General features: G+C 54.3%; 2 protein-coding genes, 1 non-coding gene and 1 pseudogene across 5 annotated transcripts; 1 reads left to right on the top strand and 3 right to left on the bottom strand.

Moving 5' to 3' along the window:
• Positions 1-8311: 8311 nt before the first annotated feature.
• Positions 8312-9623, bottom strand: LOC125909134 (ras-related protein Rap-2c-like). Its single transcript, XM_049612085.1, has one exon. It carries the CDS (start codon positions 9526-9528, stop codon positions 8926-8928), a length of 603 nt encoding a protein of 200 aa, XP_049468042.1. The 5' UTR covers positions 9529-9623; the 3' UTR covers positions 8312-8925.
• A 23357-nt stretch (positions 9624-32980) lies between these two features.
• Positions 32981-50536, bottom strand: LOC125909133 (uncharacterized). Of its 3 annotated transcripts, none has more exons than XM_049612082.1 (13): positions 49689-50535; positions 47881-48192; positions 44947-45508; positions 44347-44470; positions 42308-42400; positions 41307-41407; positions 39473-39565; positions 38990-39122; positions 37355-37468; positions 36941-37096; positions 36383-36507; positions 35721-35812; positions 32981-33648 (listed from the first exon to the last, which is right to left on the bottom strand). In XM_049612082.1, exons 2-12 carry the CDS (start codon positions 48107-48109, stop codon positions 35740-35742), a joined length of 1803 nt encoding a protein of 600 aa, XP_049468039.1. In that variant the 5' UTR covers positions 48110-48192; positions 49689-50535; the 3' UTR covers positions 32981-33648; positions 35721-35739. The 3 variants fall into 3 exon arrangements, with proteins under 3 accessions (XP_049468039.1, XP_049468040.1, XP_049468041.1); XM_049612083.1 differs by having other exon boundaries at positions 44347-44467; XM_049612084.1 differs by lacking the exon at positions 42308-42400 and having other exon boundaries at positions 49689-50536.
• LOC125910482 (U6 spliceosomal RNA) lies at positions 49002-49108 on the bottom strand. The gene has a single exon (XR_007453992.1). It is a non-coding gene; the product is annotated as a U6 spliceosomal RNA (small nuclear RNA).
• A 13890-nt stretch (positions 50537-64426) lies between the features above and the next one.
• LOC125909128 (thioredoxin-like) lies at positions 64427-64752 on the top strand (annotated as a pseudogene).
• Positions 64753-69685: the final 4933 nt, after the last annotated feature.

Below are 69685 nucleotides of genomic sequence, written 5' to 3'. Positions count from 1 at the left end.
CCTGATCATTTTCTAGTATACACATGTGTCAAGCCATCACATTGTATAATTTACACTTACACCAGGTTCCATGTCAGTTATATCCCAATAAAACTGGGGGGAAATATCGATTATGCCCTCAACAAAATACCAGCAAACAGAATTCAACAACACTTTAAAGGGTTTGTAAACTGTGACCAAGTGGGATTTATTCCTGGATGCAAGAAAAGTTCCTCATAAAAAGGCCATCAGTGTAATTCATCATGTTACCAGAATGAAGGGGAAAAAACCCTGCATGATCATCTCACTTGATGCAAAAAGAATTACTGGACAAAATTCAATGTCCACCCATGATAAAAACACTCAACCAACCAGAAATACAGGAAGCTAAATACAATAGAAGTGATATGGGAACAGCCCACAGGGAACATCGTACTCAGTGATGAGAGACTGAAAGCTTTTCCTCTAAGATCAGGAAGAAGGCAACGATGCATGCTTTCACCACTTCTATTCATAACTGGAAGTTCTTGCCAGAGCAATTGGGCAAGAAAAAAAAGGCATACTAATTGGAAAGGAAGAAATAAAATTATCTTTGTTCTCAGATGACAGACATATACATGGATATATTAAGTGCAGAAAACCTCAAAGATTTCATTAAAAAAAACTGTTAGAGATAATATGTTCAGAAAGCTATAGGATACAAAAATAAACACACAAAAATTGATTGCATTTCTATACACTAACAATGGCCAACTATCCAAAAGGAAACTAAGAACACAATTTGCAATAGCATCAGAAAGAATAAAATACTAGGAATAAACCTAGCAAGGAGGTGGATGACTTGTACAATGAAGACTACAAAACATTGCTGAAAGAAGACACAGAGATAATGGAAGAAGGTCCCATGGTCACGAACTGGAAGATTGAAGGCTATACAGGTGTCTGCACCACCCAAAGCAATCTACAAAGTCAAGGCAATTTCTATCAAAATCTCAATGGCATTTTCTGTGGAAAGAGAAAAACCCATCCTAAAATATGTATGGAATCTCAAGGGATCCCAAATAGACAAACCAATGTTGAAAAAGGACAACAGATCTGGAAGACACACTTCCTGATTTGAAAACCATTACAAGGCTTTGGTAGCCAAAATAGTGTGGTAGTGGCATAAAGACAAACATAGACCATGGAATAGAATGGACCCAAACCTGTGTTTTCATAGGTCAAAACCTTTACAACTTTGGATTTGGCAATGATTTGGATGCGATGCCAAAGGCAAGGGCAACGAAAGAAAAACTGGACAACTGGACTTCATGAAAGTGTTAATATTTTGTATGCATATGAAAAGACATTATCAAAAAATGTTTTGTATAGCATTATTTGTATATCAAATGTATATATATATATATATATATATATATATATATATCAGGGCCCCTGGGGGGCTCGGTTGGTTGAACATCTGACTCTTGATTTCGGCTTGGGTGGTGATCTCCATGGAATCATGGAATCGAGCCCCATGTTGGGCTTTACACTGGGTGTAGAGCCTGCTTGGGATTCTCTCTCTCTTCCTCTACCGCTCTCACTCTTTCTTTAAAAAAAAAAAAAGTATAAATATCAAAAGACAACCTACAGAATGGAAAATAATATTTGCAAATCATATAAGACATTAATGATTAGACATTAATGTCCAGAATATATAGAGAACTCCTAAAACTTAACAACAAAATAACCCACCTGATTTCAAAATGGGCAAAGAGTTTGAATAGACATTTCTCCAAAGAAGAGATACAAATGGCCAATGAGCACGTGAAAAGATGCTCAACATCACTCATCATTAGGGAAATACAAGTCAAAACCACAATGAGATATGATCCTACTAGAATGGTTATTATGAAAAAAGAAACAGAAAATCACAAGTGGTGTGGGGCTGTGGAAAATTGGAACACTTGTGTACTGTTGTGTTGGTGGAAATGTGCCACTGTGGAAAACTGTATGGTAATTCTCAAAAAATTAAAGCTAGAATTAGCATATGATCCAGCAACTCCACCTCCGGGTGTATATCCAAAGAGTCTCAAAGAGATATTTGCACACCCATGTCCAGAACAGTATTATTCATGGTAGCCAGAAAGTCAAAGCAGTCCAAGTGTCCATTGAAAGGTGAATGAATAAGCTCACAGTGGTATATACACACAGGAGAATATATTCAGCCTTGAAAAGAAGGAAAATTCTGTCACATGCCACAACATGGATGAACCTTGAGGACATTATGCTGAGTAAAATAAGCCAGTCACAAAAAAGATGAACATCGTCTGATTCCACTTCTGTGAGGTCCCTAGAGGAGTCAGATTCAGAGCACCAGAAAGCAGAATGGTAGGTGCCAGGCTGGGGGAGGTGATTGTTTAATGCATATAGAGTATCAGTTTTACAAATGAAAAACTTCCGGGGGTGGGTTGTACAATAATGTAAATATACCTAACACTGCCGAACTATACACTTAAAAATGGCTAAGATGGTAAATTTTGTGTTATGTGTATTTTATCACAATTCAAAACTCAACTATGGCCTCAGGACCAGTTACAATGACCGTAACAGCCGTGGATATTTTCTTCCTTGCCAGTTATGTGGCATGAGTTAGCTAGACTGAAAGCAGACCAAGGAAAATAAAGATGTGACTCACCCACTCTGCCGCTGCCATGATGGACTGTGGATGTACTGCCCAGATTCCCCTTCAACAGGGTTGTTGCCTCAGTTGCCAGGAGGGCTGTTAGTTGACAAGGCTTCAGCTGTGGGCCCCTTTAGGGACCGTCTCAGCTATAGAGAGCAGTCCCTTTCTTGGGGACTTCCCATGGACAATGACTGATCTGAGGGGAGGGTGTAAAGACTTGGCTGTCTTTACTCAACTCAGAGCAGGTGAAGGGCAGATCTAGGCCCAGAGATCCCTGGGAGGCTGGCTAAGGCCCTCGCCAGGGCTGCGCTGATGCTCAACCTCTCCTGCCTTCCTGCCATGTTCCCCTGCCTTCCATAGGTCTTGTTCCCAAAGACATGTCTTAGTGAGCATCTTGCACACTAAACTCCTCAAGTCTGCTTCTGAGACTCCATCAAGCTCTTCCTCCATGACTGATGGAGTGAGCCAGAGGTAGAGGTAGAGAAAGGGCAGAAAAAACCAATATTACGAAAAAGCAGAGAAGGTAATCTGAGATGCTACAGTTATTAACAATCCTGTCTAAGAGGTCGTTATGAACGATTTTTTAAAGTGTTTTTTAAAGTTCATTTCTTTCTGGAGAGAATGTGTGCAAGCAGGGGAAGGGCAGAGAGGGAGGGAGGGAGAGAGAGAATCCCAAGCAGACTCCATGCTGTCAGCACAGAGCCTGATGCGGGGCTCCATCCCACGAACAGTGAGATCATGACCTGAGCTGAAATCAAGAGTCGGATGCTCAACTGACTGAGCCACCCAGGCATCTTTGTTATTAATATTTTCTGTAGATTCATTTGAAAAGACAGGATATAGGTCCCTAAAGAAATACAAACTGGGAAACTAAATTAAGAAGAAAGTTTAAAACCTATAACCATTAAAGACACTGTATATTTTTTTCAAAATAATGCATTTTCAAGCAATATCTACCAAATGTCAAAAGAACAGATAATTCCAATCTTACACAGAACCTCCCAGAGAATATAAAAAGAAGGACTACTCCCCAACTAGATGTGTGTGTGTGTGTGTGTGCGTGCGTGTGTGTGTGTGTGTGTGTGTATGTATGTGTTAGCCTATTGCTACCAAAGCAAACAAGGGCAGTATAAAAAAAAATGTATAGGCAAGTCACATTCATGAACAAAGATGCAAAAATACGGAATAAAATCTTAGCAAAGTCAATTCATCAAATGTATAAATATTTATATCAAATAACAGCCAATTGGAGTTTATCTCAGGAATGCAAGGTTGGTTTAATATTATAAAATGGAGTAATATAATCTTCTATGTTTGATCATCTTAAATTTCACAGTCATGCCATCGAAATCAAGTCTAGGTGAGGACGAGGCTCCTCTAGGGCCATTCCTCAAACACAGTTTCTCTTGGTCTGTAGATCCAGGTTGGCTAGCTCACCCCTGCCACACACACCACAGCATACAGTGGTAGACTTGATGTGGGGTAACTTCTCCCGACCCTCCCGCCCAGACAGGGACCAGTGAGGAACACGAAGGAGTCACTGGTCATAGCAACTGTGAAACTCAGCCAAGAAATTCTTTGATTAGGTCTTTTTTTTTTTTTTAAGTTTATTCATTTATCTTGAAAAAGAGAGCATACCGAGTGTGGGAGGGGCAGAGAAAGAGAATCCCAAGAAGTCTCCATGCCGTCAGCGCAGAGCCCGACGCAGGGCTCGATCCCGAGAACCACAGGATCATGACCTGAGCTGAAAACCAAGAGTCCAATGCTTAACCGACTGCCCCCCCCCAGGTGCCCCAGATTAGGTCTTACGTCCTAGAAATAATCCTCCACTGCTTTGAGCTCTGTCCTCTGACCTCTTTATTCTGCCCTCTGAACATCCCCCACCCCCGCCACCGCTTTTTTAAAGAAAGCACGTGTTTGCAACCAGTTTTCTCAGCCTGCTTCCTTCCAGTAAAATTGTGCGGCCTGGGGGTGTGGGTGTCCAAAGTCTCTTTTCATTTTGAATGGCTCTGTCCTTTTTTAGTCCAAACAGGTCGTGTTTGGACTGATAAACTTTTTCTCAAAAGCTTTGTGGGTCTCCTGTGATTTGGGGTTAACTCTGTAACAGAAAAGATCCGCGCACAAATCTGTTTGGGGACTGGGCTCGCTCCGTTGGCGAGAAGACGCACCCACAAAGCTCTTTGAGATGAACCTGCTCTACGCTGGGCTCCTCCTGAGATGGCTGAGGGGCACTGCTGAGGTTTCCCAGAGGCCCTGTCTTTGGGAGAGAGGATTTGTGGGTACAGCTCCATCTTTCTAACAGGCCCGTCATGTGACTGAACAGTACTCTGAGTTGTCACCTTTGATCTTTCTGAGGTCTTGACAAAGGGCTTCACGTACTCACAGCCTTGGCTTCATTTTTATTTAAAATATTTTTTTTATTTTTTTAATGTTTATTTTTGAGAGACAGAGACAGAGTGTGAGTGGGGGAGGGGCAGAGAGAGAGGGAGACACAGAATCTGAAGCGGCCTCCGGGCTCCGAGCTGTCGGCACAGAGCCCGACGTGGGGCTCGAACCCACGAACCGTGAGATCGTGACCTGAACCGAAGTTGGACGCCTAACCCACTGAGCCACCCAGGCACCCCGGGCTTCATTTGAGACCAATTCTCCTGGATTTGATGTTCCCCGGGAAGTCATTTCTTAATTTTAGCATCTTTTGTCCTTTGGAGAAACTGTGAATTTTGACAACTATCAGGTACCGGTTCCTCTTAGTTTCCCGAGTGCCTTCAGCCTGTCTCTCTGCTCAAATGAAACCATAAGGCACGGGAAGAGGCCAGGCGGCTTCTTCTGCACTCGGCCTGGAAATCTACCCATTGGCTCCCGGATTGCAGCAGGTACACTGCTCCCCACACAACTGCAGATGACAAGGTGACCACGCTCCTGCCGTTATGTCACAAGACCCCTGTTCCTCACTTCCTGTGCGGTCTCACTGGCAGCGTCCTCAAAGCCCAGCTTTCCACTAAAGGCCTGTCCAGGATGCCTCAGTGCTTACCTAACACTCCTCAGAATCCCACCTGGCTCTGCCCACGGCCTGGTTCAGATATTTGTACATCGGCACCCTAGTCCAGGCACCAAACGGCTGCAGTAGTTGTCCGTAGCTGCATGACAAATTACCTTAAAACTTACTGGCATAAAACAATACACACTCACCATCTCACAGTGTCTGTGGGTCAGGAGCCTCTGCGGCTCAGCTGGGGCTCCGCTCAGACTCCCTCACGGGCTGTGGGGAGGGCTTGGCGGGGGCTGCTCTCATCTCAGGGCTCATCTGGGAAAGGGTCCCCCCTCCCAAGCTCACTTAGGAGCTGTGGGCAGGTCTCAGGTCCTCAATAGCTGCCAGTTGGGACAGTAGTTCCTTGCCACATGGCTGTCTCCACGAGGCTAGTCCCAACACGGCAGCTTGCCTTTCCAGAACAAGGGCTCTGAAGGAGGCCGAGCAGGGCAGAGGTCAGTGGTTTGGAATTTAATCTCAGAAGTGACATTCCCATCACTGTTGTCCTGTTGTATTCCCCAGAAGAGAGTCACTAGGTCCTGCCCCACCTCAAGGGGAGGCAGTCACACAGGGCATGCGTACCAGGAGGTGGGGTCATTGGAGGCATCTCAGAGGCTGCCCACCCCAGAGACAGAGTAAAACCTCCAAGAACCAAGAAGAAATGGACAGATTACACAATTTTAAAAGCTGATGAAAAGAACAGGCATTTCACTGGAGAAGAAATCGAATGTCATTTGAAACCCTCCCAGAGAATTCTCAGCATCACCAGCGATCTGAACGATACAGACGAACCCACAACACACGGGCCAGAAGGGAGGCTGCAGGTGCTCTGAGCTGCAGGGCATTTACGGGCATCGGATGCCGGAGGGCATGGGAATGTCACAGCCACTTGGGAAACCAGTTTCACATGCCCCAGTTATGCTGAGCACGCACGCACATGGCCCCCAGCCCAGGGCCCATCTGTGAATGACCTGAGATGGTAACACCATTTGCAGGCTGGTGAGTTAGGCTGCCCGTTTCAGGTACCCCCCCCCCCCGCCCCGCCCCCACCAGGCAGTGCCTCCATGGACCACGGCACCCGGACCTGACAAGCAGTCATATCTGCTGCTTCAAGTTCACTCTAGTTAGGCTGCACTTGACTCCAGAGGGACTCCAGGCAACTGTGTGTGACATATGGAAGTTAGACACGTGAAATGTAGGAAGAGAAAGAAAATCGGGTGTGTAGGTCTTGAATTTTACATGTATTTGCGTGCACGCTTGCGTGCGCAGAGAACGGCTTCAAACATATTCCTGAGGTCCTAGGAGCCAATCGTGTGGGCCTGAGTATTTGTTATGTTCACCGGTCAGCAAGGAACACCCTGGGCTCTGAGCCAAAATGTAGATCTGAGTGGAAGGGTCTGAGGAGGTCCTAGGAATCTAAACGAAGAAATGGCTATTTGTGAATTTTTTCCTGGATTGAACGTATCTTCCAGAGGCACAGGGATCCAGGGACACAAGACCTCCCAGGAGGCCTCAGTGCAAGCAGGTGGTGAGTCAGAAAGACAGGGCTGGTGGGAAGCAGGGGGAGGCAGGCCCAGAGGGTCACTCAGCTTGCAGTCCTCGGGGGCCCTGCTTTCATGGCTGGGGACAGGACACTGTTCACACCCTGCGTGCTTTCTCTGCACAGCCCAACATCCACTCCAGTAACAGTCTTGGGTTTTTGCCTCTTTTCGGGCAGAGGAAGCTTTGGACGAAGACACCTGAGACTAGGAAGGTATTCCCCCACCCTTCACCACTCTGCAGGACCCCCTCCCTTCCTCCCTGTGTTTGAAATGTCCTGGAGGGGGATGTGGGTAACTCAGCCAGGAGGAATGACCCCAGAACACAGAGGGTCAGAGGAGAGAGTGAATAGGCTGGACTTCAAGGCTTCACAAGTAAGTGCCCAACACCTCCCTCCCCCGCCCTCCGCCAGGGCCCTGGGACAGAGGAAGAGATAAAAGACAGGTGTCACCCAGCCTAGCCCGTTCCCCTGGTGAACTGGCTGTCAGGCACTGACAGGCTCTAACATACTTATACTTTTTCTGTTAAAATAAAATCCATCCTTCTGTTCACCCAACACATATAATATAAATAAAGCTCCCAGAGCCTGTATAACCATCACTGTATAGATAACTTCCCTGTAACAAAATGAACTTTTTCAGATCCCTGGCATAGTTTTGAGCATTCTTGTTTATTTAATTTTGTTTTTCTTGTTACTTTCTTTTAGAAGGACGTTTAAGTGGTAAGGCTAGGTTCCTAAATTTGAAAAATGTGTTATCATGAAAATAAAGCACACGCAACTCATACCACAGGCAAATTCTTCAAATTACAAAACCATAATGTTTTTAAACGGGTGCAAGAAAACTTTTCTTGCCTCGTTATGTGAAAACTATACAAGAAGACTCAAACACGGTTTGCTTCTCCTGGAGTCCCCATGTCACTGTAAACCATGCAGAGACAAAAATACACCTACGCTGGCAACAAGAAACACATACCAGATGCGGCCATTTTCCCTCTGGTTCCTAACGTGCTTCCTGGGAAACAGCTTAGGAGCAGAGACCGTGCGTGCAAACTGTAGAAACTGTAGCTTTAAGTATTAGAGAGACAGATATTTAAAACTATCACCTTTCAAAATCACTTTATTTTCACTCAGTGTACAGATTCAAAATCGACTAGATGTCAATTACAGAGCTGAAGGCAGGCTGAGCTGTGTGTGAGCAGTTACGTGTTCCCCTCCCAGGGTATACAATATCCCTTTCAAACCAACGCTGTGTATGTCATAACTATATTTAGAAATACACAGAGAGGAAAATATTACTGCTGTAATGCAAGGCTGCGGATGAGAGGGTAACACATGAAAACCTCACAGAATCCAAGGCTTAAAGTCTTTAGTTCATGTTCCTCAATCAATTTCAAAGGTCTGGTGCATTCGAAGGCATTAATGATCAAAAGGGGGAAAAAAAGAGAATCCTGTAACAAATCCCATGTGAAGAAAAGGCTGGGACTCTCCATCCAGGAAAACAATACGGATTTTGGGTTTCCTAGAGCCCTGTAAGAGGTAAACAAAGTGGCCAAGTTTTCAGGCCAACAGTCCAAAGCGCTGGTTTGAGTTCCCACACAGAAGCCATCATCACTTGTCTTGGGCCGGAAAACTTTCTTTAAAAAGGCAGGGAAGGAGGACTGAGCTTCAGAAATCAGAAACGCGCCGAACACACTAAAAAGTCACCTTTGCGCGTCAGCCAATGAATCTTTCCGAGGGCCACGTGTCCTGGGCATTGGTGGGGAGCGCCGGGGCCCGCTCCTCGGGCGGGGCCAGGGCCTCCACCTCGCGCACCACCTGCGTGAACACCTGGTCCACCATCAGTTTGCTCTTGGCCGTGACCTCCAGGAACGGGCACCGCCACTCGCGGGCCAGCGCGCGGCCCCGCGCCGTCAGCACCTGGCGCTCGGCGTCCAGGTCGGCCTTGGTGCCCACGAGCACGAGCGGCACGGCCTTGGGCCCCCGCAGCCGGCCCATGCGCTCCCGCAGCGGCCGCACCGCCTCGAACGAGGCCTCGCTGCACACGCTGTAGAGCACCACGAAGCCGTCGCTGTTCTTGATGTACAGGTCCTTGAGGGTGACCAGGTGCTCGGCGCCCACGGTGTCCACGATCTCCAGCAGGGCGGGCGCCGCGTTCACCTCGATCACCTTGCTGAAGAGCTCCTCCACCGACGGCTCGCACTGCTCCGGGAAGCTGCCGCAGGCGAACTGCGTGGCCAGCGCCGTCTTGCCCACGGCCACGCTCCCGAGCAGCACCACCCGGTAGCCCTTGGCGGGTCGCGGCCCCGGGCCTGCCATGGCCGAGACGCGGCTGGCGGGGCGCACGGCCGGAGGACGGCGAGGAATGGCGCGCGGAGGCGGGGGCGGGGAGAGGGGGCAGGGAAGGAGGGGAGAGGAGGGGAGGAGGGGAGGAGGGGAGGAGGGGAGGAGGGGAGGGGCGGGGCGGGGGCCGGGGCGGGACGCGGAGGCGAGGAAGGGGCCCGGAGGGCGGGCGCGCGGAGGCCGGCTGCCGCCGGGCGGAGAAGAACTCCCCCAGCCCAGACGGGGGTCCCGGGAGGCCGGGCCCCGCGCGCCTCTCGCCCCGCTCCCTACCCCACTGTCTGGCCCGCCTCCGGCCCGGGGCGATCCGGCGCCGCCCTACCCACCAGCTCCACGTCCCAGACCTCTCCTTCCCCCCCCCCGCCCCCCCCTCCGACCTCGCTCACGGCGGGTCCCCAGGCTGCCGGGCCCTGCTCGGCCTCCCTCCCGTACCCCACCTGACGACGAGCTGGGGCCTCTCCGACAGTCCCTGCCCTCTGCTCCCCCTTTCCCAGAAGAGCCCCTTCTGTCCGCGGGACTAGAAGGTAACCTGATCCCTTCCATGTCTACCCGGGAAATGCAGGATTTCTCCACCATTTCAGAGCCAGCCCCGTGGCCGGAAGCCAGGCTGGCCTCGTTCTAGGTCAGGCCTGGCTGGGCTGCGCAGCTGGGGCCCCTCTCCAGACCAGGAGGACCCCAGGGAAGGGGAAACTTGCGAAGGAGCTTCAGACTGAAGGTCCCAAGTGACTCCTGCAGCCCTCCTCCCTCCCCCCCGGCCTTCTGTGCCCGGAGTACCGAGTACCTCGCGCCCCTGCCTTTACTCTGGTCCCCTCCAGACCCCTTCGTCTTTGACCAACGCCCAAATGAACTTTGTAAAATGTAACTCACATTTTACTCCCTCACTCAAACCTTCCCTGGCTTTCCATCATGCCCTCCTGACCTAAGAGTGACCACATAACTCACCAGTCAAACCGGCCACTTTTGAAAATGAAAGTGTGCACGCATCCACCCGGCCTCAAGTATCGACCGGTGGGGTCCTTGGCAACAGGGCTTTGGGGTCATCCTAGTTCTAGAGGGTCCTCCAGGTCGGACCCCCCTGCTGCCAGTCTCTCTCGGGCTTCTGCTCTACACCTGCACAGCGTTCTTGCCATTCCTTGATTCAGAGGGGACCCTGGGGGCTGGGCAGAAAGTCCTGGGGTCGTCCACCTGAGTAAACTCCACTCACCTTGTACTCAGGCACAAACAGATGCCTTAGGACTTGAGGGAGACCCAGAGGCCTGGGCTGAAAGCGGAGATAGCTACGTTTTCCCTGTGTCGGGGTGCCACTGACCTCAGTCATTTTGGTGTAGCCGTGGGGGGGGGGGGGAGGAGACAGGGCCCCAGTTCTGACTGAGCTTGAATTTGCTCCCGGCAGCATAGGCTCAGAGATGACGTTTAAGTGACAACGGGATACATCTTTCACACTGGTGTTTGTGGTCACAGAACATGCTTTTCTATTAACGGTGCACAGAGCACCCTTGACCTGTGATATTAATTATATATGGAACACAACAGACAACTCGCTTTCTAAATAGAGAAGGCTTATGAGACATTCTCTGACTGCAAAGTAACAAAAGTAAAAATGCATCTTTAAAAAGGATAACTGCAAATATTCACTGGAGGGAGGCAAGCTCAAGGCAGGCTTCAACAACTTCCCACAGATAGCTTTTGAGGGAACGTAGGCAACTTGCTGCTGAAAAGTCACAAAACACACAGGGAAAAAAACACCGTGAATGAGAGCCGTTGGAAACACAGACAAGAAAACCACGTCTGGAAAGCTGCAGACATTGGTGTTATCAGACAGATGAGATAATTATGTTTCATGTGTTTAAAGAAATAAAAAAAAGAAGCTTAAAATTTTGAGCAAGGAACAAGAGACTATGAAGTATGGTCAAGTAGGGGGTGCCTGGGTGGCTCGGTAGGTTAACTGTCTGATTTCGGCTCAGGTCATGATCTCACGGTTCGTGGGTTCGAGCCCCACGTCCGGCTCTGTGCTGACAGCTCGGAGCCTGGAGCCTGCTCGGGATTCTGTGTCTCCAGTGCCCTCTGCCCCTCCCCTGCTCGTGCTCTGTCTCTCTCAGAATTAAGTAAACATTTAAAAAAGTTAAAGTATGGTCAAGTAATTTGAAAGAGACTCTCCAATAGACAATATGATAGAAATGGACAGTATGATAATTTGCTATTTTGATTAACATAAAACACCCTTGTTGGTTGAACTGGGGATTAAATACATGACTGAAGAGAGAAGTAACGACATCATGAGTTGCGGGGAATCCTGGACCTGGTTTTCATCCTAAAATGCCCTGTGCCTGCAGGCGATGAGGGGCCCTGATATTGCCAGGGGCGGCTGATTTTCGGAGAGTATCTCAAATCGATAGTGGGCTAATTTGAGCCTGTCCTTAGTATTCGTTCAGGCTTTTAAAGCCATTAAGGAAAGCACGCTAACCCCACCCCTGCCGCACAGAACCACACTCCACGTCCCCTGCACCACACCTTAATCCACCCCCCTGAGTCACTGTCCCTGTACCACAGGCCAAGGCTCATCACCAGCTCGCTCACCACCAGCAATACCGTCCTTCCAATGGGGTCTGAGGGTGTGATCTACCTTAGAATCTTACTCAGAAGGTCTGCTTCTTAGGGTCACTTCTCTTTTTTTAAAAAAAAATTTTTTTTTAATGTTTTACTTATTTTTAAGACAGAGACAGAGCATGAGCGGGGAGGGACACAGAGAGAGAATCCCAAGCAGGCTCCAGGCTCTGAGCTGTCAGCACAGAGCCCGACGCGGGGCTCGAACTCACGAACCGCGAGATCATGACCTGAGCCGGCGTCGGATGCTTCACCGACTGAGCCACCCAGGCGCCCCGGTCACTTCTCTTAATTCGGGTTCTCTCCAAAAGCAGAAGCTATGACATGGGACGTGGTCTTGTGGGCAAATGGTTTATTTTTGGAGGTGACCTCGGAGATGAGGAATGGGGACCCTGGAAGGGGAAAACGGGGGAGCGGGGAGATCTGATGTCAGAGAGCGTCCTTGACTTGCCACTGCTGTACGAATACCCTAGGGAGCGGTGTGCGTCCTACCCCGGCATCGTCCCCTGGTGCGCGGTAGTGAGGGGCACGTGCGCCCGCTGGTGCCCTTTCCTCGTCGTTCCAGGGCTGCCCGCAAAGTCCCTCCCTTTTCCAGGTTGCACATGTGCCAGCATGCTGGGCTCCAGCAGCCCCGCGAGCAGCGGCAACGACAGCCCCAGGAGACGGCAGGGGGCGTGGTGGGCAGTGGAGGCCGGGGGCAGCGGGCTGCGTAGCCACGACGACGGCAAAAACAGTGGACTCCCAGCCTACGAGACCAGGGCGTAAAAGGTAGCTGACTCCATTCTAACAGTTTGCAAATGCCTCATTCGGGGGGGCCGGGGGGACATACTATCTGCAAACAGTGGTGAGTACACAGTTCGCTTCCTTTTCTTGTTGCTTTAGCCAGTCTCCAAAATATCGATGTTGAACCACAGAGCTGCAACTGACAGAAATGCCTTTACGACATACCATTAAAGGATGTATCCTTGGGGCGCCTGGGTGGCTCAGTCAGTTGAGCGTCCGACTCCGGCTCAGGTCATGAGCTCACGGCTGGTGAGTTCTAGCCCCGCGTCGGGCTCTGTGCTGACGGCTCGGAGCCTGGAGCCTGCTTCGGATTCTGGGTCTCCCCCTCTCTCTGCCCCTCCCCTGCTCGTGCTCCGTCTCTCTCTCTCTGTCAAAAATAAATAAACATTAAAAAAAATATATGATGTATCCTTTTGTCCTGTAATGGGTATCCTTCATCATAAAAGGAAAGTTTAGTCTATTTATACCTTAGAACTTGTATTGAGATTTGCATTGTTGTTGTTCCCTGATAAATGTATAGCTTTTTCTCCTTTAATTCTGTTAATTTTATGACTCAGAGTTGACGGATTTCCCATCGCCGAATCGTTCTGCTTCTCGCTTCATCACTCACCCCTCGTCTCCCTGCTTCCTCCAGACACAACGACCATCCTCTCCCTACTCCTTCAGCGTGCCAGTCTGCGTTTCATCCCAGAATCTTATGCTTGCTGTTCCTTCCCTCCGGAATGCTGTTCCCTCAGATGTCCGCATGGCCCACTCCCTCGTTTTACTTAGGTGTTTTGCTCAAATGTCACTTACTTCTGGGAATACACAGAACGCACGTTGGTACCAATCATATTCATTGGTACCAGCCCTCTGTACCTCGGAGTGGGACCTCATTTGGAAACAGGGCCGTTGCAGGTGTAATCGGCCGAGGTCCCGCTGGACCACGGACAGCCCCTAATCCAATATAACCAGCGTCCTTCTGAAAGGGGCAACTTGGACACAGACGTGCACACAGGGAGATGCCACCTGAAGATGAGGTCAGAGGCCGGGCTGGTGTTCTAGAAGCCAAAGAGGCTTGTAAATCATCGGAAGCTAAGGAAGAGGGGCCTGGAACAGATTCTCCACCCGCAGCCCACGGAAGGAACCACCCTGCCGACAGCTTGATCTGGGACTTCTGGCCTGGAGACTGGTGACACAGCAGGTTCCTGTCCAAAAGCCCCCAGGCCGTGGGGAACTACCGCAGTGCCACCTACCGCAGATCGTCACTTACTATCCTGCCTCCCCGGTCCACTCGGGCTGATAGAACGGATTACCGCAGATTGGGGGACCTAGCGAACAACATTTATGACTCCGTTCTGAGGCTGGGAAGGCCAAGGCCAAGGCACTGGCGGATTCAGTGAGATTCCGTTTTCTGGTTCGCGGACAACTGTTATTTCACTGTGTCCTCACGGTGGGGGGCAAGGGAGCTTTCTGGGGTCTCCGTCACCTTATCACTCCCCGAAGGGCCCACCTAATGCCAGACTTTGGGGGTTAGTTTTCCACATACGAATGAAGGGGCCCCCATTACGCTCTTTGAATCCCTTTGCTTGTTGTGTCCCTCCCACGACCTAGCCCCCCGACACCGCTCACTGCTGGCCCCCTGGCACAGATATCGGTGCCTCCCGTGTGGTTGGCACAATCCACGACTACGGTTCTGCCGTGACACAGGCTTTGGAAATGAGTTTTTCCAGCACAACTGAAGAATGCGGGAGCCAGGCCCGCATAGCGTGAATTTTGCATTTTGTGTGATTTTCTTTGCGAGGTAAACATGGAAAACGGCACCGGCTGGACCGAGGTATGTGGGAATACACAGAACACACAGACGCTCCCCTCACGCGTCCCCCAGATGCCTCGTGACTGCCGTGCCGTGAGCGCACCGCCCCCGCCGGGTGTTCCAGCTGTCCTGTCTCCCGGCCTGCAAGCTGCACCCTCCCCGTGTCCACTGCTCTTTGGGCCTTTGAGACAAGGGGCCATATTTCTTATTGTATTAATGTATTTAAAATAACAACTTAACGTATTCCACTGTGCTATCCTTTTTATTAGGTTCCTATCTGTTTTTTTTTTTTTAACAATGGTTTGTTTGTTTTTTTAACGTTGATTTATTTTTGAGACAGAGAGAGACAGAGCATGAGCGGGGGAGGGGCAGAGAGAGAGGGAGACACAGAATCGGAAACGGGCTCCAGGCTCCGAGCGGTCAGCACAGAGCCCGACGCGGGGCTCGAACTCCCGGACCGCGAGATCGTGACCTGAGCCGAAGTCGGACGCTTCACCGACCGAGCCGCCCAGGCGCCCCGGTTCCTATCTGTTTTCAATGTGTTGCTGATGAAATATTTTGAGTGTCCTGACCCGACTCTACTTTTCCCTGGAGTGCCGTGATTTTTACTGTGCGAGTTTGCACGGCACCCGGAATTTCATGAAACCATATGATGCATCCCAGCAAAACGGACCCCATTTGTTGAATAACCGAATGAATTCTTGCCTTTCTGAATTAGACCCTAATTATCCTGCTATATGACTTTTTCACTACACAATTGCTCCTTGAGGCTGTCTGTGTCCAAAAGGCTGGGGAGCATGGCGGAGGATAATACAGGGCTTAACGTAGGGATGTGAAGGAGCCCAGTCAATGACACTTTCATTATTCCTGCCCAAGACCCAGACGCTTGAGAGATAAGTCCAAGGGACTCAAGAAAACATAAATCAAATTATTACCTTATCACAGATGAGGTCTGAGTCGGAGCGGATGGCTTCGGAGGGCTGCACTATAGACCGTCCTAATCCTAGAGCCCACATTTGGACTCACCTGCCCAGTGGTAGGCAAACCGGTCAGTCCACCATCTGTCTCCAGCGGGAGCCACGGCCCCGACGTTTATGGGAGGGGCCTGCAGGAGCAAACTTCACACCATGTGCCCGGTGCGCCCCGTCCCCCGGTCTCCTGGCCTGTCTCATGATCTCAGCCTATCGTGCTAAGGAGTCTTAAACCCTCTGAGCCTTAGGCCCCGAGCCCACAGAGACTCTCTGACCTCCAGGTCTCTTCCCAGTTGGGAGGAACTGGGATCTTAGTACCTGCAGGCAGAGAGGAGAAACAGCGTTCCTGGGGACAAAGCAGCGGCCACGCCATCTGCAGAGAACAGCTGTGCAAACCTCCCCGGGTGGGGGACACACACGGAGCCCCCTGAGAGCTGCTGGAAACATCGCAAACGCGCGTGGACGGCCTCCGCCAGCGAGCGCGAGAGCGTGGGTGCACACGCATACACTCGGCCCGAAGCCCAGCGGCTCCTCCCTTTCTGCCCATAGAGTAGGGGAGATAACTGGGAAAAACCTTCGAGACTAGAAATTCTGAATGAACTGTTACAAAACGCTTTCTTGCATAGCTGCGATGTTGGAAAAAAGGAAATGGCCCAAACAGAGAAGCCGCTGAAAACCAAAGTGGTAGCGGTAAGCAGCCGCCCCGGGGAATTCACAACCTCCGTCATCAAGGGTTTGGGGCGTCATGGAGACAGATGGCAAGATTTTGAGGCTATATAAGCTCCCCAGTTAGGAGCAGGACCCCCACACGAGCTGCACATCCTAGAAGGCCCATATCCTCAGTGAACGAGTGATTTTGAACGTTTTCCAACCATCCGCAAAAGCAGAGGAGAAAAACTGTCCTGTCCGGTATTCTTTTTTTTCTTAATTTTTTAATGTTTTTCTTTATTTTTGAGAGAAAGGGAGACAGAGAGCTGGTAGGGGCAGGGCAGAGAGAGCGGGAGACACAGAACCCGAAGCAGGCTCCAGCCTCTGAGCTGGCAGCACAGAGCCCCACGCGGGGCTCCGACTCGTGAAGTGAAAGATCATGACCTGAGCTGAAATCAGACGCTCAACAGACTGAGCCACCCAGGCGCCTCTTCCCGTCTAGTATTCTTTCGAGGACAAAAGTAAAAGATTTTCCCTAAGATTTGTAACAAGGGTCTGGTCCTCACAGAGGTTTGGGTTTAAACTGAACATCCCTTAGAAGTCCTGGAAACAGCAAGCTGAACAATGAACATCAAGTGAGGCCAGGTGGGTAGGTCCTTAAGGACGCCAGCAGCAGTCAGTGCCGGCTTCTCTGGAGGGATGCTCCTTTACGGGGCTTCCCGTCATCCTCTCAGATTACCCTCATGGTCCAAAGAGGTGCTGAACAGACTAGGGCCAGGCCACCACAAGCAGAGCCACAGGCATTCTATTTCCAGGCAGTCGGATTAGTAGATAAAAGACATAAGAGAGGGGCACCTGGGTGGCTCAGTCGGTTGAGCGGCCAACTTCGGCTCAGGTCATGATCTTGCAGTTCACGAGTTCGAGCCCCATATCGGGCTCTGTGCTGACAGCTTGGAGCCTGCTTGGGATTCTGTGTCTCCCTCTCTCTCTGCCCCTAACCCACATCCTGTCTCTCGCATCCTGTCTCTGCCTCTCTCAAAAATAAATGAACGTTAGAAAATTTTTTTAATAAAATAAAAAGACATAGAGAAATGACATTACACACAAAAGATGAAGGATGTGGAAAGCAAACATGATACTAAATACAAATACTGGCTTTTGCAGAATTCCGGAGTCACCAGGGTCAGGGCGACAAACTGGTGTCGATTTCAGTCTGTATTTAGATTTCGTCTGTCCTGCTGGCCCACAGCTGCTGGCCACGCAGGGGGTGAGGCCGCTGGAGAAGGTCCCCCCCATGACAAGCTGCCCCACGGACATCAGGCACAGGACCACACCTGGACACTCCCCACACGTGTCCCCCATGGCCATCTCCCTGACTTCTGCCTCTATGACAAGAGGCCCAGAGAAGGGCTGTCCCTCCAGGGAGCCCCCTGGCACCAGGGGTGTTTCCTGTGGCATTTCTTCCTGATGCTGGGCTCTCCGTCCAGGGTCATTGCCTGGGAGTGAGGCATTGGTGACAAGGTCAGGTGGAGAAGCGGTCACCCTTGCTTCCTACTGGGAGCATCTCAAGGGGTCAAACACCCAGTGTCTGACCAAGTGTGCGCTTCCGGAATGACGAGTTGGGGAGAAGCAAAGAGGCGGCCGGATGGCCCCGGGGCTCGTCTCCCATAACCCGCTATGCGAAACGTCTCGTTCGGTTCGTGGCCGCGGTGGCCCCTCCGCCAGCTGCTCACCGAGGGGCAGGGGGCCTTCGCCGTGGAGCCCGTGGGCCCTCCTTCGAAAGGGGGGGAGCCTGCGAGGAGCGCCCCCTCGGGGCCAGGCCGCCCACGGGGCACTCGGCCCTCCGGTCGCTCCCGGACGTGCAGGCCGGGGTGGGGAGGGGACCAGAGTCGCGGCCCCCTCCCCGCCCCCGGACACCGTGCTCCCCAGGCCGCCCCTGCGCCTCCCGGCTCCTCCTGCGCCGCCACGCTTCCCGCGCCCCAGCCGCGCAGGGCTGAGGACCCCGGGACGGATCGGCCTCGCCAGGCCCGGGGACCCAGGGCGGGGCGCAGCCGGGGCGGAGGCGGCCCCGGGTCTCCGGATCAGCGCCCCCGTCGTCCGGCCCGGTGGCGCGTGTCCTCGCCCGGCCCCGGAAGGGTGGCGCCGCCACGTCCCCCGCGGGTCCCGCCCCAGTCCCGGCGTGGCGGCCGGAGGTGGCGCGGCCGGCGGGTCGCTGAGCGCGCCCCTGCGCCCCCGAGGCCCCGGGTCCCCATGTCCCGGGTCCCCCGTGTTCCCGCGTCCCCGAGTCCCCGCATCCCCTCTGGGGCGTCCCGGGACCGGCCTCGATGGCCTCGGGGCAGAGCACCGCCAGCCCAGAGGCTTCCTGATCCGGGACCGCGAGCAGGGCGCCGGCCCAGGTCCCCCCTTCACTGTCGCAGCTGCCCAAGCTCGCCAGGACGGCTGCGCGCAGGACCTTCTCCAGAACCGGCTCCTTACCTGTGTCCTGGCTTGTGTCGGTCACGCACGCTCAGCGTCTCCACTGCTCCCAAGGCCTTCGCGGAAAGATTTCACGCAGAACACGTGGGGATCTGAAAGGACGGTGCCTGTGAAGCCTATGGAGGGGGTCCCTGGGGCCCCCAACCTGACTTGTTAGGGGAGGGCGGGGCTGAAGGACCGCGATCACGTGTCCCCACGTTCCCCCAGAAGGGGACACCACTGTTCCCTCACATGCACGGTGCCATGGGCTTGGTCTGGAGGTTTGGGAATCTCAGATTGTAGGCACTTGGACCCAATAGTTGGGCCGCCAACCCCTTGATTTGTGCCTGGAGCTCAACCTCCTTTACAGCGTAAATTCCGACCCGGAGACTTGACTTTCTGCGTTTGTACCCAGACGTCTGACCTGAGCCCAGCCCGGGTGGCCAGGGGGTTGCATGGTATTTCCGCACAGGAAAATTGAGGGCAAATGGTTTTCATTTTCTGTTCCGAATATTTGTCCTTGTGGGAATTATTCCAGCGCGTCTCCCCCGTTTCCTTGCGACGCTGCCCTTGCCTCCTGGCTCTTTCCCGGGAAGCACATTCCCAGGGGACACAGAGTCAGGTGGGGGCAGTTTCTGCAACACGCCCTTTGACGAGGGTTGGCTTTGTCTTCTCCAGGGGAGCATTTCTCTGGAAGGAAACCCTTGGCCGCTGTGATGCCGCCCAGGCGTGGAAACCAAATGAAACCATATAAAGAGCAGATCGGCCTACTGTCTGGTGGCGGGAGAGAATTTCTGGGGAAAACTTCTAATGCACTGGAAGTCTTGCTGACTTTGGGTTGGGGTTTTCTTGTGCCCGTTTTACCCGCGGAAAGCCCTTCCCCGCAGGTCACTACTTACAGCCACTCGGGTGGCTGTCGCTCAAGGGCGGTCGTTGGAAAACGCTTCCGGTGCCTAACCGAAACAACTCAACAGGGGAGAGTTGAACGTTCATCGCTACGTCACTTTGTTAAAGGCGCATGCGAGTCACGGTTGTCAACGTGTGGCCGGTTCTGTCCTCATAGGACGGTCGCCCCCCTCCTAACGTGGAAACAAACACAGTCCCCACAGGTAAGCACATCAGGAACCTTGTTACTGACGCCCTGCGAGACCTCAGTTCCCAGGGCAGGCAGGGGCTGTGGCCCTGGCCTTCAGGCCCTTCCCTCTCTCTTCACAGGACAGGGGACCAAGAGTCCCTCCCCACCCCCCCGATGAGCCCCGAACCTCCCATCTTCAGGGACCTCCCTGGACAGTGTCACCGCCACCCTGAGGCAGATCCCATCCCCCTTACTGGAGAGAAAGTCTTAATCCCCTGTAGGGGCACAGGCTGAGCTGACCACAGTTCTCCTGGTGGGCAGTGGGGCCTCGGTGGGGAATCTCCTTCTGGAAGCCTCGGTCCGCCCCGACAGCAGAGCCCAGCCTGTGTCTGCGGTGGGCAGGGCACAGCACGGGGCTAGGTCCCCAGGCACAGACGACAAACAGTCCCGGCCCCGTCCATGCCCGGGCCTCGGCCGAGGACACAGCTGGACTCTGAGCCGCGTGGGGGGCCTCAGGCAGCACCCCTCCATGCCCCAGTGTGCCATTGGGCAGGTAAAACATGGGTCCCTCCCTGCCTGCAGGATGTGGGGCCAGAGCACGGGTACTGGGGAGTCTGCGGTCCTGGGGCCACGGTCAGAAAGCGTCCCTGCCCAGGCACCCCCTCCAGCCTTGACCACCAGGTCCCGGTCCAGAATGGCTCAGGCCTAGGGACAGAGGCCCTGCAGGGTCCTCTGTCCTTCTCTGCAGCCATGGGGCTGGGGCCCTGGACACAGGACCAGGTCTCTCTGTCTCCACCTGCTGGGCTGATACTGCCTCTGCCTTGCCTCCCCGTCAGCCTGGAGATCTTGGGGCAAGTCTCCTGTGAGCCAGCTCTTTGTCCCCAGGTGAGCACAGACCAGGCAGAGCTGGCTGGTGCTGGGGAGAGCCTCCCTCACTGGCCTCTGCCCAAACGCCACCCCACCCCCACCCAGGGCCCCTCAGGCAGTCCCCGGCTTCCCCCACCTTCCAAGGGAGGCCCTTCTGTCTGTGGCACACAAGTGAGGGGGGGTCTTCAAGAAACGTCCCAGGAAATGCAGGGATTCCTTGGCCATTCCCGATCCACTCTGGTGCTGGAACTGGGCCGGCCTTGCTCAGGGTCAGGGCTGCCTGGGCAGTGCACTTGGAGCCTGCCCCCACCAGCCTCCTGGGGACGGGGCGGGGGGGTGGGTGGAGACCCAAAATTCAAGGGCAGATGAAGCGGGGAGCCTGCCAGGGAGCCTCAGACTGCGTCCCATGTCTCTCGTGCCCCCTCCTGTGCCTGGGACCCCTGCACCCCTGCCTCTGCTCCGAGCCCCTCCAGACCCCTTTCCTCTTGGGAGGTTTCCACCTGGGAATCATGACATATCACTCCCTTTGTCCTTTGATAAACTTTTGTCACCGGGACCTGAGGGAAGGCCCTTCTGTGTCCAACGCCCCTTCCCCTTTCTGCCCACGGCCCCTGCCAGGCACCCCCGCTCAGCAGCCCCACTCGGCCCAGCATCTGTCCCAGGAACCCAGCCCCTGACACACCCCCTGGGGCCCTGGCCCCAGCCTCCCACAGGCCTGGGAGGGGCCCACTCCGTGGTCTTCAGGCCCTTGGCTCCTCGGTCTCCCAGACTCGGTTCAAGTGTCCCTTCCTCACGGAAGCCTCTACCCTCCCCTGCGCCTGAGCCCCTCCCCACGGCTGCTCACAGGGAAGTCAGAAACCAGCTCAAGTCCAGCGAAAAGGACAACACAGCAGAGTGGGGTGTGAGGGGTGCGGGGAAAGCAGGGCCGAGGGGGTGCTGTGCGGTGAGCGCCGCGTGAAAACAGGGGAGCCAGGTCGCCAGGGGACCTGACCTCAGGAGTGAGAAGTACAGCCCAGGTTCAGGGTCAGGAGAAGGGAGGAGGTACACACGGAGGATGGAAAAATAGGGGAAAACCGGGAAGTGGAACCTACAGTTGGCTCCTTCAAAGAGCAGCAGAGTTGGGGCGCCTGGGTGGCTCAGTCGGTTAAGCGTCCGGCTTCAGCTCAGGTCACGATCTCACGGTCTGTGGGTTCGAGCCCCGCGTCGGGCTCTGGGCTGATGGCTCAGAGCCTGGAGCCTGCTTCCGATTCTGTCTCCCTCTCTCTCTGCCCCTCCCCCGTTCATGCTCTGTCTCTCTCTGTCTCAAAAATAAATAAAACGTTAAAAAAAAAAAAAGAGCAGCAGACTTGACAGACGTTTGACTGGATGGACTCAGAAAAACGGACTCAAATTAGAAAAGGAGGCGTGAGAGAGGGGGCATCAGCACCGACCCCACAGAAACAAGGGGCCGTGGGAGGTCCAGGAGGAACTTGTGTAGGCCAATGAGGACGACCCTCGCGGGAAGGACAGAAGGCGCAGCCGGTGCAGGAAGCCGTCCTGAGGGGTTTTCTTAGAGTTTCCACCAGTGGGAGCAGTTACACCACCGATGGGACGTGAAGGAAGAGAGAGGTGACAGGATCCTGGCAACCGGAGCAGGCACTGGGTCCCAGCGAGGTGACGGTCTGGGAGCCGCGCAGGGTGTCTCTCGACGAGACGGAGCACGTGTGTTCCTGACGACGAGGCTCCCGAGCCACAGCAAGGCTCTCGGAGCAGGCAAGTGTCACGTGGACCCGGGGCCACGTGGAGGACCTCAGCCCCACTCCCCTCCCCCAGATGGCCTCCCAGCACCTGGCCCCAGGCCCTCAGGGCTGGGGTCTCTGTTCAGGAGGCCCCTGGGGGTCTCGTCTGCCCCACCCCCCCACCCCGGCTTGGCCCAGCCAGCACTCCACAGCGGGCCCCTGGTGTCCGTGCAGCCAGGAAGGGTGTACTCCAGGCGGGGTTCGGAAGGTGCTAAGAGCTGGGGGGTGGGGTGGGGTGGGCCTGGTGCTGAGCCCCCGGGTGTCAGCACCACTGCCCACTGGGGTGTGCACTAGGCAAGTCTGGGGCGAAGAGCCCCAACTGCTGCCACACCCCTGTCTGCCCTGATGTGGCTTCTACAGGGAAGGGTGGGGCCGCCGGGGCCGCAGCCTCAGAGCCCTGCACACAGGAAGGAGCAGCACCCCACCGGGGAGGGACCCAGAATGGCCCAGCGAGAGGCACACGTGCTGAGCACCAGGAACAGGGGAGGCTGTGGGGGTGCTTGTTCAGGCGTCGAGAGGCCAGTGCGGGTGGGAGGGAGAGGCAAAGCCGAGGGCTTCCTGGAGGAGGTGGTGTCATCACAGCCAGGCCTGAGGGGCCGAGGCAGCCAGAGTGGCAGGGATGCGTCCAAGAGGGAAGGAGCCACGGGCAGGTTCCGGGACCCGCAGAGCTGCTTTGCTCTGAAGAGAGGGGCCACGGGCTGGCCAGGACACCAGGCCACGTGGGTGGGCAGTCAGGGAGAACCAGGAATGGACAGGCGAGAGGCGAGGCCTGAACTAGGGCAGGACCCCAGAGGTGGTAGGGGAGAGGGTTTGGGGAGGGGGGAGCAAACAGCCCTGAGGTGGTGGTGGCTAGCTGGGACAGTGACCAGCACCCAGGTCTCGGGAGCCACCTTCCCTCTACAGGCCCAGGTCCCAGAGTCTGGCCAGGAGCCACCCCCACAGTATGTTTAGACCAAAATCCCAGCCCAACGGGGACTCCCCAGCACGAGAGTGAGAAGGGGGACAGGCCAGGTCACTGCCCGAGTCTCCCAGGCCAAGCCTGCCTGGGTCCAGGCAAGTGGCTTCTGTGCCCCCGGACTCAGTCTGTGGGCCAGCAGGGAGGGGGGAGGCCGTCCAGTGTTGGCATAGCAGGTGTTCCTTCTGAGCCCCCCAAAAACCCAAGAAAAGCAGGTCCAGGGTGGATGTGGTGGAGGTGGGGAACTGAGGTGGCAGCAATGTCCCAGGATGGGACAGACAGGACACCAGTGTCCCCATCTGGGCCTCAGTGTTCCCATCTCGGGTCAGGATGGGCCATGTGGTCCTTGGGTGGAGCCTGAGTGGACCTGCTGGGCGAGCTCTATCACCAACCCATTCTCCTCCCTATGTGAAGGGAGTCCTCCCCTGGGGTGGTCCACAACCTCCGGGACCCATGTCTGAATGCTTCGTGGGGCATCCGTCATGGTGGCTGGACCCCCGTCCTGCCTCCATGAAAGCACCTGGGCCCTCAGCGGGGCACAGCCCTGGCCTCTCACTCCTCCTCACAGGCCAGGCCTGGGCAAAGGTGTTCAAAGCTGGACCCCAGGATACTCCCCAGAAGATTCTAGGTGGAACCCTAGGTCTCCAGACTCTGGAGGGGTCACAGGCATCCCCACACCCTCTTGTCCCCAGCACCTGGCAGGAGATGCATAGATCAGGCCCCAAGGTCAGGTCTCAGTTGCCAGAGTCAGGGGTACCCCAGGGACTGAGCAAGTCACTGAGGTAGGGAAACCATACCACCTACCCCCAGGTCAGCCCCACTATGCCTCACCACCACCCCACCAGTCAGAACCTACAACCCCTACCTTAGACTCGCCTGAAGGATCCAGAAGCCCTGGAAGGAGGGTCTGGGGCCTCCAGAGAGGCAGGAGAGGCTCAGGTGAGTGCTTGGAGTAGCCATTAGAGGCCAAGTACCCAAAGTTTTGGGAGGAAGGGACAGGCTGGGCCCTACAGGAAGGGAAGGCGAGGCTGGGGCTTCCGCAGGACGCAGGGGTGGGGGACGGCTCAGCCCCACGGGCCCCTGGGACACAGGACCTAGGATTGCTGCCTTCAGTGAACTACAGGCCGAGAGCCCTGGATGGTCCTGGCCCAGTAGGTGCTGCTTGTGTTTCTTCCCGGAACAGTCAGGGTGGAGAGGGCTGGAGACCCTCCTCAGGGAGGGTGGAGGCCTCTTCAAGCTTGAGGGGAGTGTCACAGAGTAAAACCCTACCCCGCAGAGAGGACATGGGACAGGTCATGGAGCAGGGGTGGGTGAGCCAGGGGCACCAGGGCACAGGCAGGTCAGCAAGGGGAGGCAGAGCCTGGCCCTGGTCTGACCCCACCATGGGGGATCCTGCAGCTACTCCTGGGAGAGGAGAGCCCACCCCGTGACTTCACATGAGGAAACTGAGGCTCAGAGAGGGGCAGGTGGTTGCTGAGGGTCACAGACACGAGGAAGGGGCAGGAGCCACACAAGACATGGCAAGGAAGGGTGGGGAGACCTCATAGCTCAAAGGAGCCCCCTGAGAACCACGCTGCCATTGCAGCTTGGAGCCCCCACCCTCAGAGCCCCCTGCCACCTGGGCCCGCCTAGTCACAGCCATCCTGTCCCCAGGACAGAGAGGTGCCCACAGCCAGCAGGGACCAGGTTGGGGGTGGGCATAAGTGGGCAGGTGCTGGCCTGGGACTGGGGTCCACCAGGTGACTGGATTCATGGGACCCTCTTTAGAGTCCCCATAGGGTGAGACACCTTACAGGACTGGTTTCTGGAGGGTGTGTCCAGGATAGAAGCATCGAGGATCCCAGGCATGGAGCACAGAGTCTCAGGGCAGACATCGGGGTGAGGAATCTTGAGGGGTGCCCCGGAGCAGAGGCCGGGAGGGGTGGGGAGCAGACAAGAGGAGGGTAGGGACAAGTGAGGACAGCATTCGGAGGCAGGACCAGCAGCGACCACACAGAGGCTGCAGACAAGAGCCCCCGAGACCAGTGGACATCCTTGCCAAAGTGCCAGAGACCGAGAGGCAGGAGGAATCCCCAGATGGGAGGGCACGGCTCCAGCCCAGCCAGTGACCAGCCTGGCCGTGATGACAGAGACAGGGCCCCTGCAGGGCCAAACCCCCGGCGAATGAACACAGCCCGTGTACAGGAACACACACTGTCCCAGACATTATAGCCGAACCCCAAAACACAGGGGTCAAGCAGGAAACGACCCAGTCTGAATGCCACCCGTTCAGGCTCAGGAAAGTAAGCGGAGAGAACCGGGCAGCTGTGGGTGTGACCCAGAAGGGACTGTTGGCACCTTGGACCCGGGGGAAGGGGAAGAGGAGGAGCACACACCGCCCGGGAACAGCCCCCCAGGGTCCCCCCACTGCCCACAGGAGTAAAGCAGGACTCCTGGGCCCGGACCCCTCGAGACCTTCATTGGAGGACCTGGAATTTCTCAACCACAGAAATCCCCAATTCATTGGCTCAGGCCAAAGCAGACAGAAGCTGTTCTTCCAGAGCTGCCCAGGCGATTGTAACGTGTGGCCAGCATGGGGGTCCGGAGGTCCGCAGGGTCCCAGCAGAAGGAAGGGCAAGCAGTGGTGGGGGGCATGCCCCAGCACCAACACCGGAAGTGCACCCCAGCAAGGGCACCTGCACGGTGACAGAAAGGACCGGCCCTGGAAAGTCGGCTCAACTCACCTGTTGACCCGGTTGCAGAACACAGAGACATGAAATTCACAGTAGGTTCTAGGTCAAACCCACCAGGCCCTCCCCAGCCCCCACAGCAAGTGGGGGGCATCTAAGATGTCAGGGAGCCTGCCCCCGAGCCAGTGGGTACTTTCCCTCCTAGCCAGGGGCACATCCTGCCCTTAGGTCAGCCGCCTTCCCCCCCTGCCTGTGCTGCAGCGCGCCCAGCGCCAGGCCCTGCCAGATAGGGAGTCAGCTCCTGAGCTCGCTCAGTACCCTGCTCTGCCCTCCGGCTGGGCCTGGTCCACGCGCCTGGGGTGGGGGGCCCAGGGACGGGAGAGAGCAGGGCCAGGCTCAGGGGACTTCCCACCTGAGCTGCATCGTGGCTTTTCTCCAGGACAAGGACGGAGACCCATGGGACGCACAGGGAGAGTCAGAAATGGAGCTGGCGGAGGGCATCATACTTGGCAAGGGCTCCCCCAGCTCTCCGGGTGGGGATGGGGCCCCAGACACCATGCTCTGGAAGCTGAAGCCCAGGCTTCTAGAAATGGAAGTGAAGACACCCCAGGAGGAGACTCCTGGGACAGACCAGAGCTGGGCCCACCGGGTCAGGGAGCCCTGAGCCCCCACACTGAGCTCCTTACCTCTCCCTCCCCGGGCCAGGATTGGGCCCCGACGGGGATGGGGCTCACCCCCAGTGAGGGAGTGCAGCTGTGAGGCCCATGGAAGCTGGCCTTGGGGAGGTGGCTGGACTCGGACACCAGGGCCCTCTGTGTCAGGCCCGGTGCAAGGAGCAGGTGGCCCCCACCTACCTTCACAGGTGCCACAGGTACCATGCTGGGACAGGCCGGCAGCAGGTGCCTCCCTCCAGCCCCCTGCCAGCCTGACCAGGACCTCGGTGGCTTTGTGCCAGGGGCCCTGCTGACCAGCTGTCTGCCTGCAGCTGCCTCCCTCCCCTCTCCCAGACTCAGGCTGGGTGGCGGGCTCCCTCTGACCTGCCCTCCAGCTCCTGCCCCTTCCTGCCTCTGTGGACCTTAAGATCCTTCCAGGGAGGGCTCTGTCCTTGCCCTCCAAGTGTTCCGTGCTCTCCAGCGGGACCCATGTGGTGCCTCGTGTACAAGCCCCCCGTGATGCGGGCGCCCATGGCTCTGGGTCACAGCCTGAGGGTCGTTGAGGCTCCACACCCTCAGGGTGAGGCTTGTGACCCAGGCTCTGTCGTGCCAAATCCTTCTCTATCGTGCAGTCCAGTAGAGATGTCTCACATGGACCGCCGGAATCCCTCCTTCCTCCCGAGACAGCAAATCCTTAACCCCAGGCCTCCCTCACTCCTATTCGTGTCTCTGCGTCCAGGTGTGTTTGAGAAATGAAGTGACATTCGTGAGTGACATGGTGTTCGGCATGGCTGCCGATCGTTCCCCCTCAGAAACCTCTTCCAGCTTTGGGCGTGACTGGAGCTTCGGGGCATCGGAATTGCCTGGAGACCCTGTCGCCCCACCCACGTGCCTTCCCAGCCAGGGGACCAGCTCCGAGTCGGATGGTGAGTCCCCCTACGTTGTTTAACAAATTCTACATCTAGTGGTTTCCAATGAGTTTTTTGCTTTTTAGCAGTTTGAAATCACCATTTTGTGTCTCCCCCGGTCCCCGAGCCTCCTGCTACTAATTACTTCCCTCACCAAGTTCCTGGCTGGAGTCACCCTGCTTTCCGTAGATGGTCACATGGGCCCCAGAAAAGTGGCTCTGCTGGATCCTTCGCAGCTGCCCGTTGCCGTAACTCTGACGGGCCACCCTGATCTTTGTCTCCTAAATGCTGAGAAGACGCCCCATGTCTCTCTGTTCTTTCGCTCGTTGGCTGTCCCAGGAAGAGACAAACAGGTGTCGTGGAAGAGAATTGCTAAGCGACAACTCGCAGTGTAGACTCAGGATGATGGCCACCTTGTTTGCCAGAGCTTTGCTCAGGAAGCCGTGCTGGGTAGGTTGTTAGGTGCTGAGGGGGCAGCTGACCCCAGGGAGGGAAAGCAGAGGCCAGGGGGGCATTTAGAAAGAGAAGCTGGTGCCAGCCTGGCTTTGCTGTTATTTCCCCCGATGGCAGCCACGAGCACATCTCGTGAGTGCATCTCACCGTCAGGGCCTCACTCCCTCTCAGCTGTGCCATAGGTCACAAGGTCAAAGCTGGATGGCGTGGCTGTGGTCTAGGCCCTGACAACATCCGGGGACAGCATCTGGGGATGGGGCAATTTCTACATGGAGCCGTTCCGTAAAACTGTGTGAGTCAAATTTTGAAAGTGAAGTGTAACGTAGTTGAAGAAATATGTACAGACTGTAAGTGCACAGAGCGAGCACTTATGTGTCAGCCCCCCGAGAAGCCCACTGGGTAATCCCTCTCCTGTCCTCCCCGTGGGTAAGCTCCGTGATGTCCTCTAACACCAGAATGAGTGTCACCTGTCTCGGCCATCATCCGCAGGGATCCCAACACGGATTTTTCGTGTCTGGCATCTTTCAGAGTTCAGCTGGCGGGATTCCGCAGGGGGCTGTGCACAGCTGTCGTCCATCCATTCCCTTTGCTGAACCATATGCCCTTGTTTGGGTCTAGCAGACTTCTTGTCCAATCTACTGTTGATGGCCGTGAGGTTGAGGGTGCTGCTGGGGACGTCCCTGGCCCCGGCTTTGGTGAACAGGTGCACACATTCTGTTTCCCTGACTTGGCGTAGATGCACAGGGGCGGGGAAAATTCACCCTGGACTAAATGCTGCTTGGGTCCTTAACTTAAACGCAAGTCCCCAACTGATCTCACTGTTTCCAGGTAAGTTAACTGCCTCCCAGAACAACAATCAAGAAAATTTACAGAATATAAAAATAACCAGCACCAAAAAGATAAGCTTCCTGTCATCTGATTTCCCAGTATCAGGCATTCAACAAATAGGAAAAAAGAACCCATAAGGATAAGAGGAAGCAACCAGTTAAAACAGACCAATAATGACACAGATGAAAGAGGCAATAAGGACATGATCACAGAAACACAAATGGTCTAAACTCCCTGGTGAAATGGCAGAAATCGTCAGATTTGGTTAAAAAAACAACAACTCTATGCTATCTATATGAAGCCCACTTTAAATATGAAGATAATATAGTGAAAGCAATAGGATGGAAAACGATACGCCATGTCAAACCAAAGGAAAGCCATATGGCTCTTAAAACATCAGATAAAATAGATGTCAGAAAAAGGACTATTATCAGAGATAAAAAGAGCAGAGGTCTATTAATCAAGAGAACATAACATAACAGATGCGGTTTATGCATCTGTAAGAGCTTCAACATACTTGAAGGAAAACTGAGCCACAAGGACAAATAGACAAATCCCCTCTCGCTCATTTCTACCTGGCTCATGGCAGTCCCCACCTCACGCTGCCCTGGTGGTTTCAAGCTGCATCCGCAGGCCCCTTCTGCAGTCAGCCAGCGGCTTGGCTTTCAACCGGGTGCCTCAACCATTTGGCAAGGAAGCAGTTCCCAGCCCCCCAGTCCAGAGCAGGGACTGTATTTCCTGCTGGGCTCTATTCAATCCTGTTTATCAGCTGGGACGTAACAAGGCAGGGCCTCAACGGACCTAGAGACCCAGCGACGCCTTGCAAGTTACCAGCCTCAGGTGAAGGCTCCGTAGACTGTCGGGGACAGGGGTGGCCCCCTTGATTCTGCGGCAGGCTCACAGGAATCCGGGGTTGATTATTCTCAGGCCCATCCTTCCAAACATCTCCATCTGTGTCTACAGGTCATTCTGTTCCTGTCAGAGCCCCATCCTTGGTGTAAGAGACCTGTCGCATTTTCAGCTCTGCCGCCCTTAAAATCAGATCCTAGGCTGACCTCCAGCATCCGTTCAAAGTATACCGGTGAGTGGGTTCCCACTCGTTGGCAATTAGGGCTCATCCCATTGGGAACCCTGGGAAGTACAATGTGGAATGTTCCAGAGAAACTAGGCTGCTCGCCACCAGACTCTCCTTGCCTATTTGTTGAGGGAAGCCTTGGGAGTGACTGTAAAAGCCTGGGCACTTCCAGGGTGCCGTGGCCGTGGAGCAAGCACGTTCCGTGGCACCTGAGAAGGCCCTCAGGTGGTGAAGCAGAGACCGGCCAGCTGAGGCTCAAGCTGCCGCGATGCAGGGGTGATGCCCCCACAGCTGGGGGTGGACTCAGCTGGCCCGAGGGGAACGTCCGCGAAGGGGGTGAACACAGAGGTGGCGCCGGAGGTCTTAACATCTTGGTGGCAGCATTGCCTTAAACATTTCTTCCCTCTGGCCGCAGCGGACTGGGCCGAGAGCTCCGGGCCGTGTGTTCTGCCACGGAAGCACGAGGAAGATGCGTTGTCTTGACGTCCACGTCCGGGCCCACATCGGGGCACCTGGGATCTGGCACGGGGATGTCTGGGGGGTGGCTCTGAGAACTTGAACCCTGCCACTGGCAGATACAAGCCCCTGCCTCCGGCAGCGGTCTCAGAAGATCACACCCATTCTCTCCAACCCTCATGCCTTCAGACCAACAACCAGGGTAGGGACAAAGCGGGATCGTCGGTCTTGACTCGAGGGGACTAGCTTATCTGAGGAAGGAATTGCAGTGTCTGGCAAACGTGTGTCCGCAGGGACTGGGCAAAGTCAGGTAGGACTGGACCCGCGCGCTGGGACCAAGGGCTGGGGCAAAGTGTAGAGTGGGTATGGGGCCTCCGCTGACATAGGAGCATCCCCTTGTGACCGTGTGACCAGCGTCCTGGCAAGGGCACCTGAGACTGGTCCTAATGCATTTCTGGAGGCTGCATCAGAGTCCTGCTGTACATGAGGCAGACAGCTATGAACTTCCTCTGCAACATGCGGAAGGCTCAGGAAAGGGGAAATGTTAGGACAGGGTTTTCTTGTGACACCGGTGACTCTGCTCCCCAAGAGGTCCCAAAGGAGCCTCCCTAAGGCCACAAAGAATCCCCAGTGAGGGGGAGTCAGCATTTGCCCTATAGATATTTCCAAGCTTGTATTTATTTCTTTCGGCACGATTAGTCTGCGCTCCACAGGTCTTTGCCAGCCCGCCCGCTGTCCACTGTTCCTTCTGGGTCTCGCCCATGTGCTTGCTGATTTTTGCATGGAGTTCATTGTCCTCTCAAAACTCCTTGTAGGGGCCCCTGGGGGAGCTCAGTCAGTTAAGGGTTCGACTCTTGATTTCGGCTCAGGTCATGAACCCCTGGGTCGTGGGTTCTAGCCCCACATCAGGCTCTGCTCTGAGTGTGGAGCCTGCTTAAGATTCTCTCTCTCTCTCTCTCTCTCTCTCTCTGTCTCTCTCTCTCTCCCCCACCCCTATCTGCCCCTCCCCACCTCTGTCGGAGTACTTTGACACCCAGCCAGAATGAAGACAGTGTTCTTAGGAGACGATCAGTGTTTGCTGCTACCCAGCACCAGTCTGGGCCAGTTTCAAATAACACGTATGGCTTCAACTTTTTATTCTGTTTTGTTCTTAGACTACTTGCTTACGTAATGTGATTGGCACAGTGCCCAGCACCCTCTCCCCGTGGTCCAGCCCTGGGTCCAAAGGGGTGGAAAGTGTGGCTGGTCCGTTGGCTGTCCCCGGGGCTCTGCTTCCTAGGCCAAGCATGTCAGGGCTTCCCGATCCTTCCCAGCCATGGTCCTGCCCTGCCCGCTCAGAAACAACCCCAGGGACACAGTCCTGGGCCCGAGTCAGAGAAAAGAGGGCTCTCCGGGTGGAGAGAGGAAGAAGAGGGACCGAGACCCACAGCGGTGGAAGATCAGGAAGGAGGCGGCCTGGCCATTGTCTTCAGCAGGTGGCAGCACTGGGCAGGAGGGCCGGAGGACAGAGAGGACGAGGGACAAACAAGCCAGTTCTTTCTTCAGACACAAGGAACGTGAGGTCCTCCTCCTTTTGGACTCCAGGCCGAAAACGTGCACAGTTTTGGACTCTGCACAACCACAAAATCCTGCTGGTCTAGAGACCAGGAGACAAAAGAAAGGAAGAAAGACTTCCCACCCCAGCTCATGAAGGGACAGCCCCCTTCCCCAGGCTCACCTTGACCTGCGGGACCTGAGTGGGGGGCTCTGAGAACTCAAAGGACTCGGGATGGGCCAGGGTTGGAAAAAAGGCAGTGGGAGGTGGCTATGTTCCTGATTGTTTGGGCCTCCCCACCAAGCTGAGGGTCCTCCTGGGGCAAGGACACTGACCTGAGCAGCGTCCCAGGGAGGGGCCAGGCTGTGGCCTGTGGACAAGGCCTGCTGGGGTCGAGGACGGGGATGATCAGGGCTACAGGCTGAATAAGTCCCGAGAAATAGAAATCATATAGGCAGCACTCTACGGTATCATGCAACGAAACCAGGTCTTAAAAATGAAAAGACCCTTCCACCGGGAAATTTTAATTGAAAACTCTTCAACATCTCTAGAGACAAAAAGGAGATACAGACCCAGGGGCACCTGGGTGGCTCAGTCGCTTAAGCATCCGACTCTTGGTTTCACCACAGATCATGATCTCAGGGTTCATGGGTTTGAGCCCCACATCGGGCTCCCTGCTAACAGCATGGAGCCTGCTTGGGATTCTCTCTCTCCCTCTCTCTCTCTCTCTCTACCCCTCCCCTGCTTGTGCGTGCTCTCTCTCTCTCAAAATAAATAAAATTTAAAACAAGGAACTACAGACACAAACTGCACATTTCTTTTACAATATATATAAAAATACTACCTATCTGAGCCCAGGGGATCCGCTAAACAAGGTGTTTAAATTCCTATGCAAGGTCGAAGTCACAGACCACAAACACAGATGTACAGGAGCTACTCTTTAATTTTCCAGAAAGGAGAATGAGGACAAGGAGGACAAAAAAAAGGAAAAAGAGAAATGACTGCTTCCAACTCTAGAGTTAACCAGAGGCCCGTGGGCTGCGATTTATTCACGTAGCCCGGAGGCAGCAGTACCCGAACGTCCACCCAAGACATTTCCTGCGACTGCTCTTCTGACACCAGGTGTGGGGGTCTCCACACCAGGCAAGTGTCCAGGTGTGCAGACACAAGTTAATTCTGATAATACATCAGACGGCAGCTGGGGCTGCAAGAATCTTGAAGCTCTCCTCACTCAAACATCTGGGGTTCACGTCCACAGCCCTGGCTGGGTCCTCAGTAGAGTCGCTGGCTGGGACACCTGCACGTGGCCTCCCACAAGGCCTGGCCTGCCTTCTAGCTTGGTGGCTGGGTTCCAGGGTAAATGCCCCAGGCATTCCTTCTGATAGAAGAGTCCAGACTTCGGAAGGATTGGCTTCCTCCTGAATATCAGGCTGTCATTTATGAAGTGGCCACTGGGTGGGCACTGGGATCAGGGGCACTCAGATCCTTTGCCTTAGGTAGCTGCTGGAGTCACACAACTTCCACAGCCCGAGGTTCCCTGAAGCTACTGCTCACCTCCACCTCTGTTCAGGGCAGTCAGGGTTCTGCCAGACCCTGGGGGGACAAAGACAAATGTGGTTGGTCCTCTGCCATCAAGCCACTTGCCAATGAACAGACAAGACAGCTCTTGGCCAGAGGAAGACTGTGATGTGCATCTTGGGAAAGAAAATGAGCAACAGACTTGGCGGCCTGAAAGGAGAAGAATTTCGACAGATGGGAAGGACACTCCAGGTACGTGGAACAGAACATACAAAGATGTAGAGACAATCTGACCAAATATCAACAATTTCATGTGAGTCAACCAACAGCAGGCACATGGGCAGGAGAAGAGCCCAGTGCAGCTAGATCAGTGGTTCTCAAAATATATTCAGTGGAATCCCAGGGACCTGAGATCCTGCAGGTGACCTGTGAGGTCAAAACTTTTCATATGCCCCTTTCGCTGAGTGGACATTTACACCAACGGCCCAAAAGCCATGGCGGATAAAGTTGCTAGAACCTTGGCCCACACCAAAGCAGTGGCACCAACTTCTACTAGTGTCCTTCACCACCATGTACCCACAGGAAAAAAAAAAATCCAGTTTCACTTTAAAAAGTGCTGATAAAAGAGTAAAAATACTTACTCTTGTTAAATCTCAATTTGTGATTTACACAAAATTTGTGATGCATAAATTTTTAAGATCCCACATGAAGAAATACACAGTTCATACCTGGCCCTTGTATTGCACAGTGAAAGACAATGGCCGCCCTGAGGAAAAGCACTTGTGCAATTGACATTTGAGTTACAAGCTGAACTAGCCACTTGTTTCATGGAACACCACTTTTACTTGAAAGAATGACCCATGGACAGACTGTTCAGTTGTTGATGGCATGTTCTTGGAAATGAATGATGTGAGCTGGCCACTTCAAGGTAAACAACTGATGGTGTTTGTCGCCAATGATAAAATTTTGAGCTCTCAAGCAAAAATTGGGATTTTGGAAAACTTGTGTCTTCCACTGTGAGCCTGGGATTCCCAACAGCTATAGACTTTCCTGATGAAACTGATAGCTATGTTAACAAAGGTGCTTTATGGACAAGGTCTGATAAAACATGCTGACATCTAGATCCACATCACTGTGTGAACCTGTGTTTGCCAGGTGACAAACACTCTATGCTACAAAATCACATATGGGTAGAAGAGCCATTTCAAAGTGCAAAGTAGACCGAGGGGTTTTACTACAACAGAGCATGCAAATTTCATAAAATTCATCAAGCTGGTTTCAGAATCTACGTCCTAATCTTTAATAAACTACCACCTGTCCAGGAAAGGTGTGATATCAAAGCAGACTGGCCATAATTTCCTAAAAGAGGCATTAAAATACCCTCTCTTTCCCCAATAGTAACTGGTCTATGAGAGGCTGGACCTTCCTTATATACTCCAGCCAAAACATGTCACAACACATTGAACACAGCAGCCAATAAATGAGGATCTACCTGTCTCCTAGTAAGCCAGACAAAGATTTTGCAAAAATATAAAACAATGACACCCATATTGTTAAGTTTGTTGTTATTATTGCAGAAAATACTTAATTTCTCCATTTAAAAATCATTATTTGCCATAATGTTAACATGTCATGGGTTTATTTTTTTTAATAAATTCATATACCTAAATTAGTGTTATTCTATATAAATGTTAATTTATTTTCAAATCTATATATTCACATATAAATAATATATTGTCATTTACTTTGTTTCTAGTGATTTAATAAATACTAATTTTCCATTTTGGTGAATTACTATTTTAACCAATATTGTAGATGAATTACTAAATATTTATTGGCTTTAATTTCTAATATGGTAACTCTTAGATTTAACCACGTAAGCTACAGCACTTAAGTTCAGTGACTGTTCAGAGTAAAGGGGTCCTGAGATCAAGACGTTTGAGAACTGTGCTCGAGAGCACAAGGTGCGGGACCCAGGCTGGCCATGCCACGTCTGCTACGGCAACTGGGCCTTGATCCGGCTGTGCCCTTTGACCTGGTTCCCTCCACATCTCCAGAGCCACGGCCCTGGCCACCCTGCCCAGGGCTGGACCCTGCCCTATCGCCTCCCCTGGAGGGATGCTCTGGAGACTTGCACCCTCGGTCACCTGGTGCAGAGCTGGAGGATCAGCAGCAGCAGCAGGATCTTCCCTTGACCTCAACCTCCGAGTCCACAGAGCTGCATGGCTGGTCCTGCATGCTAGGGAGTGAGGAGAGAGCTTCTGTGCACCTGTGAGCCTCTGGGTCTGTGTACCTGTGACCACGGGGTCCGCGTACCCAGGAGTGCCCACCAGTGAAGTCTAGAGCAGTATCTTCCAGGGCGGCTGGGACACTAGCACATTCCCCAAGTCTCCACCCGCCCTTCCCTCCGGGGACCCCTAGGTGACCTACCAGGGAGCCCTGGGAACTCTAGGAACGGGTCAGGATGGGAGCACTCTGAGGGTGGCAGGGAGACCAGCCTCCCTTAAGACCCCAGGTGAGTGATGGTCCTGCACTGCCTGCCATGTTTTGCTGGGGACTCTGGGCGAGTCCTTGCCCAGACCCTTGCTCTCAGGCCTCAGTTTCCCTCTCTGGGAATAGGGGTCAATGAGCTGTGAGACTCCAGCTTAGGGTTCTCAGTCTCTGGCAGCTACTGACCCTCCATACCCAGGGGCCCATGCTTTGGTGCGGCCTTGCCCCCACTGGGGCCCCTGGCAGCACCCCACCTCCGCAGGCTCACCCGTCCCCCTCTCTACCAACCCCCTCCCCAGCCCCTTATTCTCCTTCGTACCTCAGATAACCTGGGAACCCGTCCCTGAAGGAGGCCAGCCAATCATCCACAGTCTCCCTGCCCTTGTTCTCGCTGAGCTGGAAGATCCCCAGGATGGGTTCCTCTGGGATGGCCAAGCCGGGACCCTGCCGGGAGCAGCTGGTACGTGAGCACGGGCCCTGTGTTCCCGGCTTCCCGTCTCTCCGGAGGACCCATTCCCCTTACCCACCTGCAGGCCCAGAACCCAGGTCCACCCCTCAGGCCCCAGGGTGGGCGCTGCTGGTCAGAGCTGCCTGGTCCCGCCAAAGTTACCTCCTGAGCTCCCCACCCCTGTCCTGGGAGGGCTTGCCTCCCCCCAGCTTGAGACATCCCAACCCTATCTCACGGTGTGGCCGTGGAAGCAGGTGGCCCCAGCCTTGTGTGCAGGATTCGAGGCCCAGTGCCGGCAGGTCTGAGTGTGGTTTGGGCGAGGACAGCACACCCGGCCCAGGCAGGGGGCCGGGAGAGACAAGAACCGGAAAGGGAGGACAAAGCGACCCCCGCCCAGCACCTGGCCTCCCCGAGGGGCCCACGGCTCACCCCGTGCTTCCTGAAGATGTTGTCCAACTTCCAGATGTCCATCTCCACCTGAGTCCTCAGGCTCCCCCACTTCCTGGGCGCCAGCATCCTGAGGTGGGTGGCCAGGGCCTGGACGTACTCCCCAAAGACCACCACGTGCAAACTTTGCATGAGGCTCTGCTCTCCACAAGACAAGATGGAGAGGCCCGAGTGAAAGCTGTCCCAGGACACGGTCTGGCTGGCCTTAGCGGTGCACCCTTGGGGATGGGGGCGGGGGGAGGCGGATGCTACTCAAACTCCTCCAGCTCGGGTCTGTGGAGGGCCTGTCCCCACCACCAGCCACATCGAACACCTAACCGCCAGGTTCCAGGGGTGCCTGCTTCAGCTCCTCAGGGTGACCGCCAGCAAGTCAGTCCCCCCGAATCGGCCTCCTACCTCATACACGGGAGTGGAGTGCAGGCTGGGACAGCCCTCCAGGCCCTGCCACAGGGACTGCAGAGCATTGACCAGATCCCTCTCCTTCCTCCCGAAGTGGCCCCTCAGCAGATTCTGAGAACAGGAGGGTCGGGTGTCACGGGGGCCCGTGGTGCCCAGGCCGGCCGTGCTCCCTCCCACCCTTGTCGGTCTCCTCCAGCCTCTGGGCCCCCGCCTCGCCCCACTGAGGGCACAGTCCTGGGCCAGAAGCTCACCCACTGTCTGTCCCAAAGCTCTGTCTACTCTCCTCCTGCCGATCTCTGAGAGCACCCCAGATTCAGACTGCAGCCCCTGACCCGAGCTCTTCCCTGGAGCCCTCCTGAGTCCCCCCGGGTTTCTCCCCTTTGTCCCCACAGGACTGGCCTGGCACCAGACCTCGATGATGCTTTCCCTCCAGATCAGACTCCCAAGACACGGGACTGGGGCCTGCTCAGTTCTCAGTGGACGCCACAGAGGATGGGCAGAGGGGCAAAGCCAGCCTCCTCGGTGTTACCAGGGTACCTGAGCAAGTCCCGTCCCCGCTACACCCCAGCCCTCCGGCGCCCCGTCTGCATGACGCAGCCTCATCGGCACCATCTGTAAAAGACGGTGCCAACGTCCAATCCATGAGGTCTGCCTGCCTGGAGCTCTGTGTGGAGAAAGACCCCGGGGCTCCAATCGGGCCAGAGCAGAATGGAATGCTGGGATTGAAGCCATGTCTGCCACAGCCCAGGGAGAGGCAAGGACAGGCTGCTGGTCACCCTGGGAGGACCAGACCTCCCCAGGGCTTGCCAGGTGCTCAACTCTGCAGAAAATCCAATGGCAGTTGTCTCAGGAGCCGGTCCCCAGGGGGGGAAATGAACCACTGGCTAGAACTGCAGGAGTGGAGACCGACCACCAGTACCTCCCATCTTCCACCCAGGAGGCCCCCATGAGGACAGGGCCCTGAACCCCTAATCTGAATGGAAAATTCCCTCCTGTGGTTTCCACATCCTAGGAGGCCACCTCGCCCTCTCAGGGCTTCGGCTCCAGGGTCAGCCTCTGGGCATCCTCAGGGACCTCATCCTCTGGTGTGGCAGCCACAGCTCAGGGGGAGACAAAGCCGGGCAGGCACAGAGGCTCTGGGACACAGTGAAGGGACTTCACCTGCCTGGGAATGCAGCCCGGTCAGAGCCAGGGTGGGGAGAGGGGAGCCAATGTCAGGCCTCAACTGGCCTGGCAGGAGAGCAATCACACAGGTGGAGAAAAGAAGAGGCAGGTCTGGCCAGAGGGGACAGAGGGAGGTACCCTCCATGAGGAGGGGGCCAGGCCTCATAAAGTGGCAGGGAGGCTAAGCTAAGCCCACTCATCGGACAGGACCCCTACCTCAGGTCAGACAGGAAGCTGGCCCTGCCCCTCTGCTGCAGACAGAGAAGGCAAGCTGGGGAAGGCGGTGGGGGGGGGAGGGGGCCTGACCAGGAACATCTCTAGCCCATTCTGTCATTGCTGCCATGTCCCTCCCCAGCAAAGGCTCTGCTGGGCTGGGCAGAAGTCCAGGGAGACACGGGCAGGCGCCTTCTGCCTAGGTTTTCTAGGAGAAGAGACCCCACGCCAGGGCTGGGGCGGGGATGGCATCACCTGGCACAGGGCTCTGACTCTAAGCAGGAGGTGGTCCCGGCTGTGGCCCTCAATGGCGTGGATGGCACCCTGTACTGCGGTCACCAGGTCTGCAGGTGGAAAGCATGCCTGACTCAGCTCCTGCCACGTTTTCCTGTTGGAGTAACCAAAGGGGGTCCGTGGGGCCTGGCCCAGAGCCCTGCCACAGCCCCAAAGCTGCAGCACACCGGCCACACCCCTGCGCCTCTGTGCACCCTGGGACAGATGGGAGGCCGACGCTCCCTCGTTTCTGCTGCCGTTGCTGTCTATCCCATCCCACTGTTTTTTTTTTCTCTGTACTTATAGACTGTTGTATCCACGTGCCTTAAAATGCAAAAGGTACAGTGGAAAACTCCTCTCCCCACTTTTTTCACAAAGGACAGCCATTGCCTGTCCGGATTGTCCATTGCCTAGCCTGCCGGGGCCCACCGGCCCCGCCCACACCCGGGTCACGCCCCCACGCACCTGAGGATGCAGCAGTTTCCCAGCAGGTGCACCTCGGGGAAGGCCCCCGCAGTGGCGTTCTGCTGCAGGAAGTGGACAGCCTTGTCCTGGTACCTGCGGTGTGAAGCGGGAGATGCAGCCCCTCCCACCAGCCGAAGGGCCCTCCCACCAGCCGCAGGCCCCGCCCACCGGTCGCAGGCCCCGCCCACCGGTCGCAGGCCCCGCCCACCAGCCCCAGCCCCACAGGCCGGGTCCCTTCTCTGCTTTAACGGCCGCCCCGTTCGCAGTACCACAAACGTGGGTTGCAGGGACCGAGATGTTGACAAGGCAGCCGGGGTTTACTTGGGCTGGCTCCGTGCCAGACCCGGCAGCCAGATGCTTCCTAAAGACATTTTCACCGAATGCCCTGGAGGACCGCTGGTGGCAGATGCTTGAGAACAGGATGGGGGTGGCTTTTCCCGTGGACTTGGAGCTGCGTCAGTGCTGTATCTGAGAAGCCCTCCCTCCCCGGCGGGTGAAGGGGAAGGCAGGCAGACGAGGCCCTGCCCTCCAAGCCCTGGGAGCGTCGGCTGAGGCCTGGGGGTGCTCTCAAGAAGGGGAGGCCGGCCCCCCCCCCCCCCGGGCTGGGCCACTGAAGCTGCTCCAAAGCAGAGTAGGGGGAGGCTCCGGGACAGCACACACCCCTGCTCCCCAACAGCAGGACAGAAGGGGCGCCCTCACGAGTCTGAGTCCCTAGAACACAGATCAAACTGGTGGCCCAGCAACATTTTCTTAAACATTTAAAACCTGGCTGATTTCACCTAACAGTCCATATCCCTGGCCTCTCTTAAGTAACCTGCCTCACAGCCGCCCTTTATGGAGCCTGGCCCAGGTGAACACAGCCACTTCTGAAGTCTCCGGAGAAAGGGGCCTCGTGATGTGGTCTACACCGCGCTGTGCCCAAGGCATGCTTCTTAATCACAGGGGCCCAAGGACCCTGCAACACTGAGCCCAGCCCCAGCCCGTCGGGAAAGAGGCAGAGTCCCCACCCAAATCCTTAGCCTGGGACAGAGCTGGGTGTGTGGCTCAGGACTCTGACAGTGAAAAGCAGAGGAAATGAGGACACAGGCAGTCTTCCATGTCCCTGGCCAAGGTGTAACCAAGATCATTTTTTATTAGTTATTTATTGGGGGGGAGGGGCAGAGAGAGAGAGAGGGAAGGAGAGAGAGAGAATCCCAAGCAGGCTCCAGGCTCAGTGCGGAGCCCAACATGGGGCTCGATCCCACGAAATATGAGATCATGACCTGAGCCAAGATCAAGAGTGAGACACTCAACCGACTGAGCCACCCAGGTGCCCCAAGATAATATTTTGATGAAACATTTTAAAAAATCAAAACCGATCCAAAACATCCAGAATGAGCAAAACATGAAGTTTTAGATAAAGACAGAATTCGACTTTGCATGCTCATGACTGCCCTGCTGGGCTCCCCCTTCCTCCCAGTCCTGCTGTCCAGTACGGGAGCCCCAGCCCCAGGTGGTGTTTAAAGGTCAATTAACTAAAATTAAGTAAAAGTTAACTGTAGTCCCTCCATGGAACTAGCTTGACAGCCACGGGAGGCTGGAGATGCCATGTCAGAAGGTGCCACCGTGGGACGTCTCCACAGTCACACAGGGGCTGCCTCCAGAGCCAGGCGGGAGGTGGAGCAGGCCAGACTGGAGACACCCAAAGCCAATGCCCACCCCTTTCCCTGCTTCGGGAACTGGCCAAGCACCCGGTGGCCCACGGGTCTCAGGCTCGGCTAGCACTCTAACTGGGCTTATGTGGACCCAGACACCCGTACCTCCTTCTCTAGGCAACGACCACCTTTTCACTTACCTGTTCAGAAACTTTGAAAATATTTCCAGAACCATGGCTTGAACTTGGCTAGTGACCGATGGTCCAATGGGTCTTGCTGCAATTATGGCTTCTTCCAGCAGCTGCCAGTCAAAGCAAGTGGCCTCTCAGGGGAGAACCAGGGACCAATGACACAGCCGGCGGACCCTGGGAGACCGTGTCCCCCCCAACTCTGTTATAGGAATGGCTGACGCGCGGGAGCTGCACTCACACCCCTCCGCCACTCTGCCCGCTGCCGGTGGCACAGAGCAGACGCCTCCCGCCAGGCCCTCACTACCCCTCCCGGCCCCACCTGTGTTGCAGGCCTCTCTCCCTCGAACCCTCCAATCAGCCTGCAATCAGCCAGCCTGAACGACCTCCTCATCCCCACGCATGGCTAGGCTTCTCCTGTCTGGCCCAGAGGCTGCCGCCACCGGCCCCCCCCCCCCAACGAAGCTGCCAGCTCCCCACCTGACACTCTGAACAGGGCTTCTTGGCATAAAGGCCTTGAGGATGCATAACATGTTTTCTCCCTCCAACTCTGAGCAGTCAAGAGAAGCAACAGAAACTCCCAGCACAGATCTTCTTTAAAAAAACAAACAAAAAAAACCCCTCCCCCTCCCCACACACTGGGTGGCCTCTCCTCCGAGGCCAAACATCCCACACCCCCATGACTGCTTGACCCTCTCATCGAGGCATCCCCAGACACTGGTCTCTATGCAGATCCTACCTGAGGCCCCAGGCAGTCTCGTGAGCTGAGACATTCCAGGAGGAGGCCTGTCTCCTGCAGATGCGCCCTGCAGCCCAGCACTGGGACCCCATCTGTTGTGCCTGCCGCCCTCAGTCACTGACACCGTCCTTGCTGCACATGCGCCCGGCCACCCGTCAGTCATCGCCCCCCAGCACCCCATCCTTCCAGGCACCCCCCCACACACCAGGCGGGGCGCTCAGGAAGGGGCCAGGGACCCACGTGGTGGGCTGGAAAGACTCTGACTGGCGAATACCTGGAAGATTTCAAGGAACGTTGGGTGGGAGAACGGGGCCCACTTTTTCTGATCGCAGATCAGGACATTTTCTAGAGTCTCCTCCAGCCTTTCCTGCCCAGAAAACAGTAAAAGCAACTTTGATCCCCAGGCTTCTCTCCAGGGCTCCGCCCCAACTGAGGACAGGAGAGCGAGTAAGAACCAGAGCCCGCCCAGGAACCCCCCCTTGACCAGCAGCCTGAAATCCGCCCACCACCGAGGGACCCAGTTCTGAGTAAACCCTCTCCTTCACAGCCTCCGGCCCTCTGTGCATCAGCGTCTAGATACACCCTCCTCCTCGTTCCTGGCCAGGCCATCGCTCCCATCCCCGTCCACTCATCTGCCTGGGGGTGATGGGCAGCTCCCACTCGTGGACAGCAGAGCCCATCAGCGGGCGTGAGCTGAGAGCTGAGAGGGCCGCCAGGGTCCAGAGACACACAGTCTGAGGACAGAGGGACCACGGACCACTGGGGACCAGGTTGCACCAGGGAGACCCAGGGCCCTGGAGACCAGCTCCCGGCCAGAAGAAACCTGAGTGTGACCTCTCAGGCCCGACCCCAGGCAGTGACAGAGGCTGTCCCTAGCAGGTCCCCCCAGGGGAAGCTGTCCTCCTCACCCGGCTGGCCACACGGCCAACACAGTGCGGTCGGGGGAGGGGGACGTCCTCAGGTTGGCTGCCCAGACTCCCACTTGGGTCTCCTTCCTAGCCCAGGTACCTCCATCTGGAGGCCAGCTTGCTGGGGGGCCCCTGGCGGGCCGTGGCCTTCCTATCTGCAGAAAGGGGCAGGCTGGAAGCTGATTGTCTCCACCAACTCAGCACTCGGTACTTTTTCCCTCCTAGCCCTGCCAGAAGCTCATGTCCGGCTGCCTGCCCGACGCCACTGACGGCGAGTGCTAGCCCTCACCCGACACGGGTGCCCGGCATCGCCCCTCCCGCGGACATCGCCACGCCACGACTCGGAAGGCGGCACCGTTGCTTGCGCTCTGGCTGCCTGTCTGAATTGCCCACCGGACACTGCAGTGCAGCCCTTGGCGGCTGGAGCGTGGAACAGCGAGGAGTGAGAAGCCCCGTCTTCCCTAATCCGGCCCAAACTGCAACGCCACAGTTTTGGGGAGAGCTGTGAAGGACAAGGGGCCTCAAAACTCAGAGCCCTGAGTTTGCCGGCGATGAAAAGGCTGGGCACTTACACACCAGCTACTGGAAAATTCCCGTTAAGCCGATACCGATTCTCTACCTCACGGTCGTAAAGCTTAGTTTCTCGGTCTGTTAGCTGAGATAGGCAGAAAGCTTCCCTGCATCCCAAAACATCTCTTCCGCCGGTTCCCGTGACACCAGACGTGTCTGTGCCACGGCCACGGATGCCGTTATGGGAGGTCACGTCTGTTGAAAGCGATCATAGGGGCGCCTGGGCGGCTCAGTTGGTTGCACGTCTGATTCAGCTCAGGTCATGATCTCAAGGTTTGTGAGTTCGAGCCCCGCATCAGGCTCTCTGCTGTTAGCACAGAGCCCTCTTAGATCCTCTGTCTCCTTTCTCTGCACCTCCCCCACCTACACTCTCTCTCACAAATGAATAAACATCAAAACAAAAAAAAAGACCATAGTAGGAAATTGCGATGTCCCCTTAAGTCCTCTCCGTCTGCCAAGGATTAACCGTATGCACCCACTTTGGGGCAGCTGGCTTTCCACCCGAGGCTCGCCGGCCCTGCTCTGCAGCCACCGGTGTGGAAGTGGCCAGACTGCACTCACTGGTCAGGACAGTGACCTCTGGTTTGGCGCTCTCTCTCTGGGCCCACGATACACCTCACACCTCAGACCCACGGCACGTGGTTACTTCCCACGTGACAGTGCTCAAGGGCCAGAATCGGCACGGCATCACCCCTGCAGCCCTAGGAGTGGACTGGGGCTCTGGCTCCAGCCCACCATCTGGGGCCCGCCCTGGCCCATCCCCTTTCCTGTTGTCCCCCAGCCAGGTGTGGGACAAGGAGACCTCTGGGTGGTGGAGACTCCTGGATCCATTTACCTGGATCAGCCCCACCAGCTGCTTCTGCATTTGGGACATCCAGGTCACAAACATCATGGAGTCCAAGAGGTACCCGGCCGTGGGTTTCTGGGAGGTGGAAGGTGCATTCGGAAGTGTCTCCCTGCTGGGTTGGAAGGAACCACGAGGGGCACAGAGCTGAGCTGGGGTTGGGGGAGGGACTGGGCTGTGGAGGACAGCTCAGCGCTAAGGGCAGTGGACTCCAGGCCGGGCCTCGCCCCCTCCCCAGCCTGTGCTGCCCGCCCCTCGCCCCTGCACAAGGCCAGTGAGAGGGCAGCTGGGGTTGAGAAACCAGAGCCAGAGGCTCTGTTGGTGTAGACCAGTCTCTGGTCACACACAAGTGTGGACCGTGAGCCCCCCCCCCCACACACACACACACAAAACCACACCCTAACATGCTAACGCACCAACACATATACACAACAAGCACACTGACACACATGTGTCCCCAAGGCTGGGGCTGCATCTGCCTTCTCCGGCCACCAGCCCCACCCAGGTGGCCCCTCGAAAGGCTCTGCGTCGACCGCAGCCCTGGCCTGGGCGCCCTCACCCAGGACCCCAAGCTCCTCCAGGAGGACTCACCCCAGCTGCCCAAACAAGGTCGTCCTGCCCCAGGCATACAGCACGCAGCAGCTGTTCCAGCTGGCACCGCAGGAGTGCTTGAGCTCCAAGAGGCGGCTGAGGAGGACCTCCTGGAAGCAGGTGCTGTAGATCGTCCAGAAGCGGGCCCCCAGCTGGCTTGCCCTCGGCGACCCCAGGCCCTGTCTCACAGCCTCCTCTAGCTTCTCCAGGAAAGGGCCCAGCTTGTCCCTGCGGTCCCAGGTGGGCACTCGGGCCTCAGCGTCATTCCTCAGCAGCCTCTCCAGCTGACTGCCCCAGGTGGCAACTCTGCCATCCTCGAGGGTACCGGCCTCCGGGCTCGGAGGCTTGTCCTGTGTGTACTCCACAGTGTCCAGTACTGCCTGGAGCTTCAGCTCCAGCTCCTGGCCGTGCCTGACGCCCTCCAGAGCCTGCTGGACCACCTGCCACATGCTCTGGGCCAGAGCCTGGTACTGGGGGCCGCAGTCCTGCCCTTCCCATGCTGACGTGGAGACGCTCAGGTAGGCTTCCAGAAACTTCCCCTCCTGCACCAACTGTTGGAAGCCTGGAAGAAAAGAACCCAAAAGGGTGGCTCAGCAGAGGGACTCGGAAGAATGGGGGAACCCGGGGAGGGGGAGGGGCGCCTGCCCAGGCTTCTTCCCCAGAGTAGGGTGGGTGTGGGCTGAGCTGGTGTCAGGGGAACCACGCACGAAGATGAGGCAGTGGCTTGAAGAGCCTTTGGGGACGGGGCTCCTTGCGGCCAGTCAGGATCAGCAGGGCACGAGTTAGTACAAGGGTCACAGAAGACTGGTAGGCTTTCCACCGTGTCCCCCCTTGCAGGAAAGCTTAACACGAGCAGTTCCTTCCCATGAGCCTCTAAGCTCCCAGGGCGACGCACGGTCTGCGCTTTCATCAGTGGTGCATTGTTAACCCGACATTGAGGCAGCAAAGGCGCTTCCCCGACCAGAGACACGGACAGGGGGGTCCAACAGAGGTAGTAGGAAATAGTGTCAAAGGAATGCCCATCAGGACCACGTGGAGGGCTCACTGAAGCCCAGGTTGGAATGTGCATTTGGGACGGGTTCCCAGGGGGTGCCAACAGTGCTGGTCCTCTGCCAGGAGGGAGGGATGCGAAGGGAAGAATTCCGCCTTGGGTCCCAGAGGAGCCTCAGCAAGACACTGCAGCCTGTAGCTGCAGGAGGCAGGCTCTGATGAGACTCAGATGGGAGAGAGGAATTGGGAGACAGGGCTGTCCAAAGCACTTGAACACTTGGACACTGATTCTTATGGACTTCAACTTGGAGGGGCAGTTTTGAACTTTAAATTCTCCCTGGAAACTTCAGAATGAGAAGGCAGGTATATTTCAAGTTGGGGCGCAGAATGCCTTCCTGTCGTCAAGGGCGAACGCATGCCCCTCCCCCCATTTCCTATTCTTCCTTTCTCGTAGCAAGAATGAAGGTGTGATGCCAGGAGCTGGGCAGCCGTCTTGGGCCACGAGACAGGAACCCCATGTGGAGGATGGTGGAGGGGTCCAATGGAGGGGTCTGGGTCCCTGATCACGGAGGAGCCCTGGACCACCTACCCAAATCTTCCATGAGAGAAGCACGTTTTATCTTGCTTTATCTTTTTTTTTTTAATTTTTTTTCAACGTTTTTTATTTATTTTTGGGACAGAGAGAGACAGAGCATGAACGGGGGAGGGGCAGAGAGAGAGGGAGACACAGAATCGGAAACGGGCTCCAGGCTCCGAGCCATCAGCCCAGAGCCCGACGCGGGGCTCGAACTCATGGACAGCGAGATCATGACCTGGCTGAAGTCGGATGCTTAACCGACTGCGCCACCCAGGCGCCCCATATCTTGCTTTATCTTAAGCCACTGTTTGTTGGGCGTCTCAGTGAAAGCAGCTGAACTTATAACAATACGAAGAGTTGAGGAGGAGTGGAATGTGGGATGGAAATTATTTTGCCCCAAGCAGGACAGACTTTGACAGCCTTGAACTATTCTGAAGGTGGAGATTCCCTGTCTACTTCTCATAGATGGCTCCCTGTGGACAGTAATTAATTAGGTTAGATGTGGAAATAGGAACCGTGACCCCTGGAATCTCTGTGCTGTCAGCAGGTTCAGGGGCTACCTGGACATCATTCCCCTTCCTTCCAGAGCTGTGCCGTCCAGCACGGCAGCCCCGAGCCACCCGTGGTTACTGAGCACTGAAAACGTCAAACCTGAGCTGTGCTGTCAGCGTAAAACACACACCAGATTTCCAAGACTTAGCAGGGGGGAAGAAAAAGAATGTAGCATACCTTAATTTTAATACCGATTGAACGTTGAAACATGTTGAAATACTACCTCAGCTCTATTGGGCTGAAGAAAAGATATTACTAAAGTTAATTTCACCCGTTTCTTTTTCAATGCTTCCTGTGACTCCTGAAACTTGAAATCACCGCCCGGCTCACACTCGATCTCCTCAGACAGCACTAGCCTAGAATATACTTGCCCCTCTCCCTCCAACATGGGATTCCGATTTATCCCACACCAACCTGGCTCTTTTCTGGGCAGGGGGCCACGATCCGCCCCCCCCACCCCCCCCACCCCCAAAACAGAAGACCTGCCCTTACAACGTCCTGAGGTCTCGACTGCGTTGCTATTTCTTAGCAAGAATATTGGTGGGGTCGGGCCGGGCCGGTTCGCTCTGTTCTGGGGCTTTTCTCACTCCCCAGCACGTGTCAAAGCCCCCGTGCGCTTAGCAGCCCGGCCCCATGACGGCTGTCGTGTGGCGGGGGGTGATGGTGAGCAAGCCGGCCCCCCTCCCCACGTGGGGCCCTCCAGGCCCTCTGAGTGACACCCAGGAGGGTGGCACGCCATACATATTGAAAGAAAGGCCGAGTGAGCAAGCAAAAGATGGGGAAACAGTACAAAGATGAGAAGACGGCGCCCATACCTTGGGAGGTTTCGTCCAGAGGAATGACACTCTGGGGCCCTTCGTTTGTGTGCAATCCTTTCAGAAACCCGGTAATCCTCCTTAGGTTGAAAGGATGGCCTCTGGGCTGTCGTCTCGGGTGCCCCTGAGGCTCAGCAAGCAGGATTTGTCCACACTCGCTCCCAGCTTCTTCCCCTCCGAGCCTGGATTTCCTCCTGCCCCAGAAGACCTTCCTGTGGACTAGATCCATCCCACTGCTCTTGTGCCTGGCAGCGGCTTGGCCCCACCGACACCTGCCACAGCCTCTGAGTCACGGGGCGTGTTACTCTCTCTCTGCCAAACAAAAGAAATAGGAGGAAGTGGGTGACTGCCAGAGAAATTTCCTCCTGTGTTTAAAAACATGGCTGTTAATGCTTTGAGAAGTCCCCAGATCTCACTGCCCAGGGCAAAGATAGAGGTGGTAGTCTCACTGTTTAGTCCAGGAATGTTTCCCTGACATCTTGAGCCAACCCCAGGTCGGAGCAAAGGCCGGGAAGTTAGGCAGAGCACGTGAAGCCTGTGGTCACAGTGGACCCCCATCACCACCACCACCACACTCCCACCCCACCGTTGCTGTCGAAAAGTGAGAATAAACTCTTGTTTGGATTTTTGAATGTTTATTTATTTATTTTGAGAGAGAGCGCGCGAGCAAGTGGGGGAGAGGCAGAGAGAGAGGGAGACAGAGAATCCCCAGCAAGCTCCATGCTGTCGGCACAGAGCCCGATGTGGGGCTCGAACCCACAAACTGTGAGATCGTGACCTGAGCCCTACCTGGATGCTTAACCGACTGAGCCGCCCAGGCGCCCACTTGTTCAGATTTTTTAAAAGTCTGTCATTTGGGGCGCCTGGGCGGCTCAGTCGGTTGAACATCGGACTCTTGGTTTCGGCTCAGGTCATGATTTCACTGTGAGTTCAAGCCCCGCTTCAGGGTCTGTGCTGACAGTGTGAGCCTGCTTGGGATTCTCTCTCTCCCTCTCTCTCTCTCTGCCCCTCCCCCACTTGTGTTCTCTCTCTCTCTCTCTCTCAAAATAAATAAACTTGAAAAAAAAGTCTGTCATTAACAAATAAATTACTCATAGCTATTTTTTTTTAAAACAGGCTTTAAAAATACGGAACACTTCCCAAATTTGTGTCATCCCTGCACAGGGGCCCTGCTCATCTTCTCGGTGTCATTCCAATTTTAATGCATGTGCAGCTGAAGTGAGAGCTCTTTGTACAGCTGAAGTGAGAGCTCTTTTTTTTTCATTATTATTACAGCAAAGCACAGACAACATAAACTTTACCATTCGAACCATCTGTAAGTGTACAAGTCAGGGGTATTGAGCAACACCCTTCCAGTAAGATCTGCAAACATCACCACCATCCATCCCCAGGACTTTTTTTGTCATTCCAAACGAAAACTGCCCCCGTTAAATGTGAACTTCTGTTCCCCCTGCCCCAGCTCCCGGCGACCACCCTACCTGCCGTGTCTGTGATTCTGACCCCTCTAGGGACCTCACATAGGTGGAACCATGCAGTGTTTATCCCTCTGTGACTAGCCTAATGTCCTCAAGTTTCATCCTTGACGTAGCAGGTGTCAGAATAATGCTCCATCGTATGGATAGACCCGCTTTGTTTGTCCACGTATCTGTCCGTGGACCCTTGGGTGGCTTTTGGCTACTGTGAATGATGGTGTTCTGGACACATGTGTGCACGTGTCTGTTCAAGTCCCTGCTCTCAGTTTGTAGCTCTGGTTTCTTTTTCACCGACAGAGGAAGTATCACCGCTGTGGTTCCGAAAGCCTCACGTACCTTGGACGTGCTCACTGCCCGAGTAGGTGGGTGGCATCCTCGAGAAGCCACCGCTCGCCTCCCAGGAGGCTTCACGGGGACACTGCCGCCAGCAGCATCGCCCAAACCCTGGAGCGGCTTCTGTCCAGTGTGGTGTGAGGTAGGGATCCAGTGCCGTCTTTCTCCGTGGGAGAGAACCTGCTTCCCAGTGGTGGTTACCAAACAGTGTCCCCTCCCCCGTGCCCTGATTTGACAGGCCAGCTCTGTCTCCTGCATCCAACATGGAAACTTGGATCTGCAGCAACCCAGATGGCAGCTTTAACCACTAGCCAGAGAGCTCCAAGGATACATTCAGAGTCCCCTACCTGGACCCCACGTATCCCATGGGAGTTTCCTGTTGCTACTGTAACAAATTACCACCAGCTTAGCACCTAAACAATGCAAGTTGCAAGTTTTCTTTGCCGCTGTTCCAGAGGTCAGAGATCTGGCTGGGCGTCTCTAGGGTGTGTTCCTTCCTCCCGCAGCCCTGGGAGGGAACCTATTTCCTGCTTTACCACCGTCCTGATGCTGCCCGCGCTCTTAGGCTCACAGGCCTTTCTTCCAGTCTGCAGATCCAGCAGTGGCTGGCTCGCATCTGGTCTCAGCTCTGCCTCACTCTCCCCCTGGTAGGGACCCTGGGGTGGCATCAGGCCACTAGACAGGCCAGGGTGGGCTCCTCTGTGAGGTCAGCTCATCAGCAACCTTATTTCTGTCGCATCCTTAGCTCCCCCTTGGCGGTGGAAGGGGGAGCCATCAGGCGGGCATCGCTGGGGGGCGCTATTCTGCCTACAGCACACCCCCTTGGGAACAGCCTCCCCTCTCTCCTCAGCTTCACGGGGTGACTTCTCAAAGCACTCAGCATCTCCACGCTCTAGTGGCCAAGGGCAGGCCGCCAAAACGGCGTGTTGATTATTTTACATTGAAGCTGCTTAGGAAGCTTCCGGTATAAGGTCACTGAGACCCTCCCCTGTCCCCAGAAAGCAGGATGTAAACCTCCCACATGAAACGCGTCCCGTCGGTACTGAGAAGCAAAACAACACCCTTATCACCAGAGACAGAAAGTCTAGAGCCAAGAAGGCCGTATCGACAACTATGTTATGTTCTATTAATCTCGTACCTAGGTCCAAATTCCACTTAGAATTCTTTACTAGTCAAAGCTCCCAGACACTGAAAGAGGGACCCTTTCACACCACTGGTGAGAATGCAAACTGGGGCAGCCACACTGGAAAACAGAGCGGAGGTTCCTCAAAAAAATTACAAATAGAACTACCCTACGACCCAGCAATTGCACTACTAGGCATTTATCCACGGGATGCAGGTGTGCTGTTTCGAAGGGACACATGCACCCCCATGTCTATAGCAGCCCTATCGACAATAGCCAAAGTCTGGAAAGAGCCCAAATGTCCATCAATAGATGGATAAAGAAGATATGGTATATATACACAATGGAGTATTATTCGGCAATCAAAAAGAATGAAATCTTGCCATTTGTAACTATGTGGATGGAACTAGAGGGTATGATGCTAAGCGAAATTAATCAGAGAAAGACAAATATCATATGAGTTCACTCATATGAGGACTTTAAGACACAGAACAGATGAACATAAGGGAAGGGAAGCAAAAATAATATAAAAACAGGGAGGGGGACAAAACAGAAGAGACTCAAATATAGAGAACTGAGGGTTGCTGGAGGGGAGGTAGCTGGGGGCATGGGCTAAATGGACAAGGGGCATTGAGGACACTTGTGGGGTTGAGCACGGGGTGTTATATGTAGGGGTTGGATCACTGGAATCTACTCCCGAAGTCATTGTTACACTATATGCTAACTAACTTGGATGGATGTAAATTTAAACAAACAAACAAATAAACAAATCTCCCAAACACCTGTTTTCTTTATCCTGCCAATTTCTCAAAATTAGTGCCTCTCTGTCTAAAAGTACAAAAACTGCCCATCTGGGTCTCTTCCTTAGGTCTCAGTTTTATATTAGGCCTCCGTGCACACAGAACAAAACTTTGGGTTTTTTGTCCCATTGACCCATCTCATGTCAGCTTAGTCTTGAGTCCAGCTGGAAGATCCCCGAGGTAGAGAAGAATTCTTTCTTCCCTGCAACACGATCGCCCTTGCCCCTTCAAATCCCCTCCCCCACCCAGTCGGACGGGTCCCATGTTTCTTTCAACCTGGTTCCACAGCACACTCCCACGAGCCTTGTCCTTAGGGACTCAATTCAACATTCTAGAACAGTCCTCCATTTCTAGGACAGCGCCTTGGTTTCCGAGGACCATCTGGCTCATTTGCCATTCCCTGTGTTCCTACTTCCTGCTCACAGAGACGGAAGCACACGCATATCCACACTTAACTAAGGGACACAGAGCTCACAGAACACAGCAAGCGTGCAGAGATGTTGGCGTTGCCCTAAACACACACCACAATATCCCCCTCCCCATGTGTTGCAAAACAGGGCCCCTGTCCGGTGCCGGGGGGTTTTCCTATGAGGCAGGTGCTACTTTATAGATATGCAGTGAGACAAGGAGATGGCCTGAGGCCCTGCAGCTGGAAGGTGCTAGAACGGGGGAGCCAGCCCCACAGGCAACTCCAGAGCTTCTCCTCCTAGAAATGCTGGGGGGGGGGGGGGGTTGCTCCCAGAGAATCCTTTTTTTCCTGATGCAAAGACTTTTGGGCTCTGAATATGAAGCATGCTGTATCCAGAATCCGGAACCAGAAAGATACTCCCACAGCCTGAAGGGAAGTCCGTAGAATGTGTCCCCCCAGGTCACCTGCCTGGAGCGGAGCCCTCGCAAGGTGTTTGGATGAAAGGGGCCAAACTTCAGCAGCCGCAGGGAAGCTGCCCTGGAACCCTGGCGCCCTGCCCCCAGTTCTCTAAGAGTCCGAGATGAACATGATCAGCCATCAGAACAGGACTGTGTCTAGTGGGCTTGGGCGGCCAGACCTCGGCATCCTGCCCAGGTCTGGAAGCTTGGGCATGAGGGACACCTCGGTTCTGGGGACTCCCCCACCAGCAGCACAGACCAGGAACCTCGAAAGCCGTAGAGCCTCATGAATCACACGTCCAGGTGATACAGGAGAACTGGTGGCCTTGACGAGGCTACAGGAGAAGGGGCGGGCAGAGGGGCAGGGGGCGTGGACAAAAGACAAAACCCCCTCAGTCAGGCTTAAGGCCACCGAGAGGAGCCACCGTCCCTGTATTAGATGCCTCGCTCCTGTAAACTGACCAACTCCCAGCTTAGGAGCCTCCTGGGGACAGAAGGTGGGTCTGCCAGGCTGGAGAGAAATCTCGGAGAATCCCAAAGTTTCACTTTCTGTTTTGCTTTTCCTGTTTCTCTGGAGTTTCTCAGAAACCATTTGGAAGTTCCCTTTGTCTCCCCCACCCGCTCAAATCACATCCTAGTAGATGAGTTCATGTGAGGCAACGAACGCCCTCTTCATGGGGTTTCCAGCCTCTTACGAGACTACCCAGGGTCCCAGCACAGCTGCCCACCCGAGTGGAATGTCCCCTCCCTCTTCTCTAGTTCAAGGGGCACCTGGCAGGTTACACAGGCCCCTGTTGGACCCCAGCTCACACTGGCACCCCCGGGAGGGAGAGGCAGGCTTTCTCTAAATGTCCCCTCGCCTCCACGCTGCTGGGCACCACCCCGAAGGGGTCCCAGGAAAGCCCCAGCCTGAGCCAGCTGCTCAGAACCCCACCGGCGTGGCCACAGCTCAGGGGAGCTCAGGACAGAGTGCGGCAGCCGCTGCAAAAACTCCAGCTGGGCGCCGTCCCCACGAGCCTGAGGGCTTCCCCCTAACCCTCCGGGGCCTGTTCTCTCCCTTTACCAACTAGCTTCACCAGACAGAGCGGAGCGATGCGCCCCTCCTTTTCTAGCACCAGATGGTGGAGCTTAGAACCCCGCCGTCCACGCGTGGTTCCCATGCAGGGGGGCCAGGGGGATGTGCCAGACCCATGAAGGTTTTAAATGCACGTACCCTCAGCCCTAATAATTCCACTACGAAAACTTCAATATCCTGACAGATCCAGATTCCCTCCACAATCTGGACCTCGGTGCCTTTATAAAAGCTGAAGCCACATACAGGCTGGAACGCACCTGGAAGGAACCAGCCTAATAAACTGTCTACAGCAGTCAGACCAGCTGGAACTCCCACAGCCACTGACGGCGATGAGGCTCATCTCGAGACGCACAACTCAAGGAAAAGAGCCAAGGGCAGCGCACACACAGCTTTTAGAGGTCACCTTGGCGGCCTGCTCGCGGCCCACCTTCCTCTGTCTTCAAGGCCGGAAGGATCGCATCCCTAACCTGTCATCACCTCTCTCCCTCCGACCACAGGTGGGGAAGGCTGTCCACCTTGAAGGACTCATGATGCCACTGGACACCCTTAATCACACCCGGACCGTCCCTTTCTCCATGTCACACATTCACGTCCCAAGAATTAGGGCGAGAATATCTTTACACCTTGACCATTATGACTCTGCCAACCAAAACAGTGCACCCTAAAGGCTGCTTGTGGTCATCTACAGGGAGAGTCCCCATTCCTTTTCGTGGGTACATCCTCTTTAGCCCTCCAAGGACGGACCACAGCCTACTCAACCGATCCCTTCTGTGAGGAAATAAATGGAATTTTCTCTTGAATCCACTTTACTATAAGCCCAGTGGAATCCCAGACACACCCTTGAATATTTACCAGCTACTGATTATACAGCTGAAACAAATATTTTTAGTAAGCAGCAAATTCTACACTGGCTCCCTGACCCACAGAATAAAGGTTTCCGGATAGAAAAGACTTCACTAGAGGATAAAACAAGTGCTGAAGGGAATCCTAGAGATGAGGGTGTTGTCAAAGACAGAAACACAGTCCCATCTGACTCAGGACAGAGATGCCCTGCCGGCCAGCCCCCAGTGCTGCTAATCACACCCCTTGATACAAAATCCTCCCTCCCGGGGCACCTGGGTGGCTCAGTCGGTTAGGCATCCGACTCTTGATTTCTGCTCAGGTCTTGATCTAATGGTTGATGAGTTCAAGTCCTGCATCAGGCTCCAAGCTGTCAGTGCAGAGTCTACTTGAGATTCTCTCTCTCTCTGCCCCTCCCCGGCTCATTCTCTCCCTCCCCCCCCCCCACCCCTTCTCCCAAAATAAATAAATACAACTTAAAAAAATCCTCCCTCCCAAAGCGTATGAAATCTGCTTGCTTGCCTCTGTCCCTGCCACTGCCCCATCCAAGCGTCCTAACTGCAGATCTGTGACAGCAGGCAGGCTCTCTCCTGCTCCCTTCCAGGGCTGGTCTTGGTGTTCAAATGCAGATCTGGTCAACTCACCCCTACTCAGCCAGCTTCCTGTCGCCCAAGGACTCAGTCACATTTATTAGAGGACTGAGGTCTTGAAGACCTTTTGGCCCATCCCACCTCCCTGCCTACCTGCCCCCCTCAGCGCTGCAGCCACACAGCTCCTGCCCGCCCCCTTCCCTCACTCTCCCCCTCCTCCTCCAGGAGGCCCCCAAGACAAGAGCGCAAGAGCCAGATGTGTGCCTCGTGGCCCCTGACCTCTACCTCTACCCGTTCAGCATCCCTCTTCCCAAAGACTCGTCAGCTGCGTGAGATCGGGCCTGGGTTGGCCCCTGAGTCCTGGTGCCCGGCAGGGCCTGGTGCCCGGCAGGGTTCAGCAGAGACTGGCTGAATGAATGAATGAATGAATGAACGTGTGGATCAAAGAGTCTCCGAGGCCCCTCTTAAGGTGTGTGCCTTCCCACAGCACCTCTCCTGCTGGAGTGGGGGCCGGGCCGGGGCCCCTCAAGCCCTTCTGCCTCTGGGGCTGGGCGACTCCCCAGGCTTTGCCCCCTCTCTGGAGCAGTGGGCCTGACCAGCGATGTCCACCTCTGCCCCGTGAGCAATCATAGTTCCACGAAAAAAAAAAAAAAAAAAAAAAAAAAAAAACGAAGCTTCGTGGTGGGTCGCTCCCACGGGTGTTGCCTAAGCGGGGCTGGGGCCAGGAGAGAAGGGTCTTCCCTCCCTCAGGTGCCCCTCAGAGCCCCACTGTCCACAGAAGCAGAATGACACTGGGATAATCTCTCCCACATCCTAAATTCCCAGGAAGCCGGCAAAATCGTGCAACCCGTCCCCTTTGTAAAATCCTCCTATTCATCGAGATGCCCACTTGCCCTTTCAGAACCTGCCCCTGTGTCTGTCCCCCCTCCCTCCCCTCCAGGGGTCTGCTGACTGAGGTGGGCCGGCCACCTGCCACTCGAGGGGGCCACGCGTGAGCACCTGGCTGGGGGGAGAGGAGGCCATGTGCATGCGGGAACACAGGAAGTAACCCCACAGAGCCCAGGATCAGTCTGCCCAACCTGGAGTAAGAAAGCTCTCCCTCGACTGTTCTGACTCCGAGGGATCCAGCTCAGGCCCTGTGGCCGGAGGCTATGGCAACGCCTGGTCTCTCTCCTAGAACCCTAAAGAAACAGAGCGTGGGGCCCAGAGGATGGGGACAGACGCTGCGGACCTCACCCACCCTCGCTCCGGGAGGAAGAGCTCGCTGTCCGTGCCTGTGGAGCCCCCAAGAGGGCCGGTGTGGGCGCAGGCTGTGGCCTCCCCGGGGCGCAGTGTCCACTCTCGGTCCCCAGCAGCCTCGAAGTGCACCCGCACAGACCCACCCCGGAAGCCCCCCACCTCCTCTTCCTCCACTGGGAGACTGTCCAACAGCTTTGACACTCGTCACCAGGGCAGGAGAGAGGACGTGGGGGGTGGGGGAGAAGGGGTGGGGGGGCGGGGAGGCTGGGACCCCATACTCAGGAGATGAGGAAGGGGCGATGGCCTCTTCCCCGGGGCAAAAAGCACAACGTTACGTCGAGACGGACCCCCTTCGGCAGTGTCGAGGAGTCGAACCATTTGGGGGCCACTAACCGTGTGAAGAGTTTAAGTTCAAAAGTAAGGTCAAGGGAAAGGGGCGGCGGGTGGGGAGGAAGCTGCGAACCCTCGGAGGTGGGTTCGGAACGAGGGCGAGGGCGCAGCGCGGGGAGGCCCTCCGGGCCTGGGCACCGCGGGGCGCCACCTGTCGGGGGCCGCAGCCGCTGGGCTCGGGCTGGCGAGTGCGGCGCCGCTGGCTTCCCCGGGAGCCGCGGCCGCGCGGCCGCACCTGCGGGACTGGCGCCCCCCACCGCGCTTCCCTCCCGGGTTCGGGAACACGTCGGGGCCGCTGCACGGCCGGCTGCAGAATCCGGATGAGAAAAGGCCTCGGCCCGGGCCGCCGCGAGTAATACCGGAGACACGAGCGGGAAGCGAAGTCTGCGGACACCCGACCTCCGCCGAGACGGCGGCCGCGTGCCGCCACCTGGTGGCCGGGGCTGGGAGCGTCCGCTGGCGTTTGGCGCTTTGCCCACCTGGTGGCGGGCGACTCGGCCCAGGTGAGACCCGGAGAGCGGGACTGAGATCTTCCCCTCAGAAGACAGGTGAGAGCCTGATCAACGGGGGACATTTTCTGAGTAATGTTTCCATAAACATTTGAAGGCTCTGAGTTCTTTCAAGAAAAATCCTTTCCAAAAAAAAAAAGAGGCAGAGCACAGAATGACGGTGGTCATTATAGCAGCCCAGGTGCCCCCTCTTACACAGCAGGCCCTGCTAAACGCCATTGCGGTTGTCCTGCAGGTAACACGCACAAGTGCCAGGACAGGGCTTTCCCACCGCAGGCTCCAGCTCACAGGAAGAACTACATTCCAATGTGTCCCAATACTTGCCTATATATATGTATATGGCCCCTTTTGGTATTTTCTACTCTATGCTACTTAGGGTTGCCAGATTTAGTAATAAAAAAAAACAGGACTCCTGGGCTGCCCGGGGGGCCTCAGTTGAGCATCCAACTCTTGATTTCAGCTCAGGCCATGATCTACCACTTCATGAGATTGAGCCCCGTGTCCAGCTCTGCACGGACAGCATGTAGCCTGCTTGGGATTCTCTCTCTCTGCCCCTCCCCCCCACACACACACACTCTCTCTCTTCCTCTCTCAAAATAAACAGACAAACAAACATTTAAAAATACAGGATCCCGAGGGGCACCTGGATGGCTCAGTCGGTTAAGCATCTGACTTCAGATCAAGTCATGATCTCGTGGTTCACAGATTCCAGCCCCACATCAGGCTCTTGGCTGACAGTTCAGAGCCTGGAACCTGTCGGATTCTGTGTCTCCCTCTCTCTCTGCCCCTTCCCCGCTCCACTCTGTCTCTCTCAAAAATAAATAAACACTTTTAAAATTTTTAAATAAATAAAAAAGATCTTTGGCCCATTAAAAAAAATACAGGACCTCAGTTATATTTGAATTTCAGATAAATAACTGACTTTTTTTTTTAGTATGTGTACATCCCACACAATATTTAGGGTATATTTACAGTAAAAAAAAATTATTTGTTTTGTAACAACAAATGGAAATTTAACTGGGTGTCCTGTATTTTTTTTGCAAACCTTAATTCTACCCCATTTGTTTAATGCTGGTTACAATACTGCAACCCAGTATTACAGCCTGCTAATGAGTCAGAGGCCCCAGTTTGAAGACATTGCCTTAGGTGACAGGGCCAGAAGCATTTCCTTCTGCAGGGAAACCAAAGTCAGTGGAAGAATTTGTACCCAAATTGGACAGTCACCACCCCTCCCCTGCCAAGACCCACCCCCCCTTAGCTGCAATGAGCCACTTCCCCCACCAATGGCCTGGGCACACCATCGCAAAAGGTTTGGGAGTTTTTAAAGATGACTGTGGTGCACACACATGACTAGGCACAATTACTCTGCTTTGTAAACAATATTCAATGTGCTAAAATACTACATTTTTTTTAAACGTTTTTATTTATTTTTGAGACAGAGAGAGACAGAGCATGAACGGGGGAGGGTCACAGAGAGAGGGAGACACAGAATCTGAAACAGGCTCCAGGCTCTGAGCTGTCAGCACAGAGCCCGACGCGGGGCTCGAACTCACGGACCGTGAGATCATGACCTGAGCTGAAGTCGGACGCTCAACCGACTGAGCCACCCAGGCGCCCCTAAAATACTACATTTTAAAACCTGGTTTTTGAGTATAAACAGTTTAAAAATATTATTATGATGTTTATAAATCCAGTCAGTTTTTAGGGGCGACTGGGTGGCTCAAGTTGGTTGAGTGACCGACTTCGGCTCAGGTCATAATCTCACGGTCTGTGAGTTCAAGCCCCGAGTCGGGCTCTGTGCTGACCGCTCAGAGCCTGAAGCCTGCTTCGGATTCTCTGTCTCCCCCTCTCTCTGCCCCTCCCCTGCTCATGCTCTGTGTGTCTGTCTCTCTCTCAATAATAAATAAACATTAAAAAAATTAAAATCAATTAAACAAATCCAGTCAATTTTCACAATCACAAGGGATCTTTGGTATTTAGTCTCATTTACAAGGGAGGTCAAGTAAAAACTCTTAAACCTTTAAAACTATACATTTAATTACTGTAAATACTTCCATTGCATAATTACAAGCAAAACATTCCCTAGTAGATGTAAACTGGTACAGCCACTGGGGAAAACAGTATGGAGGTTCCTCAAAAAATTAAAATAGAAATACCATATGATCCAATAATCCCACAACTGCATTTTACCCAAAGAAAATGAAAACACTAACTCAAAATGCCTATGCACTCCTATATTTATTGCAGCACTATTTACAATAGCCAAGATACGAAAACAACCTAAGAGTCCATCAATAGATGAATGGATAAGGAAGATGTGGTGTGCGTGCATGTACACACACACACGCACACACAAACACACTATTATTCAGCCATAAAAAGGGATGAGATCATGCCATTTGAAACAACACGGGATGATCTGCCAGGTATAATGCTAAGTGAAGCAAGTCATGCTGAGAAAGACAAATACCATAGGATTTCGCTCACATGTGGAATCTAAAAACAAATGAATAAACAAACAAAAAGCAGAATCAGACCTGCAAATACTGAGAACAAACTGATGGTGGCCAGGAAGAGGAGGGTGGGAGATGGACAAAATGGGTGAAAGGGAGAGGGAGACATAGGCTCCCAGTTACAAAGCGAGTAAGTCATGGGAATAAAAGGCACAGCATAGGGAAGGTCGTCAGTGGTGCTGTAATAGCATTGCACGGTGACAGGTGGCCACACTGGTGGCCAAGCATAGCATAATGTAGAGTTGTCCAATCACGACATGCACACCTGAAACTAATGTAACATTGTGTCAACTACACTCAAATTTAAAAATTAATTTAGGGACGCCTGGGGGGCACAGTCGGTTGAGCGTCCGACTTCGGCTCAGGTCATGATCTCACGGTTCGTGGGTTCGGGCCCCGCGTCGGGCTCTGTGCTGACGGCTGGGAGCCTGGAGCCTGCTTCGGATCCTGTGTCTCCCTCTCTCTCTGCCCCTCCCCCATTCACACTCTGTGTGTGTGTGTGTGTGTGTGTGTGTGTGTGTGTGTGTGTATGTGTGTGTCTTAAAAAATAAATAAAAATTTTTTAAAAACCCCCAGTAATATGGTAACTCTTCAGTCCTGGCACACAGAAGAAGTGCTTTCTTTCCAAGCACTAGCAGACGGTGAGGACACCTGTCATGGAGAGTGAGGACAGCATTATTTCACGCATGCACATCCGCTCTCCCCCCACACCCCCCATCGTGGACCAGACCTTCTACTGGAGGGAGATGTGGAAAGCAAGGATTCAGGTCGACCTCTTCCCCTTGCCCAGGAAGAAAGAAACCTGGGGAGAAGCTTCTGCCTAGGAGGGGGTCCCCGCGGACGTGAGCTCCGCTGTGAATGTCAAGTTTGACGTTGGACGAGTGACTTCTCCCCAGGGCCTCCTCTACAGAGTGACACCCAGAATTCAGCAGTTTTACTCAAGATCACGTCTACCTCCGCTTATTCCGCGGATGCTCATTAAGTTACCCAAGACACGGGGGCTACATTCGTTTCCCAGGACTGACCTAAGGCACCACGGACCAGGCAGCTTACACAACAGGAGTTCGTATGCTAGTGGTTCTGGACGCCAAAAATCCACTCAGGGCCTCAGCAGGGTGGCTTGCTCCTGACACCTCTCTCCCTGGCACGTTGGTGGCCATCTTCTCCCCATGTCCTCACATGGTCTCTGTACATGTCTGTGTCCTGATCTCTGCGTCCTGATCTCTGCTTCTTATAAGGACACTGGTCCTGGGGCACCTGGGTGGCTCAGTGGGTTAAGCGTCTGACTTTGGCTCAGGTCATGATCTTGTGGTTAATGAGTTTGAGCCCTGCATCAGGCTGTGTGCTGACAGCTCAGGGCCTGGAGCCTGCTTCAGATTCTGTCTCCTTCTCTCTCTGCCCCTCCCCTGCTCGTGCTCTCTCTCTCAAAAATAAGCACTAAAAAAAATAAATAAGGACACCGGCCCTATTGGATCAGGACTCACCCTAATGACCCCTTCTTAACTTGACCACACCTGTGTGGACCCCATCTCCAAATACAGTCACGTTCTGCGGTGCTGGGGGTTAGGATTTCAACCTGTGCATCTGGGGAGGGAGGTAATTCAGCCCATAACATAGATGCTGGTGCTTAAAAAACAGAAAGAAGACACAGTCCCAGGACCTGAGGTGTCCCAAAGCCTGGTAGATGTGAATACAGCCTCGCCCACAGCAGAGCCCAAACCCGAGCTGAGCTGTGGCTGTGGCCCGGAGCAGGGCCTCCCAGAGCCGCTGCGGAGAACCCAGGCCCAGCTCAAACAAATCGTCCGTGTGCGTTTGTGTGTTTTGGGTGGGGCAGAGGTTGGCCACAAGTGCTGCAGGTGACAGCTAAGTCACCCATGCGATGGGTTCCTGTAATTGCCATGCTGCCCTGTCCACGGGGAAGCCTTTCCGGGAGCAGAGCTGGGCTGCCCTTCTGTGCGGTGCAGGGAGGCTTCCACAGCGCCAGAGAGCAAAAAATTACGGCACGGCACAGAGCAGGTTGTCGAAAGTATGAGCTCGTGGCCAGACCCCTTCCCTCCCACTCCCTCCTGCCCTCCAAGAAGTGACCCCCTGTCTGCCCTGCTGGCTTCACTCAGCGAATACTGTTCTTATAAACAGCTGGCCCAGATTCCCAGCTTGAGTTAGGACGCTCCCCAGGCAGTCAAGGGTGTTCGGTGATGAATTTCAACGCGGCTTAAAAGCATGAAAACTTGCAAGCAACCTTGGGCTGCTCCCTCCAGTGGGGACAACGCTGCCGGCACCCGCCGGAGGCCCTGGCCCCACGTGAGACCCTGTCAGGCTTCAGGTGCCTGTGGCACTTCCCCCAGACTCGATGCTGACTCACGGAGCCACTGCAGAAACGTCTCTGCTTTAAACTTTAATTGACCTACATTCTTTCCTAGATCTCATGACCTGATTTTCCATTTTCTCTCTGCTGGGACCTACACGGCGGCAAAAGAACCACCTTCTCTTTAGCCCCAACACCCGTCAAACAGGGGCTTGACCTCCAAAGCAGAGGACACAGGCACAGAAGCAGGCGGGGGCTTGTGACAAACGCGTCGGTCAGGGGCACTGTTCCCCTTCATCTTTGCATCTGTAATCACGGAGGTGGGGCGAGGGGACAGGTCCAGGCCGGTCATGCCCAGAAGAATGTGGTGGCCGTAAGGACGCAGACCCTGAGATCCAGGGAAGGTAATTGGTCCAGGGCACAGCTGCCGAGCTCTGAGATCCAAGCTTCCCATGGCTGCCACCAGCCGTGACCGAGCGCGGCAAGGATGTGCGGGCAGGCCCGCTCCTAGGACACAAGGCCTCCTCTGATGGCCGCGCCAGACCTTGCTGAGGCAGCAGGCCCTCCAAGCCACCAGCCTTCCCTCCTCACCCTGGAGTCCAATGTGCATGGCTGTCCCCGCTCTTCCCGCCCTCGGCACCTGCATCCGTTTTCTCCCCCACGGACATCTCCCTCGTGCAAACCTTTAGTCCCCGCTGCTTCTCAGAGGAGCCCCAACATCACCCCTCCATCGTGACATGGGAAACAAAGGCCAGAAGGAAATGGCAGATAAAATTAAATTTCCTCATAACCTGCAGCCCATTGACAGATACTTCAGACCAAGACAGAGTAGAACATTTCTCCACGCACCTGCGAACATCCTGATGTTAATGCCTTAGTAGAGGGAAAACCACCTTGGCTGGACAACAGCAAGGCCTCAGGCATCTTGGGAGCCTTCCTTAGCACATCACAGATCCTGTCCCCACGTTTTAATAAAATCACCTTTTTTTGCACCAAAGATGTCTTCAAGAATTCTTTCTACGTCGTCAGCTCCGGACCCCCCACCATCACCCCAAAACCTCATCAACACTCATCACTCAACAAAGCGCCAACGTGGGCAGGAAACGGAGCTGGGTGCCGCAGCATTCGGTCACAAAGAGCCAACAGTCTGGCTGCAGGGCACGCAAGCAGGGCAGAGCAACCTGTTAAAGATGCAGAAGGTCCTTCCTTTCCTTTGTTACCCTATTTGCCCTTGGGAGGACAAAGCACGACAAATAGGCTTTTTTGTTTTCAAAGGTATGTGTCTCTCGAAGCAGTAAATTCTAGTGTTCGGGCTGGGAGGGTAATCAGCAATTGTGTTTCCCAAAGGAACAGCAGGAAACCACCAGGCAGGTGTGGGGCTCCCCAAAGACAGTCCATAAACAGGCACAAAAAGAAGGCTCATTGGAGGGGAGGGGATGGGGTGTAGGCATTTTCCAGGAAGGACATAGCCAGAGCAGGAAGGGACAGCAGGCCAGAGAGAAAGCATACAACATCATCGGAAGAACGCACGGCATCCAGGCCGGACCAGAGGGCAGCAGAGATCCTGTATTCAGGAGGGCGGCAGCCCCATCCAAGGCAACCAAGCTCAACCACCCAAAATGATGTCACCTGGTCACTTTGTGTTCCGTGGGTTTAAAAGAAAAAGTGGCTGGGGCACCTGGATGGCTCAGTCGGTTGAGTGTCCGACTTCAACTTAGGTCTGTCTCATGGTTTGTGAGTTCAAGCCCTGGATCTGGCTCTCTCTCAAAATAAATAAACTTAAAAAAAAAAAACAAAAAGAGAGAGAGAAAGTGGCAAAGTGCAGAGCCTGACTCCTGAAGGCATCCTGACACCGTGCTGGGACCACCTTGGGCAATTTCCACTGGGCAAGAGAGAGAAAGAGCCAAGTGTCCCTTAGCAGGAGGCCCAGGGCCTCCCCCCATATTCCTGACTCTCCATTCAATCTCGGATTTCCTTACAACCCCACAAAGCCCTTGGGTTCTCTCCAAACTGACACGCAACGTGTCCCTTCAACACCCAAGCAGAGTCTCGTGACCACTCGTCACCCCAGGCCAATTAGGGAAGCGCTCTCCGTGACAGCCAGTACGTGCACACACGCAGCTCACAGAACGGGACTGTGGTCACTCTGCTCCTTCTGCTGCGTCTCACTTTTTAAAAATGCTCTTCTGTGTAGGATGTGCCCCAAGAGTGAACTTCAAAGCGAACTGCGGCCTACGTGGGTAATGACCACACGTCGATGTGGGCTCATCAATTGTAACAAATGTCCCACCTGGTGGGATGTCCACACTGGGAGAGGCGTGCCTGTGTGTGGACAGCGGACATGATGGAAATCTCTAATTTCCGCTCAGTTTCACTGTGAATCTAAAGCTGCTCCCGAAAGGTAAAACGTGGGGCGCCTGGAGCTCTGGCCGCGTTTAGGATCCACTTCCATTGGTCCTTACGGTCGCTTGTCAGACCCCAGCCGCCAAAATGGTGAAGCAGATCGAGAGCAAATACGCTTTTCAGGAAGCCTTGAACAGCGAGGGGAAAACTTTAGTAGTTGACTTCTCTGCCACAGGGTGTGGGCCTTGCAAAATGGTCAAGTCCATCTCTCATCCCCTCTCTGAGAAGGATCCCAACGTGGTGTGCCTTGAAGTAGACGTGGGTGACTGTCAGAGGTTGCTTCAGATGTGAAGTCAACCCTCCCGTTTTTAAAAAAGGGACAGAAGGTGGGTGAATTTTCTGGAGCTGATAAGGAGAAACTTGAAGCTACCATTAACGAATTAATCTAATCATGTTTTCTGAAAACATAACCAGTCATTGGATGTTGACAACTTGTGATATTTTTTATTTACAAAAAGGAAAGATCAAGTATGAAGACTATATACCCAACTGCCATCTGATTATAAGTGACAATAAAATATTAATTCTGAAAAAAAAAAAAAAATGGGGCACCTGGCTGGCTCAGTCTGCTAAGCATCCAGCCCTTGATTTCTGCTCAGGTCATGATCCCACGGTTCATGGATCGAGCCCCGTGTCAGGCTCTGTGCTGACAGCACTGAGCCTGCTTGGGATTCTCTCTCTCCCTCTCTCTCTCTCTGCCCCTCCCTCATGTGTGTGCTCTCTCGCTCTCTAAATAAACGTTTTTTAATCTTAAAAAAAGAGAGAGATAAAAAGTAAAATTTAAGCAAATGCTCTCTGGCTGCTGCCTGGAGGGTGGACAGCACTTCTCAGAACTTGATCTCAATAGTCCTTTTGGCCCACATTTTTCCCCATCCCACTTTATATTATACCAAGTAATTTAGGTAAAACGTGTGCCCCTCCCCAGGGTGACAAACTGTTCCAGTTTGCCTGCGACTGAGAGGTTTCCCAGGATAAGGGATTTTCAGTGCTAAAACCAGGGAGGTTCTGAGCAAACTGGGCCGAGGGGGTCACCCGAACTCCCCCTCAGAGCCAGCACTTGTTAGTAACATGGCCTCTGACCTCCTACCCGTGAGAACTTTGCTCAGAACCTGCTGCCTGGCAGATGCTGGACAAATAGACCATGGTGTCCTTATCATTACTTTCAGTGATGACCCCTGCAGGGCCAGTGGGGGTGTCTCCACGTATGCTTACTGGGCTGGACCGGTATGGTTGTGAATTCCATTTCTAGATGTATGGGGGTCTCCTCTGCCATTCATCAGAGCTCGCCCCTTCCACAAGGACATGGCTTCCCAATGTTCTGGGCTGAAGGGCCACAAGACACTCCTGCACGTGGCCAGATGCAGGGCAGCTAAACAGGTCTATCCCCTGCCCAAAGGGAAGAGTCTGCTGACCGCACACGTGGCTAACCCGGCAAGGTCAGGCAACACTCTTTATATTTATTTTTATTTTTTTAATGTTTATTTATTTTTGAGAGAGAGAGAGAGAGAGAGAATGAGAGGGGGGAGAGGCAGAGAGAGAGAGAGAGAGAGGGAGGGAGACACAGACTCCGAAGCAGGCTCCAGGCTCTGAGCTGTCAACACAGAGCCCGACGCAGAGCTTGAACCCACGAACTGTGAGATCATGACCTGAGCCGGAGTCATGGTTAAGCCGAAGGACACTTAACCAACTGAGCCACTCAGGTGCCCCATACACTCATCTTCTGAACACATGTCCCGGAGAAGCTCATTTTGATAGCACTGCACTGTGATCTCCCTCAAATAAGATGGACCACTACCTCACATGTCTTCAATGGCCAGGAAGGGGCTGTATGTTCCTCAAAGAGGAAGATGTCATTACTTGGGGGAGCTTCCAGAGCACATGATGACCTAAAGCCATTTCATCCCCCTCCTCCCAAAACAATGATGATCAAAGCATAACACATCTCCGGGGGCCGTATTCATCCTAGGTCTGCGAGTTCATGGCCCTGGTGTAGAGCTCTCCTAATGCAATCCAAATTCTCACAACGGATGTTAACAAGAGAGCCAAAGAAAAATCTACCTTCTCAAAACTTGTTATATATCTTAGAAGGTCAGCATATCAGATATATGAATACGTCCACCGATAACTTCCTTTGGCATTTTTATCCAAAGGCCCACACGCAAATAACGGCAATTTTGAAAAGGCTGGGAGACATGTAGTATGCATATCAAAATTTCTGCTGGCCGTTAAGTGCTGGAGTTTGTTGGAAAGTGGCAGCTATCACTCAAACAGAAAAATACTAGGCACTGAACTTCATTTGTGCAGTAAGATGAAATTAAATCAATTTATCTATGTTTAAGGAAAAGATTCAAATTCAAACTTGGAATGATATACTATCTGGGGGGGGAAATGGGGTGCCTGGGTGGCTCAGTCAGTTAGGCATCTGACTCTTGATTTCAGCTCAGGTCATGATTTCACTGTTCATGTGTTCGAGCCCCCATTGGGCTCTGTGCTGACAGTGCAGAGCTTGCTTGGGATTCTCTCTCCTTCTCTTTCTCTGTTCTTCTCTGACTCACATGCATATCCTCTCTCTCTCTCTCTCCCTCAAAAATAAAAATTTGAAATAAAGAAATGAGGAAAAAAAATTTCTAGCCAGCATTGAGGAAGAAGAGAGCCCTAAAACTGTTGTCTAAGATGTAGCTAGTTCTAGGCCAGTTCTTTCTAAAGCAATGCATAACTTCATCATGGTTTCTTCTTTGGAAAAGCAGGGGTGAGGACAAAAAGTCCTCCAGTGTCCCTCCCAGATCCAAGAGTCTCTCACTCTGAAGCAGAAATTGCAAACTGGTGGCCCACAGGCCAGACACAATCCCTTTGAGTTTTGTTTGGCCTGCATGGAGTTTGGTTTGGTTTTGTTTCCTTAGTTGAATGTGGATCCCTTTATATTTCTATTCCCGGAGTCCCTGTGGTTCCTCAGTGCCTCTCACAGCCCTGCAGCCCTGCTGTGATCACCTGATGGGGGGAGGGGGGTGGCTGGAGGGCGCTGGGAGGATGTGGGTGTAGGATTCTTGCCCTGGGAGGATTTGGGTTGACAACTCTTGCCCTGGGAGGCTAAGGAGTTGATGGTGTTGCACTTGATTCTGTTACGACTTGAATCTTACTGAGGGGTGACTTCCATTTACTTTGGTTTCTACTGTTCCGCAGAGTAAATTTCGTGTCTTTAACACCCCCCCCCACCCCGCGCCCCACCTATTTTACAGGACAATAGCAGTTCAAAATGCTAAGACGGGCTCAGTGTCACAGAGTTAGCTAAAATTTATATCTTCTGGGGAACTTTTTAAATTGAAAAATAAAGAAAAGCACAAAACAGAAAAGAAACGTCATATAAATATGCATGATTGTCAGTATTTATGATACGCATCATATTTAATCGCAGGCATGTGAGGTTTCTATCAATTGTATCACTTGTATCAATTTACATAGAGTTGCTTAGGTTATTATAGGATGTTTTTTCGTTTTGTAAAATATACACAACATAAAATTTACCGTTTTAGCCATTTTTATGTATACGGTTCAGTGGCACTGAGTATAGTCACACTGTTAGAAAACCACCATCCATCTCCAGAATGTTTCCATCTTCCCGACCTGAAACTCTTTCCCTGTGAAACACTAACTCCCTATTGCCCCCTCCCCCAGCCCCTGGCATCCACCCTGTTACTTTCTGCTTCCATGAATCTGCCTACCCTAGGAACCTCATCTAAGTGGACTTATACAGCATTTGTCCTTTTGTGACTGGCTTCTTTCACTTAGCACAATGGGTGAACCTTGCAGACATTATGCCAAGTGAGAGAAGCCAGTCATGGCTTTAAATGCTGACTGTGGTTTTAAGGCAGCAGAGGTGTGTGTTAAAAATAGCCGTGAACTTTGTAAATATCTAACCGAGAATGACCTAGCCCGAAAGACTTCTTTCTGCATGAAATACCCAAACATGTGAGCAGCCTTTATGAGTGCAACTAAAAAGGGAACTCTGAGCATAGGCTCCTGGCACATAAACCTCAGAATAGCTAAGCTTTACTTACCAAGTATAACAGTACAAAATGTCACGCTGGGAATGTTGAACGTGGGGGTTGATAGCCCAAGAAAAAAATTGCTCACCTAATTTAAGGAAACTCAAAATGAATCCTTTCTTGCCTTCAGAACTCTAGATTGCAAAAGTCCCATCTGGTACTAACTATATTTACTCAGATGGATCAGTACCACAAAATAAACGTTAGAGCATATTGTTATGGGTTCTGGATGGCTCTTCCATCTGCCAGTAGATGCAGGAAACTGACCCTAAATATGGACTAAATCTTGTGCAAGTGGGAGTTTAGGGATCAAGAAAGTAATCAGACCTTTTCTACATCATGCCCAAAGCCCCCTGCAATCGCCCTGGGAAGTCACAGAGCAGCACACGCCCCAGGGGGATGATAAAGGAGGTAAGCACTGGGTTTTGTGATGGCAGCTGAGACAAAGGTTAGCCTCACCTGTCCCCATCACAAGGGCCAAGGGTCTGAAGAGAACGGGAAACAACCTGCTGTCACTTGCTGTCGTTCACACACACACACACACACACACACACACACACACACACCCAGCTCTGCTCCCCAGGCACTTTGGCAAAGCTGTATGACCTCTCTGCACCTCAGTTACCTCATCTGCAAAGTCCACTGGCAACAGAATCTCCCTGGGAGGGCTGTGTTAGGGATTAAGTGGTCGGTGTGCATGAAGCACCGAGGCCACGGGACTCTCTCACTGTTCGTGCTCCAGGAAGGCAGACGGCCACTGGGTCCTTGCTGACACTTCGGGAGTCTTGTCTCCCAAACATGAGTGATGAGCCAGGGCCAGGTTTTACATTTGGAGTTGTTTGGGGTCCTTCTTTAAATGTCAGCCGCAAGTTCAACTCTATCTCCCCAAAGGATACATGGAAGTCCGGATCCTGAATGAGGTGAATGAGTCCTTATTTGGAAACAGGGTCTCTGCGAATGAAATCAAGTTTAGAGGAGGTCATACTGGGCCAGGGTGTAGGGCGGGCCCTACGTCCAACATGTCTGGCATCCTTCTGAGAAGACACACAGAGACAGGCACGCGCAGAGAGACAGGCACACGCAGAGAGACCGCCCTGCGACGTCGCAGAGGGAAGAGGGTCACCTTCCAGAGACAGCGCTTGCGTCCAACCAACAGCAAGCGGAAGAGCATCCAGGACGGCTGGCCATCGCCAGGCACAGAGAGAGGGCACAGCCCTGCCGGAACCTTGATTTCAGACTTCTGGCCTCCAGAACCAGGGGAGAAGAAATCTGTTGTCTCACACCGGGTCTGTGCTACTTGGTT

This window comes from Panthera uncia (assembly GCF_023721935.1).
Source record: "Panthera uncia isolate 11264 chromosome B3 unlocalized genomic scaffold, Puncia_PCG_1.0 HiC_scaffold_1, whole genome shotgun sequence".
NCBI classification, from domain to species: Eukaryota; Metazoa; Chordata; class Mammalia; order Carnivora; family Felidae; genus Panthera; species Panthera uncia.
Note: the sequence above shows the minus strand (reverse complement) of the source record. Positions and strands in the feature narration are given on the sequence as shown.

Bases quoted from the DNA above. Each gene is read 5' to 3' on its own strand.
- LOC125909134 (XM_049612085.1), bottom strand. From the start codon at position 9,528: ATGGCAGGCCCGGGGCCGCGACCCGCCAAGGGCTACCGGGTGGTGCTG.
- LOC125909133 (XM_049612082.1), bottom strand. From the start codon at position 48,109: ATGGATCTAGTCCACAGGAAGGTCTTCTGGGGCAGGAGGAAATCCAGG. The intron at 39,123-39,472 runs GTGCGTGGGGGC...TTACTCCAACAG, and splicing joins GGAAACTGCTGCATCCTCAG to GAAAACGTGGCAGGAGCTGA. The intron at 35,813-36,382 runs GTACGAAGGAGA...CTCACTCCCTAG, and splicing joins GGGTTCCCAGGTTATCTGAG to CATGCAGGACCAGCCATGCA.